Source organism: Aedes albopictus, chromosome 1 (assembly GCF_035046485.1).
Source record: "Aedes albopictus strain Foshan chromosome 1, AalbF5, whole genome shotgun sequence".
Lineage (NCBI taxonomy): Eukaryota > Metazoa > Arthropoda > Insecta > Diptera > Culicidae > Aedes > Aedes albopictus.
The window spans coordinates 334,074,484-334,146,572 of record NC_085136.1 but is presented as its reverse complement, the minus strand read 5'-3'; the positions used below and the strand labels follow the sequence as shown (position 1 = coordinate 334,146,572).

The 72,089-nt window shown below is 42.6% G+C and overlaps 1 protein-coding gene and 1 long non-coding RNA gene across 3 annotated transcripts; both read left to right on the top strand.

The window, feature by feature from the left end:
• Window positions 1–48,931: 48,931 nt before the first annotated feature.
• LOC109402670 (uncharacterized) lies at window positions 48,932–50,461 on the top strand. Of its 2 annotated transcripts, none has more exons than XR_009997611.1 (3): window positions 48,932–49,260; window positions 49,318–49,485; window positions 49,546–50,461. It is a non-coding gene; the product is annotated as an uncharacterized LOC109402670 (long non-coding RNA). The 2 variants fall into 2 exon arrangements; XR_003893018.2 differs by having other exon boundaries at window positions 49,318–49,689; window positions 49,747–50,461.
• A 4,312-nt stretch (window positions 50,462–54,773) lies between these two features.
• Window positions 54,774–55,781, top strand: LOC109403994 (basic helix-loop-helix transcription factor amos-like). Its single transcript, XM_019676858.3, has one exon. It carries the CDS (start codon window positions 55,060–55,062, stop codon window positions 55,552–55,554), a length of 495 nt encoding a protein of 164 aa, XP_019532403.3. The 5' UTR covers window positions 54,774–55,059; the 3' UTR covers window positions 55,555–55,781.
• Window positions 55,782–72,089: the final 16,308 nt, after the last annotated feature.

The window sequence follows — 72,089 nt, the reverse complement described above, 5'->3', positions numbered from 1 at the left end:
CAGAGCAGAGCAGAGCAGAGCAGAGCAGAGCAGAGCAGAGCAGAGCAGAGCAGAGCAGAGCAGAGCAGAGCAGAGCAGAGCAGAGCAGAGCAGAGCAGAGCAGAGCAGAGCAGAGCAGAGCAGAGCAGAGCAGAGCAGAGCAGAGCAGAGCAGAGCAGAGCAGAGCAGAGCAGAGCAGAGCAGAGCAGAGCAGAGCAGAGCAGAGCAGAGCAGAGCAAAAGCTTTAGTCATGCGCCAGTTTCCTCGGTTAACTGGAATCGCATATGAGACATGATATAATTTTGTTATTCGTGTTCGCTCGAGAATAGAATACAAATTTGTGTATATGAAATTTCTTTATAATCGGATTTCAAGATTTTACACCTCGACAATCCTTTTCTGGTGCGAACATGAATTGGATCGTTCGGAACTATAGCGATAACAACAATTCCAATTAGCAAGTTTCGCAAGGGATCCGGGCGCCACATGGGCCTGTTCTAAATCCACGGCGGTACAAATGCTGCACAAATTGGGAAATTGTTCGTTTCCTTCCAGAGAGCGCGCTGTGCGCATGAAATCCCATCTTCACGTTGCAACTTCTTGTCTAACTAACCCATAATCAAGAAGGATAAATAATTTGAACAAATCGCCCGACTTATGAACAGAACATGCACGGTTATTTTACTTTGCATAAATTTGAAGCGTGGCCGACACGCGTCCATCGGCCTAGGCCTACTACGATCGATCGGATTTGTTGAATGCGCAAAAATGAGCGGTCATCTGTGGTCATCACTGAGAAGACTTCTCATAATCGTGTTGGTGTGATCACTGTGTATGCTAGGATCGCTAGGATAACACCGCTTTCGATGTTGAGTTTCCCCGGCGACGACGACGTCAGCTGCGATCAGGATCACATCTGTGCGGCTTGCTGCTCCGATCCGAAGATCGCTGCGACGAAGACGACGACAACAACGGGAGGAAAACTCGAAACAGCATCAGGCGCGTGTGCTCTCTTCCTTGTGATTATTTTCATTTCGTATATGTTAGGAATCAGGGCAAGAAGATCGTCCTTTTTCCTGGGCTTACAACTTCCAGCCACACGAAAGCAAAAAACGAGCAAAGCAAAGCACACCTAGATTTGTGTAACATTCTGTTGACGACGGCGGCGCTGGAAGTCACGCACATGACTCCTTTGATCGGTTTGGGTTGTTTTTTTCTTCTCTCTCGGTCGGGCATTATCCAGCAAGATAAAAAAGATTTACGGAAGCTGTTAAAATTAATCTATTTCTAAATTCAATTGTTCGAAGATGGATGAAAAATCATCACGTTGAAAAATTGCAATTTCGGTGTTCTTCGGGCGAATGAATGGCGCTCTCTGAATCAATTATTGTAAGGATAATATTGAGTTCTTTCAGAATCAGGACGACACGCTGCGAGGATATCGGTCAGTTTTTTGGCCAAAGGCTACCGAAACAGATTCACGGACAAGCAACCCCCCGGGGCAGTCATTCCCGCACCAGGAGCAAAACAAAAATCCCGGTAGGTCTAGGGAGGTTTTGAAAAATGGTCGATCAAATTTGGGATTTTTGTTTCGAAATAGTAACTAACCCTCTAAGGCCCAATACCGATGTTGAAAAAACTTTAAAGCTTCTCATATTGAAATGTGGCAGTTGAATGCGGAAGAAATTATGAAAAAGATTTGCGTAGAAGGATGTTCAGGGATTCTTAATTCCACAAAATTAAAAAAAAAAATACTTGACTTCGCCCCCCTTAAATTCTGTTCCAATTTTCGCCATTTCTTACAAAAAAAATGGAATTTGTATGGAGGGGACGTAGACTGGAGCAGTGGCGAAGTCTAGTGCTTTTACCCTATTCGACGGCTTGGCCTCTTTCAGACCGTGTCTCTGATGTAGCTGCACTGGTTTAATTTGAATCTATCGGAATTCCCTTTTGACTTCAATCCCAAGGAACTGTTTCAAGTCAAGATTGGCAACCTAAACACTTTTTCCAAAGTTCTCGAAAAATTGCGGCCAATTCATCCGAGTCGACGTAGAGCTTCAACCCCATTTCCCAAAGCACTTCATCAATCCGCACCCTAGTAACACACTTGTCACAGAAAAGTGACGGCAGCGCAGGTTTTAGTTGCACAGAGGTTCCTGTGACTCACTTTTAGCAAGTTACGTAAGTATGTATTTGTTATAAGTAAGTCACAGTGACCTCTGCGCAACTGAATCCGCGCACTTAAACTGCGTTGCCTTGACTCTTCTGTGACAAGTGTGTTACTTGGGCAGGTTCCATACTCAAGCGGAGAAACTCATGAAAACTGTGGCAGTAGCAGAACCCGTGAAATCGAAGGTTCCACAGTCTACCCAGACGGAGGTCTTTGCATATCTCCGCGGATAGCTTCAAAAGTGTGGCGAATACGATCACTTACGCAATTGTAGCAATCACAGAAGCGTGTGAGGCAGCTATCAGGTGAGGAGCTACCAGGCGGCGCTCGCAAGACTAGGCGGCTGTTAACCACGAAGGTCGACAGTAAAACCGGATCCCAGTTAGGCGTCCCGGAAAGATGGGTATCGTAGGCCTGAAAGGACCGGCGCGTCCCAGATTGAAAGGAACAGGGTGTTGCGACAACTGATTGGTCCTCAGCAACCACAAGTTAGGGCGGGTCAGGAGAAGGACGTCCCTTGGACCATAGTTGACCGAAAGAAGAAGAAGAAGAAGCCGCAGAACGAGCAGGAGCGTAGGTAGACCAGGCCTAAGAAACGTGGGAGGGCAGTTGCCAAGCGCCAGAAGGGCGACCCTCTCGTCATCAAGACTGAAACGTTCATGCATTCGGAAGGCTTGAAGGCGATGAGGAGCGACGCCAAGCTCGTGGATCTGGGAGCCGACGTGAGCAGTATTAGACGTACTCGTACAGCTGAAATGATCCTCGAGTTCATCAAGCGCGACAAGGAGCACAAGGGCGACAAAAGTCATTGAAGTTCTTGGAGAGGGTGTCGAGGTGAGGGCTCTAACAGTGGAAGCAACTTAGAAGGTGAAAAACCTAGGCGTGATCACAGACGTGGAAAAGCTCGTTACGGCACTGTGGGAACAGTGCGAGATGCAGGTATCCATCGTAGCCGTTCAGCTACGGAATGGTCAGGCAGGAACACAGGTAGCCTTGACACATCTACCTGTGGCGGACGCTAACAAGCCCGTTTAACTAGGGAAGCTTAAGTTGGGCTGGTCATTATGCCATCTGACGATCTGTCCCTACACGAGCCAGCGGAGGCTTGCTTCAGGTGTCTAGAACCAGGACACACGTCATGGGACTGCAAAGACCCTGACAGGAGTAAGCTGTGTAGGTGATGTGGATGTGAAGGCCACAAGGCATAAGGTTGCAAGTATCCATCCAAGTATTTGCTTTGTTCCGGGAAATCCGCGAACAGCAAGCACCCAACGGGAGCTTCAAGGGGCCAGCCTTCAGAAGAGCCAGAGATGACATACACATCGGAGCGCAAAGTCAGCAATAATGGATCTTGTCCATACCGATATTTGCGGACCGATGCGGACTAGTACAACTATTGGAGGACGAACATATTTCTTTACATTCATCGATGACTACAGAAAATACACGGTAGTCATCCTGCGGTACAAATCAGAAGCCCTGGAGAAACTGGAACAATACGTAGAGATAGCGAAAACACAGTTCGACAAGAATCCGAAGTTAATTCGTTCCGATGATGGAGGTGAGTACACTTGCAAGCGTGTGAGATTATTTCTGAAGCGGAACGGGATTCTTGGCCTGTTTACTGCTCCATACACATGTAGGAATCATGAACGATAATAAATATAGGAAAAGAATATACTCATGTTCAAGAAACTACGACATAAGCAAATGCATCACGGAGTAGAGATGAGAATTGTAAAGACCGTTGTTATAGAGAAAGTTGAATCATAGTAGGCGTCTAATGAGGATTCGAATGGGAACGTCAGTTTGCTGTTTAGCTTTTGCGACAATAAACGTGTTTCAAACAAAAATGTGAAGTGTTTTGAATTGAAAATGAAATCATACACAAAAACGATCCAAGAATATTTCGATTACTACAACACCCTCAACAAAATGAGAAGAAGCCAACCTAACAGCATATTACCTGCAAAATCGTCTACCTTCTCGCTCGATTTCCCGGGATATGCTTCAGTTTTTATCCCAACTCTCGGGACAAGGAAAATGGCCGGGTAATGGACACTCTATACAGAAGGAACTCCAGGAGGAACCGATGCAGTTACTTCTGGATCTGCAGGAACCTCAGTGAAAGCTCATGGAGTCATCAAAGATAAAGGAATTCTCAGAAGGAGGAATCCCAGAGCAAACTTCTTGAAGAATTCCAGAGGTAGCTTCTAGAGAAATCCAAAATAAACTCTTGCACAAGTACTAAAAAGAACTCTCGGGGGAATCCCAGAAGGAACTCCTGGTATATCTTAAAGAAAATCCTGGAGGAATTCCAGACGGAACTTTTGGAATTTGAACAGAAGGAATACCTGGAAAATCCTGAAACTGTTTTCCGGGTGAATCTTTCGAAGAATTCCTGGAAAAGTCCTACAAGACACTTTTTTGATTGATTTGTCTTTATTATAGAGACTTTCAGCCCTTGGCATTCTTTTGAGAATTTTGGATGAAAAAGCTGGGAAAACCTCGGAAAAAGTTCCTGGAGCAATCTCAGAAGGAATTTCAGAAGGAACTCCTGACGGAATCTTAGAAGAAAATCCTGGTAAAGGAACCTAGGTTTCCCCAAGAAAAAAAAATCTTTTGAGATTTCTGAGGGAGTTTCTTTAAGAATTAACTATTTTGAAAACTACACTAAGAGTGCTTTTCGTGATTCCCCCAAGAGTTCTTCCTTCTGGAGTTCCTTTTGTGATTTCTCGAAGAGTTTTTTTTGGGAAATTCCTGCAGGAGCTTGTTCTGCGATACTTTCAGGAGTCACTTCTAAGATTTATCTATGAGTTTTTTCAGGGTTTCTTCCAGGATTTTTTTTCCGAGAATCCCCCAGTAACTCCTTTTGGGATTCATCCAAATTTGATCCAGGAGCTTCTGGGGCTTTTCCAGGAGTTCCTCGTGGGAATCTGCTAGGCGTTTTTCCATGAATTCTTTCCTAGATTCGTACAGGCGATCCTCCGGTGATTGCACTAGGAGTTCGTTCAAAGAGTCACCCAGGGGTTCTTTTTGAGAATCATTCCTTCAGACATTCCTTTTGGAATAGCTCCAAGAATTTGTTTTGGTATTCCTCCAATAATTTCTTCGGAGTTTCCTTTCAGAAATTCCTTCCAGGATTGCTTCAGGAACTCCCCCGGGATTTCTCTTAGAGTATTTTCTGCAATTCCTACTATGTACTACTGGAAGTTAATATTGAAATTTTCACAGAGTTTCCTTAGATGTTATTTTTAAAGGAATCACTCCAGGAGATCCAAAGGAGTTCTTCTATGAGCTTCTTATAAAATTTCTACGCCTATAATGGATATCTCAGGAGTTCCTTCTGGGTTTCCTCCATTAGTCGTGTCAATAGTTCTATCTGGAAATCCCTTCTCAGAATGAACTTCGAAATTCCAGAAAAGAAACTTCTGAAGACTGCAAAAGAAAGAATCTCTACTATCTACTATCTACTATCTACTACTATCTCTTTTATAACTTAACACAAAACGTGAAAATTGAACAAACAAAGAGAAAACAAAGAGAAAAACTTAAAAAAGTTTAAATTTGCGGAGACCCTTCCCCCAAGGTGGGACCAAAGGGAAAAAAAGAACAATCGCTGGAGGAAACCCTTGAGTCATTCCCGGGGGAATTTCTGAAGGAGTCCCTTATTTTTTTTTTTTTTTTGTTGAACCCCTGAAGGGCTTTTCTAAAGAAACACCTTAAAAACATCCCAGGATAAACTCCTGTTCTTGAAAAAATCAATGGATAACGTATTGACGGATTTCTTGGAGAAAAAAAGAATAACAGGATATATTCCTGAAGGAGTCACAGGACGAATTTCTGAAGGAGCTGCAGGAAGCATTCTTGAAGAAATTCATGGATGGATTCTTGTACAAATCCGTGGATGAACTCCTAGAAGATTTTTTTGGAGATAATTCCTGGTTCGTGTATGCATTCCTCTCAAACTATCCAAAAGAATTCCTGAAAAATTTCCTCGATATCTTCAGGTAATCCTGGAGAAATTGTTGGGTGCATCCCTGGAAAAGATGATGGAAAGATTTTTAAAGGAAATATGACATTTCTGGAGGAACCCCTTGATAAATTTTTGAAAGGATCCCGAGAGGAACTTCTAAAAATATCACCAGAGTAATTCCTAGAGCAATCCGCGGAAGAATTCCCGGAGCATTCCCTGCGAAAATTCTTGTAGAAATCCCAGGAGAAATTCCTGGAAGAATCACTGAAGGAATTCCTGAAGAAATTATTGGAGGAATTTCTGCAGGAATGCTGGAGGAATTCAAAGAGGAGACCGTGGAGGAATCCCTGGAGGAAGTCCTGGAGAAATCCCTAGAGAAATTCTTGGACTAGTCCCTGGTGGTATTTTTGAAGGATGACGTGTAGGATTTCCTGGAGAAAATACTGGATGAACTCCTGGAGCAAACCCTGGAAGACTTCCTAGAGGAATCTCTAGAGGAATTCTTGGATAAATTTCGTGAGGAATTCCTAGAGGAATTTCTGGATGCATTCCTGGAGAAATCATTGGAGGCATTTCTGAAAGAATCCCTGAAGCAATTCTTGGAGAAATCTCTGAGAGAATCCTTGGAGGAATCCCAGGAGGAATTCCCGGGGGAATTTCTGGACAAATCCCTGAGGAATTTCTGAATTTATACCTGGAGGAATCCTTGGATGGATTCCTGGAGGAATTCCTTGAAGATTTTCTAAAGAAATTCCGGGAGGAATCCCTGGAGAAAACTCTGACTTAATCTTTCGATGAATTCCTAGAGAAATTTCTGGAGGAATCCTTTGAGGAGTTTCTTGAGGGATCCCTGGAGAAATTCTTTATAAAATCCAATGAAGAATTTCTGGAGAATTTACTTTTAATCTGTGGAAGAAATCCCCTGGAGGAGCTTCTGTACAAATTCCTGGTGGAATCCCTTGAGGAATTTGAATCCTGGAGGAATCTTTGGAGAAATTCCTGGATGAATTCCTAGATGAATTTATGAAGGATTTCGAAGAAGAATCCCTGAGTCTATGGAAGAATCCTTCGCGGAGTCCCTAGAGTAATCCCTGAAAAAAATCCTGAAGGATTTTCTGAAGAAACTTCTGGAGGAACTACTGTACGGATTTCTGAAGGAATTCCTGGAGGACTTCCTTAAACAATTTCTGAAGATATCCCTGGAAGAATTCCTGAAGAAATGGTTGGGATAATTCCTGGAGGAAATCTTGAAGAAACTCCTGGAGGAGTCCCTGGAAAAATTCCAGGATGAAATCCTGGTGGAATGCCTTGAGAGATCCCTTGGTGAATTCCTGGGGGAACTTCCAGAGGAATTCTTAGAGGAACTTCTGGAAGAATGCCTGTAGAAATATTTAGAGGAATATCTGGATGGAATTTCGGAGGAATCCCTGAGGTATTCCTGAAAGAATCTCTGGAGCAGATCTTGAAGAGGATCCTAGAGGAATAACTGGGAGGCTTTCTGGATAAATTCCGGGAGGAATTTCTGGGGAAAGTTATGAGGGAATTCTTGGAGAATTTATTTGAGAAATTCATTGTAACTGCTGTAGGAATTTCTGGAAGAATTCCTTGATCAATTCATGGGAGGACTTCTGAAGTTATCCTGGGGTAATTTCTCGATGAATTCTCGGTGAAATTCTTGGGGAAGTCACTGGGGAAATTCCTGGAGGATTTCTTGGTGGAATGCCTGGAGGCAAGCCTTTGGAAATCCCTGGAAGAATTCTTGAAGGAGCTTCTAGAGTAATGCCTGGAAGTATTCCTGGAGGAATCCATAGAGCGATCCCTCAAAGATTTCCTAGAGGAATTCCTAAAGGAATTCCTACAAAAATGCCTGGAGCAATTCCTAGAGGAATTCCTGGAGACATGCCGGTAGGAATTCCTGAAGGAATCTGTAGAGATTTTTTTGTGGGAATCCCTGGAGGAAACCCTGCATAAATTCTCTGAAGAATCCGTAGAGTAATTCTTGGAGAAATCCATGGAGAATTTTCTGGAAGAATCTCTGGAGGAATTCCAAGAGAAATCCCTGGAGGAATTACTTGAAGATTCACTGGAGCAATTCCAAGAGAAATCCCTGGAGGCATTCTTTGAGGAACCCCTGAAGATATTTCTGGAGGACTGCCTGTAGGAATCTTTAGAAGAACTTCTGAAATAATGTTCTTCTGGAAATAATGGAATTCCTGGAGGAGATTTCAGAGGAATTCCTAGAGTTATTCTTAGTGGAACCCCTGGAGGAATCTCAGGAAGAATTCATGAGGGAATCTCAAGAGAAGTTTCTGAAGAATTCCTAAGAGGAGGAACTGAAGAAAGCACAGAGGTATTCTAAGGAATCCTAAGAAGAGTTTGCGAAGGAGCTCCTCTAGGCATATCCCTATAGCAGTTCCTTAAAAAATCCCTGGAGGAATTTCTGAAGAAACCCCAGGAAGCATCCCGGCAGCAATCTCAAGAGGAATTCCTAAGCGAATCCCGAAACAATTCCTGTAGGAATTCTTGAAGAAACTCCAAGAAGAGTTCCTAGGCAAATCTTTGGAAGATTTTTTAGAATTTATCTATGAAGTTATTCCTGAAAAAAAAAATGCAGAAGGAATTCTCAAGTGAATCTCTGGAGGAATTCTTGAAGGAATACTTGGAGGAATTGCTGAAGAAGTTCCTTGAGGAATCCCGGAAGCAATATCACGAGAAATTCTTAAGGAAATCCTAGGAGAGCTTTCTTAACGAAGAATTTCTGTAGGAATACCTAGAAAAAAATCTGAAAGAATCCATATCTGCAGTACTTTCTGAATTATTGAAGGAATCTTTGGACGGACTCCTATAGATTTTTTGTACAAATTCCCCTAAATTTCAGAATTGATTTTTGAAAAATTTCTGGTAAAATTTTCTGAAAAAAATCTTTGAAGAAATACTAACACAAATATTTCGAACATGATTTCAAATAATTCCATATGGAATTTTTGGAGCAATCTTGAGCGGGAATCTTAAAAATATATATGGAGAAACCAGTGGAAAACCTAAAAGGATCTCTGGTGGAAAAAGAGGAAGCTCTAAAGATATCCTAGAGGAAATTCCCGAAGGAATGCGTGTTATTTTTGTATTCCTTGAATAAGAATCACACAATTTAGCCATTCAACCAAGCTTGTTTAGGTTTAAAATTCTGTGATAAAATCTTGAGATGGCTCGAATTTAAAAAAAATCTGGCGGCCAGGAGGGGGAGGGGGCACGGCACCCTGCCCCCTCTGGATACGCCCATGTTTGAATTGAAAAAAAAATCGTTAAAGCATAGTTTTTGATATTCACTGCATCGAAACGATGGCGCCACCGTATGTGGACTGTAACATTGTGACAGTTGTGGAGTAATGGCAAACACACTGCCATGGTGGCGCTATCTGTCCATTTCATAGCTGCCGCACAGAGAAACAGACGTAACACAAATTTCATTGGAAAACATCGTTACGAAAACAAAGCCGTCCAAAGCTTATCGTATTGTATTTGGCCTGACCACCACTAGGTGGCTGTAGTGAGCAAACGTCAAACACGAGCAAAAACGATGCCAGCGCCGCGAGTGGTCAATCAACCAACTACCGAATATTTGAATCAACCGTCAAAAAGGTGTTCGATGAGAGGCGAGTGGAGTGTGGCGTCTGTTTCTCTGTGGCTCCCGTTTCCGTAGTTTTAGGGCCGATTTCTTAACCTCGGCTTAACCGGTAAGCCAGGCTTACCCATATAGTTAATCCTGGCTTAACGCTTAAGCCAAGGTGAAGAAATCGCCCCTTAGTGATTTAACGGACTGAGGAATAAGAACAACTGTTACGAATCTTCTTCGTTATCGTTTCTATTAAACTTCAAAATGGTACCTGAATTGATAATACACATTTGAGCCTTAGAGGGTTAACCCTAAACACTTGCTCGGTTTGAATCAAGAAAACACTCAAACAGAGGGTTGATAGAAAAACATCCCTAATAACTGTAATTTGATTGATTATTAACCCCTTCGCCGATGCGGCGTCCTTCCCTGCGCCGAGGTAGGAAATTAAAAACTTGCTACAAACCGAAAAGGTTTGTTCTCAAACGGATAATACCCTTCTGTGTCTGTTTGTGAAAGAACGCCCTAGGGTGGAAACACGTGCACTCGGCACGACCCCCAAAACCCTGCTTTTTTGTGTTGTGGTATTTTCCTTCCGATGCGTTGCAGGAAGCCACATGTTGCATCTTTGTGTTTCACAAGTGGAAAACTGCGTTATTCTGAAGTTCTCTACACAGCTGAGTTTCAAACCGTATGACGCGAGTTTGGTTTCATTTGAAACAACCGATTCCAATCCAAGCAAGCCGTCATTTTCGGTTTTTATGCACGTATTGCACCATCGAATTGTCAAACGGTTGTAATAACAGGCTTCTTCGATTGACAAGAATGCCCAGAATGCAACCTCTCGGGACACTCTCTCGTTTTTTGCTGTCACTTTCATCGACCCGTGAACATCCGGATCTAGTTAGCCATGCAATGTGTAATCTCGGCTCAATTTTCGGCTAATGATGCCTCATTTTCCGGCCGTTTGACGTTTTTGTTCAACGCCTGGCCGCCGCCGGTCTTCAGGGTCACGGCCTCGTGGTCATCAGGTGTCAAATGGCCTAACCATGTGCCAACAGACAACCGACTGTCGGTCAACTGCCAGGCCACCGAGCAGCACTTTGACGGACATTTGCCAACCATAACCACAACCAGAACCAATGGTGGTGATGATGATGATGAGTGAGCGGCCTATCTTTGATTGATTGCTCTGTGTTTAAGGTGTCAGAATGAATTTCGCATGCCGAACGGTTGGTGGTGTGAAAAAATGTTTCCATGTGGAAAAGGAAATCATTGAATTAAAAGACAATTTGGATGTATAACATTGTTAGAGAGCTTCGTGCCGTGTGAAACACGAGCCAAATTTCTAACATATGGTTACTGAGAAAATTGTCAAATATGTTGTATTGAGTTTAGATGGAACCTGAAGAAAGAATCAAAAGAAGCAGGAGAAAAGTTAGTGCCATCTTCGAACAGAGTCAAAAAACAAGAACGGAATCACCAAATGAATCAATGATTTCACGCCACAGAATATTTGGAGATCATCAAAACCGTTAGCCAAACGATCAAAGTATGCGGTGATAGATGTGTATAGGAACCCAAACAAAATTCTTCACGCTTGAGCTCGTAACCGGAATCTGTATTATTCCGAACCAGTGAAGCACCACATTCCCTACGTACTAGAAATTTATGGCAAAAGGCTACCAATAACAGGAAGCAAAATTTTCTGCTTATTAATATCCCACCCTTGCAATATCCGTCCGTTCCGATGCAGACGAAAACACTACAGGAACCGGATTATGTAAGGCTTTACCCAAGAAGTGGTGCGATCATTTTTCTTCTGCCTTTCTGAAGGATCGAATTTTTTGTTTGTTTCAAGCATCGTACCATTAATCGTACCTAGGTAGGCGTTGACTTTTTCTTTTCTTCCTGAAAAAATGCCATCTTTCCACGACGAAGGTGACACAATAATTCAGCACCCACCAGGAGGTCCCAGGTCAGCTCTAGTAGGCGCTGAACAAATTAAATCCCCATCAAAGTGATCGATGGCCTAGGTACTACTTGGCCCTATCGCAACGATCCGATCCGTGTTGCCGACGAAATACCTTTTTGTCAACCGATCCGCTCCAGCAGAAAGGGTTTGACAAATTTCGTTTTCTTCACTGCCTATACCTTTCCTCTCCGGAAACCTTCCGGGAATTGTGTGTCCATTTCACGGGCGGTCGTTTCACTTTCAGAAGCGACAGGTAGCTAGCTGCTTATAGTTCCATTGTCCGCGATCGCTCTACATGTCATTCTGGAGCACGTACTTCAATGCGTGCGCTCTTAATCCAATTATCGCCTATTTATGAGTTTTATTGGAGCGATTACATGGCTTCCTGAGGATGATTAACGTCAAACACACCTCTTTCATCGCCACTGTATCTACATGATGACGAGACAGCGGTGGCGGCGATTGTTGGGATGATAATCATGATCATGGCCTACCGTGATCCAGCTCCCGCCCGGTCGGCGAACAAAGAACACAGAAGAAGAAAATCCAAACAATTCGAGCATAATAGAATGAATTTACATAATCTCTGACCATCATCGCCCGTCGGTGGCGAGGCGCAGGTCCCTCCCCGCCCGCGAACCTAGAAGTAGCACGGAGATTGAAGCACGAGTGGGTCTCTGACGGAATGTTTCTGATGAGGCGCGCGAGAAGAAACCTTTCAACTCATCTAGTTTTGTTATGATTATTTTCATTGTTATTCTTTGGTAGCTAGGGAACGCTCTGGCTGGAACGCACTTGTCGGAGCGTTCCTCGCGGTCATTTCGGTTGACGGCGGGCGTGCGGACGAAGGAGAAGAAGGAGCGCTCGGTTCGACGGATTCGGCACTTGAACTCTATGGAATCTTCCTTGAACGGAGTGCGAACGATATAGCCAAGGGGTGAAATGCTCCGCCTTGAGAAAAGGATCGACTTTTAAAATGAAAATCTGAAATATTATTTTTGTTATAACATAGGTAGCGTTGAATGCTCGTCAGTACCTCAGAACGCAGTCAGTGCCTGCGGAGTTAAAAACAAGCCTAGACGTAGTTCCAACAGGTTATGGACCCAGGGACGCTGCACCGTGGTGGAGATAGAGAAACGAGGAGACCAAGATGCGATACAATTTCAAGAGACGATGCGGAGGCCAGTATCCGATGAGGTGCCAACATGTGATGCGACTGGGTGTCAGCAGTCGTTGAGGAAGTGAGGGGACTTCGTTAGGGATCTGTGCTGAGAACCATGATGGTCAATTTGATGCGAGGTTGACTGGTCATCGGAAGGAGCTCAAAGAATACTTTGTGGAGCTGGATGACCGAATGAATCTTGGCGTTCGCGCCTAGACGAGGAGGTAGAAGCTGAACTTCGAAGTAGAATGTGAACGGAAGGTTGGTGACAGGAGGAGTGATCCGGAAGAGAAGACGAAGCAGAAGCTCAGAGATAGTTGGACCTAGACCTAGACCTAGACGGAACTAGAAAAATAGTGGTGAAGAGCTTGTGCAAGCGCCGGAGTTTGGCAGCTTACCCAAGGCTTGCAGACAGGTAGAGCTTCGAACGAGATTCGATGATCGTAGTTCAAAGGTTGTGACGCTAAGGAGCGTTGGATTATCGCTAGCGTTGAACGCTCGGATAGCGTTCCAACAATTCTGAACTGTATCCGTTCGGTTCCAACTATTACTTGTAGGCCTCACCGTAAGACCAACATATGTACTCTATCCTTAACTATAATAGGTGTCAATAGATTGTACCTATACAAATGGAACAATTACAAAAACGGATAGGCTTGGCGAGTGACCTGGTCTATTCCACTCTCCAGAAATGTCGTAATCGGAAATCTCCATGGAAATCTCACTATTAGAGTAGTTTGATATGAGCAAAATATAGTCAGGTTGAACAGACATACAGATGGCTCTCGATATTGTCGCTTCGCCACCAAACCGGACGTCGCAACGTTTCTGAATCATTTCAGAAGTACACTCAAAAATAAAAGTATGCACAGAGTTACTATTATTTACAAAATAGAACATTTGTATCAGAAGTATGGGAGCCAAAAGTTTCACATATCCTCAAGCTAGCTGATCCTAATGTTGACCGATTCTCGCTAATTTTTGAACGGTTCCCTCTTGTAGTCGAATTTTAAATTATCTGTTACATTCATGGGAGATTCAGAACCCTAGTGTAATTGCATAGCCAAATAGACCAGAAGAAGTTCTAAAAACCATCATAAATCCAAAAGAAAAATGGCTAGGTTTTATTGCGGGTCGAAAAACCTCTTCGAGATCAATTGACTATCAAAATGTTACTTGTAAAAGGTTTCGAAGAGGTTCTTGGGGGTTCCTTGGGGCTTCTAAGGAGGTTTCCGAGATGTTACAGAGGAGTTTCAAGACGTACTAATCTCTTGGAGTTTCCCCAAAACCCTCTAGACCGCTCCTGAAACAACCTGGAACATTCCATGAATCCCCTTAGAATGTACCTTGGAAACTCCCTGGAAATCTCATGAAACCCCCCGAACCCCCACTCAAATGCTCTTGGGAGTTCTTGATACTCCCTGAAACCTCCTGAAACATCCCATCTGGAACACCCGTGTAACGCCTCTAAAACTCCCTGAAACCTTATGGAACGCCAATGAAATCCCTTGTAACACCCCTGGAAAGCCCATGAAACCCCCTGGAACGCCTTCAAAACTCCTGAAACTTGAAACTTGAAAACCCTACGCAGTGCTCATAAACCTCCTTCAACATCCCTGGAACGCCTCTAAAATGCCGTAGAATCCTCTGTAACGCCGCTGGAACCCATTAAAAACTCCAAGAAAGCTCTTCTCTGGAACACCTTTGGAACTTTCCTGGATCGTTCCTGCAACGTTTCTGAACTTCAGTCTGAAGCCTCCTGAGCCACCCCAGACACCTTCTAGAACGGTCCAGAAACCCCTTGAAATCTACTGGAACGCTTCTAAAATCTTTTGGAATGTCCCGGAGACCCCTTGATACTCCTTGAAACCTTCTGGAACATATTGAACCCCATGAAACTCTCTGGAACACCGCTGGAATGCCCCTAAACTGCCTGAAATTTCATGAAGCGACTATAAAACCCCATGGAACGGTCCTGAAACCCCCTTAAAGTCCCCTTAAAGCACCTCTGGAACGCCTCTCAACCCTCACAAACTTCACGGCACAGCAAATATTTATACTGAATCTCGAAATTGGGCAAAAAAAGATGCGCATGAAACGCTCATACTGCGGCACCCTGTAACACCTGGATGACACCCCTGGAACACCCTGGAGCGCTCGTGGGACGCCCCTGAAACTCCATGAAACCCTCTGAGGCTGCCCAGTCAACCAGTGATCGTATACGATGTTGTATAAGATGATAAAGTGGAGGCCATATGCGTGGATGCCGCCTCCATTTAGGCGCATGTGAAATGTATGCATATTGCCCCCACTTTAACATCTTATACAACATCGTATACGATCACTGGTTGACTGGGTGAAACATCCCTGAAATGCCCATGTGACCCGCCTAAACCCTTTGAAACACCCCTGGAGAGTCTCTAAAACCCACTGATGGGCTTTTTGTAAATAAACATGTTTCGGTCGCCCACTCACATCCATTACCAAGGTGTATTGAAGGAAGGTGACAGGATCTAAGCAATCAGTGAATCTGGGGGCGGTGGAGGAGATAGCTGGCGAGTTTGTTAACGCTGTAGAACTCTACAGAAGTGTCGTTGTGCTACATCGGCTACACCACGGTGTACACCATTTAGAAGGTGATACATTCCGGGAAATTGACAGTTTTTTTATGAATTGAATTAATTGAAATCGCGAAAACGTAATTGAAGCGCGAGCAAATCGATATAGTGATCGACATGAATTTGATCACGTTAAGGACAAACGTCATGAAATCCCGCTTCAACTGTGCATCAGAACTTCAGACGCACAAATCTCAGGAAGTAAGTTTCAACCAACAGTGCATTTTATTATTCTGTTCTTGCTCACTTGCAATAAGCTTAAAATAAGAAGCTCAGGTGCGCTGGTTTTCTTTACGAAGAGAATTGTACCTTAGAAATTGTGAGAAGGTGTCAAAGTCGGCCATTGTGGTGCATAATTGTTCAGACAAAGCCTGGCTGGAACTTCGCACATAAGTTCCAGCAAGGCTCATTGTTAGCCTCTTAAGCAATCAAAAAGTTCCATTCGGAACATTATCTGAACTTCGTGGAACTTGAAAGCTGCTTAAGATGCTACTCGGAACATTGTTGGAATTTTCTAGTCCCTTGAAGTTCATTTCAGTAGCTTGATGTTCTAAGGATTTATTTTTGTCATTTTAGCAAAAACATCATTATAAGTAAATTTTCATAGATAACTAAAATGAATTCATTAAATCCATGAATATGAATTGCAAATTAAAAAAAAAATATGACGCCCACCAAATTCGAACCGGTAGTTGCTGCGTTAGAGCCCTAAACTCTACCCCGACTCCATAATAGCGATGGAGTGCAGAGCGGATGAAATCTGACTTGAATCAATCCTCTGTCGACATCTAGGTTTGCACACTTGTACAGTAGCGAAGTTAACTTATCCATCTTATGTAACTGTAGCAACGCAGCGGTATGACGGCAACTTATCACGCAGGAGGTCTCGGTTCACATCTACATAGGAGTGCATAAGTAAATAAGTATGTAACGCAAGTTTGAGCATGTATTCTCAAAATAAAACAAGCAACAACAAGTTGTGATGAATCTAAAAAGTATATTTTTGTTTTCACATTTATTTTGATGGAGTTCCGTCAGAAGCTGCTTAGAAGGCTATCCGACTTTCTTATGTGAACTTTCAAGTTCCGAAATTACTTAAAAATGAAGCTGCTTAGAAGGCTAAAGAGCAACCTCCATCCTCCGGCTAAGTGGTCCACTCTCGGAGAGGTTTTGCAAACTGTATTAAGAGTGGCTACAAAACTGTTTTAAAACCTATATAGACGAGCTTGAAGCAAACAATCAATTACCTGCGTCAGATGATTGCTCAATGTTAACCCTTTATGTGGTCGACAGGGTACGCAGCTCCCATTTGAAAAGCACTGTGTAGAAAAAAGCAAAAATGGGCTGGACACATAAACGGCTAAGTACAAACGATGAGACAAAACATGTAAACTGACTGCCTATTATTGTATTGAGGGATGTCTGGGGCGTTTAAGAAGTTTCAGGGGACTTTCAAGGGTGATTCAACGGGTTGAGGAGGCGTTTCGAGTGGTTCAAAGGAGTTTTTAAGGTATTCATGGGGTAGCAGAAACGATTCAACGGGTTCCAGTGAGTTTATGGAGTTTCAGGGGTACTTTCAATGGTTCCAAAAAGTCATTGAGAGGCTCTTGAACCCCCTCATTTAGACCTGCTTATAGGGGGATTCAAGGGTTCAGAGGAGTCTCAGGAGGTTTCATCAAGCTCTATGCATAAGGCTTTCAGGGGGGCTTCAGGAGGAAACCATTCTGAAAACCACATGGAGCACCTCTGAAAATCACCTGCATCCACTTGAAATAACTCTGAACCACCCCCCCCCCTTTCTCCGCACCTAAACGCCCTGAACTCCCCACGGAACTTCTAGAAACACCTCTGATACCTCCCAAAACCTTCTGAATTACTCGGGTACCTCCCGAACCTCTTGAAACGTCCCAGAAAACCTTGCAACCCGTCTGAAACACCCTGAAATCTCCAGGTACGCCACCGATTCTTCTGGAACTCCAAGAATGCATCTGAAGCCCTCTAGAATCCTGCTAGAACCCACTGACATACCCTGGAACTTCTTTGAAATCCTCTGCATCCTCTTGTCACGTCCCTGAAATCTTTGAGATGACTCTGATTGATTGATTGATTTATTTGTCTTTATTTAAGAGACTTTCAGCCCTTGGCTGGTTCGTCTCTCGAGATAACTCTGGGAAACCACTTTGAAACCCCTTGATGCTTCTTCATGCTGGAAGCCCTTACTCTATCAGCATCAACTTTATCGAAGGCGGCATTCAAATTGCATGCCTCATTAATAAGCTATCGATTTTTATCCAGAACCAAAATCTTTACTCATGATGGTGCAAATATTCAATGAGCATCACTGCATTTTTCAGTGAAACGTAGTAGCCATGATTTCTGTGTGTTATCTTTGACGTCATAGGGCACTGCACTGTTTTGATTTTGTATAGTCCACTGCACGAATTTATGCTGGCCTGGTTACTCTCACAGAAAATTTGACGTTTGAGCGGTGCCGATACCTCTCAAACATCAAATTCCGTGTGGGAGTAAGCAGGCCAGAATAAATTCGTGCGGTAACCCATGGGATTGTGACGTTTCGTGGCCTTGTTGTTTACAAAATTTCTGTAAGAGTGAAAGGGAAGGAGAGAAATTCATGCAGTGCCCTATATGCAGCAATGTTGCCTGCTGGTAAGCTAGAAGATCACTGTTAAAGTTTCTTGAATTGGTTAAAAATCGATCACCAATTGATCAGTCGTCAAATTTGTAGCTGATTGAGTAACCTACGAGTATCAAGGGTCAACTAAGCCTCTAAGGCTTTTGGTCGAATGCTACGGCCAATTGAATCAAAATCCCTAACTAATCCACCGAGCGGTGATGGTGCCTTTCTCGTGGCTTGAAGCTTGCTTGAAGTATCCTTTCTACAATACTCAAGTCATTTAATATTTTCAGGTGATAATTTTTGTACCCCGTATATCTTCCCCAACTACTAAAGAGATCCATATTGCATGGTTTCAAAGCATAAAATCTAGAAAACAATCGCCATCTTTTATATTGAAACACTATCTTGGATGTTCTGGTACTCATTTCTGGACTCCGGATCATCTTGGATTTTGGACCGCCATTTTGGGTTATCCGGTGACATTTTTGTACTACGAAAATCTTCCCCATACCAAATACACTCATCTTGCATAATTTTGAAACTCAAACCTGCATAAAACAGCCACCATCTTGTATTTCAAACCGCTACATTAGATTCATTGGTGTCCATTTTTGGAATCAGAACATCTTCCCCATACCCTCTCTCTCTCTTCTTGGCGTAACGTCCTCATTGGGACAAAGCCTGCTTCTCAGCTTAGTGTTCTATGAGCACTTCCACAGTTATTAACTGAGAGCTTCCTCTGCCAATGACCATTTTGCATGTGTATATCGTGTGGCAGGCACGAAGATACTCTATGCCTCAGGAAGTCAAGGAAATTTCCTTTACGAAAAGATCCTGGACCGACCGGGAATCGAACCCGTCACCCTCAGCATGGTCATGCTGAATACCCGTACGTTTACCGCCTCGGCTATTGGGCCCTTCCCCATACCAAATATACCCATATTGCATAGTTTTAGAGGTCAAAACTCCACAAAAAAGCCACCATCTTGAATTTTTGTTTGTCATCTTGATTTTTAGATCACCATCTTGGATTTTTTGATCACCATTTTTGAACTCCGACATCTGCCCCATACCAAATATACCTGTAATGCATAGTTTTAGAGCTCAAAACTTCACAAAACAGCCGCCATCGTCAATTTTTGTCCACCATCTTGGATTTTAGACCGCCATCATGAATTTTATGATCACCATATTTGAACTGCGAACAAAATTCGTCAAGTATGAGCAAGATTATCCAGTTTGACGTAATTTGATATGTTGCATGATGGGGTTTTGTGCAGTTTCCACTCTTTCCGGTGCTGGTCTGGATCACTTAAATGGCCATAATTCCGGAACACCTGCACCGATTCCAACCATTTTCAATTGCAAACAATAGGTTAAAATTCCGGATCCATTCGTGCTAAAATTAGATGATAGAATCGGCCTACGAGAAGTGCCTTCAAAGTGAGTGTCCTTCGCTATACACATACATACGTAAATAAATACACACATACATACACACATACATACACACATACATACATCATCTTAATTCGTCGAACTGAGTTGATTGGTATATATGATTTGACCCTCTAAGCCTTCCATCGTAAATTCGATTTTTGAGTGAAGCCTTTAAAAAAAGCAATACATATTTTTTCCATAGTAATTCCTATACAAACTTTGAAATGTCAATTTTCAATCACATGAGCTTCGGGAGAAGACATAGAATCTGGTTACGAATCGCGTAAAAGATCTGGAGCAAAAACGATTTCTGAAACCACCCTAATACACAAAAACATTATCTAAATGGCGCATTTCACACCCATTTCCCCGTCGTTCCTCATGAGAGAGCTCCGCGATGATGATGATGAGGATGATGTGATTGTGATGCGCAAGGCTGATGGGACTGGATCAGATTTTTTTTCGGGAGCTCCCCACGACGGGAACTGTACCGGCTCCGGGATACCCATTTTGGATGGTCACGGCCACACTTGATGCTGGGCTGGCTGGTTTATTTGATTTTGTTTTCTTTACGCCGCTCACTCACTCCGGCGCGATCTGCTCCAACCACACGGAGCCTTTTAAATTCAAATCGAGTACTCGGATAAAAGTTCAATGAGCCACTCGTCGATCTAAACTCTCGAGAGCGCTCGACTCTCCTGAGGGAGAAGAATTTCATGAAAATTTTCAGAAGAATTCTTCAACGTACTTCGTTCTTATTTTACTAATTCGTTTGAAATTATCGCTAAACTCATATTACCGATCAAATTTGATAAAGCAAAAGAACCTGTCTCAGATTTTGGATCAATTGGCCAAAATCACGTTAAGATAAAAGCCAATCGGTCGTCTCTTGCAGAAAAGATCGCAAAAAATCCTTCATGCTGTGTCAAATTTCGGCTAAACTGTGTGTGGTTTGTCTCGTTTAGCTGCCAAATGAGACGTCACTAATCCGTTCAGGAGTCAAATTATTCTTGCGAAAAGAGATAACTTTCCCAGAAGAAGACATTTTCGGGCCACACCTACGCAGCCCAGTACGGAGGGTTAGCCTAACATTAGCCTAATGTGAGACTAACTGGCCAGCATGTTAGGCTAACTTTTTGTCTCACATTTGCCTAATGTTAGTCTAAAATTAGACAGATATGACACACTTTTGTTAGACATGTTGCAAATTCGAAACATGTTTGTTAGTCTAACATTAGACTAACGTTAGACATGTTTTAGTATGGGCTGTTAGACGAATGTTAGGCATAGATTTTATGCTGCTTGTTTTCATTCCAGCTGTCATCCGAGCAAGAAGTGTGATTGTAGTAGTGAACTTTTATCGGCGTTCACTACTACAACCGCACTTCTGCCTCGAATGAAAGCTGGACGAAACATATTTAATAAAAAAATCGGAGCCTGTTTAAATTTTAATTTTGATTTTAATTTTAATTTTAATTTTAATTTTAATTTTAATTTTAATTTTAATTTTAATTTTAATTTTAATTTTAATTTTAATTTTAATTTTAATTTTAATTTTAATTTTAATTTTAATTTTAATTTTAATTTTAATTTTAATTTTAATTTTAATTTTAATTTTAATTTTAATTTTAATTTTAATTTTAATTTTAATTTTAATTTTAATTTTAATTTTAATTTTAATTTTAATTTTAATTTTAATTTTAATTTTAATTTTAATTTTAATTTTAATTTTAATTTTAATTTTAATTTTAATTTTAATTTTAATTTTAATTTTAATTTTAATTTTAATTTTAATTTTAATTTTAATTTTAATTTTAATTTTAATTTTAATTTTAATTTTAATTTTAATTTTAATTTTAATTTTAATTTTAATTTTAATTTTAATTTTAATTTTAATTTTAATTTTAATTTTAATTTTAATTTTAATTTTAACTTAAATTAAATTAAAATAAAATTGAAATAAAATTAAAATTAAATTAAAATTAAATTAAAATTAGATTAAAATTAAATTAAAATTAAATTAAAATTAAATAAAAATTAAATTAAAATTAAATTAAAATTAAATTAAAATTAAATTAAAATTGAATTAAAATTAAATTAAAATTAAATTAAAATTAAATTAAAATTAAATTAAAATTAAATTAAAATTAAATTAAAATTAAATTAAAATTAAATTAAAATTAAATTAAATTAAAATTAAATTAAAATTAAATTAAAATTAAATTAAAATTAAATTAAAATTAAATTAAAATTAAATTAAAATTAAATTAAAATTAAATTAAAATTAAATTAAAATTAAATTAAAATTAAATTAAAATTAAATTAAAATTAAATTAAAATTAAATTAAAATTAAATTAAAATTAAATTAAAATTAAATTAAAATTAAATTAAAATTAAATTAAAATTAAATTAAAATTAAATTAAAATTAAATTAAAATTAAATTAAAATTAAATTAAAATTAAATTAAAATTAAATTAAAATTAAATTAAAATTAAATTAAAATTAAATTAAAATTAAATTAAAATTAAATTAAAATTAAATTAAAATTAAATTAAAATTAAATTAAAATTAAATTAAAATTAAATTAAAATTAAATTAAAATTAAATTAAAATTAAATTAAAATTAAATTAAAATTAAATTAAAATTAAATTAAAATTAAATTAAAATTAAATTAAAATTAAATTAAAATTAAATTAAAATTAAATTAAAATTAAATTAAAATTAAATTAAAATTAAATTAAAATTGAATTAAAATTAAATTAAAATTAAATTAAAATTAAATTAAAATTAAATTAAAATTAAATTAAAATTAAATTAAAATTAAATTAAAATTAAATTAAAATTAAAATTAAATTAAATTAAAATTAAATTAAAATTAAATTAAAATTAAATTAAAATTAAATTAAAATTAAATTAAAATTAAATTAAAATTAAATTAAAATTAAATTAAAATTAAATTAAAATTAAATTAAAATTAAATTAAAATTAAATTAAAATTAAATTAAAATTAAATTAAAATTAAATTAAAATTAAATTAAAATTAAATTAAAATTAAATTAAAATTAAATTAAAATTAAATTAAAATTAAATTAAAATTAAATTAAAATTAAATTAAAATAAATTAAAATTTAATTAAAATTTTATTAAAATTTTATTAAAAATAATTAAAATTTAATTAAAATTTAAATAAAATTTAATTAAAATTTAATTAAAATTTAATCAAAATTTTATTAAAATTTAATTAAAATTTAATTAAAATTTTATTAAAATTTTATCAAAAATTAATTAAAATTTAATTAAAATTTAATTTAAATTTAATTTAAATTTAATTAAAATTTCATTAAAATTTAATTGAAATTAAATGAAAAATAAATCAAATTGAAAATAAAATGACTCACCGACACGATGGTGCCAAACTTAACGGAATCGGTCCCTGTTTTGGAGATGACTGGTTCCGGCGACGGTACGACGCGAACGAAACGGACTTAGTGGCCAGGAGCAGCGACGATTAACTGACGGTTTGGACAACGCAACGACGGAAATGGTTCCTACGGGTTTAACTATTTGAGACGAGCATTTTTTTTTCTTTTTCTCGACCGACGAACGCGATTTTTAAGCTGCCGCAACTAACAAAGTGTTTTTCCACTGCCATTTGCTCAACTGTCAATGATGCGCGAAAAAATCGAACATTCAGCATAAATTCGGGGTTATGATTTATGCTCTCCAAAAATTTTCGATGAGCAACATAACTAACAAATGCCTAACATTGTCGAACGCCTAACTTCCTCCGTGCTGGGAGAACAGGTTCATTCTGTCGATTCAGCTAACAAGTTCCCACGAGGTCATAAGTCAGATGTAACAAACGAGGAATTAGACCATCTGCACTAACGCCCGTCAGTAGCCAGATGCTGTCCAGTTGTGCGCTAGATAAACACAAATAAAGCTCCAGGTTTGTATAAACAACACTCCATTCCTACTCCCTTTGGTCAAAGTAGCCCTAGATTCGATTTAAATTCAGAGCTTACTGAGCTCGCATCGCATAGTCAAGTGGCCGCATCAGATAGGGCTTACCCGAAGAAACCGAAGTAGGTCCTGTCTCGCCTTGATTTACGAAGAGTAGGGTAAGGGAGGTATTTTGGACCCCTTTAGGAAGTGGATGAACAATTCAGCGAAAAAAGAAAGTTTCCACTTCAAAATATGGATAATTTCAGTAGGCATCACGTAGAGCAACATGTTTTCTGTCGAAAAAGGCTAAACAGAACTCAAAATTGTTGTAGTAAATACAAGAAATATCAAAACTTCTGAAGGATCTCGGGCTTCTATTTTGGACCACCTGATTTTATTTTGGACCACCAAGTGCACATATTTTGGCCCACCAAATTAAACTTCAATTGATTTATGAAATAAAAGCCACCTCAGCAAAAATTTAAACATAGTTAAAACTACGTGAAGTTTACATCTTTTCTATTCATTTTTTGAGGCAGGGAACGTTTAAAAATTACGTAACGGTAAAAAAGATGACATTTTGTTGCAATTGCAAGTTTTTACGCATTGTAGTATGATGTTTCATAAAAAATGTTACGCAAAACGTATATTTATTAACTATTGCATGACGTCAGTCACCATGCATAAATTACGTAACGCTTCACATAAGTGTGAAAGTCTAGAGATTTTGCTAAATATAATGGCGTTCCACACATATTGTAATGAGTGGAAGGGCCATCAAAAATAAAGTAATTTGAATGATACGTAAATTGTCACTGACATTGTCTCAGTCATCAACTGATTGCCGAGAAGGACAACTTTTCTAAACTGGATGACTGAATACCTGAAAATTTCAACTTGTCGAAAAGTTGTTAGGACACAAATCGAATCTAAATTTTTAACTAGGCGAAAAGTTGCTAGAACAAATCGAACCCACAACATTGTAAAATAAACGTTTAACAACCCAGATCACGGGAGGTCCAAACTTATTCTATTTATCTGTTTCTAGAGTACATTGCATTGGCATGAATATTTTCTCCCTTTAGAAGGAACTGGAGAGATGGATCTGACAGGTGGTCCAAAATATATTCACATCTGATTATGTTGAACATATTTTGGCCATACCTCAAACCACCATTTTAGTAAATAATATCGCTCCACCGAGGTTAAGAACAGTTTATTTTAAGTTCTTAGAAGGCCCTAACTACATTCACATGAAATAAATATTTATTTTTAAAATTTAATACCTCTTCGAAGCCGACTACAAATTTGTCACCTTCTCTGTTTTTGGTGCTTTTCCGTGCGTTTCATTGGAAGTGAAAACATTTTCTCTATTTTTGATACTGAACAGCATATTTAACTGACATCCAAAATAAAGGTCATCACATAGTTGAATGCTTTTCGAGTTCCGATAAAAATTTACCAAGATTTAGTAGAGATTATGTGATAAATATCATAAAACTCCCTAGGTGGGCCAAAATACCTGCCCGGTCCAAAATACCTCCACTACCCTATGCACTCTTGAGCATGCTCTTGCTGTATTTTTGATTGTCTACGCTTATGCTTGTGGTTCTTCTCCACGGTAGAATTATGATCCTATATCGGCCCAAAATTTAGAATCAATTTTTAAATCCCTCATCGTTCAAGTTCAAGAAAACCTGTCGAAGAAGACTCAGCCACAGCTAACTAGTACACTTTAGAGCATCTACTCAAATTACACTCGGGAGAGCGTCTCTTACGGGGTGCTTGAAAGCTGAAATTCGCACGCTCGACTCCACCGTCAAGTCTCGTTTTTCACCTCCCTCTCCAGGATCGCACTCACTCAGCCTATAGAGCACAGGCTCCCAGCCCAGGTCAGTGCGCCGTGGAAGCCCATTCTCACGGAACCTTATCACCCACTCCAGATAATGAGGAGAAAAAGTCCAAACAGTTTTTCACACCGTGCGTCGTTGTCCACGGTCATCTCCTCGTTGGAGTGAGAAGAGTATGCTAATAATATGGGCTCTCTTTTTGGTCGCCAGTCAAAGCCTACTTGGCGGGACGCGGTGGGGACCAGTCAAGAGTGCGCCATGACGCTCCGTTCCACGCTGCTGCTGATGAAGCTGAAGATGGGAAACAATCGTAGACGGCGGCGGCGACCATGACGACGACAACGACGAAGTTGAACTAGGTTTTCACTTTTTTCCCGAAAATTTGTACCCACAGACCCATAGAGCGCAGCAGCGTTCAACGGTCAACCGGGAGGAATAGAACCAAGCCCAGCGCAGAACTGGCATGTCATCGGGATCACTCGTCGTCGTGGCGCCACCGAGGAGGTTCATGAACAGCGACGACGGTCAGTCGCTCAACGAGCCATCCCAACGAGCATAGAGGGGGTCATCACAAATCAATATTTGTGTCGATCCGTTGCAGTGAGTTGGCACAATCCTCGGGCGCGGGTGCGGTGCGGTGGTTTGTTGTTTATTGCGCAAAGTAATTTATGATTGAACCGCAAAAGTTCCAATCTTCTTTTGAATGGCGAAAATCAGACAAGTAGGCGGTACCGGTACGGTTCGGAGCAAAACAAAGTTCTGATGATCACTATGTCAACCGAGCAGACAGGTGAGCCAATGATGCCGCCGCCGCCTTCGATCCATTTCAGTGCAGTGGAAGATGAGAGGAGCATCGCCTGCTGAGGCGGTACCTTTTGGTTGATCAATATCGTTAGCATCTCCGGCCAGCCGGCTGGTTTGTTATACAGTGTTATGTTTCCGATTTGTTTTGGCTTGTTTTGTGCTTTTTGTTTTATCGGCATATCGTTACCTAGGTATATCATGAGCATGGGATTATTGAGTTTAAGGGGCAAGTTATAGTATCGATGGCAAGTTGAGTTTGATTTGGGATTGAGATTTGTACAACTTGTTAGCATCTGAGTAGTGCCTAGTAGACGTCAAGTACAAGACACTGAAGACGACCTTACAGTTGAGGTCGAAATACAGATACGTCAAAGGATGCAAATTCTTAGTGGAATTCAAAGAAACAGTACTTAACACGATTTTCTTTTTACTTACATCCTTTGATGACTAGACGGACCTTGTACTGCTCAATCCGTCCCATCGATGCGGTTGTATATACTACAGCACGGGGATGATCATAGATGGCGATGAGCAATGAAAATCATCATAGTTGGCTTTGCTTCTTGATGAATGCCAGAAAATGAAAATGTAGCTTCAGTTTTTCAACGAACTTTACATAAAGGCACGGACACATCCGGCCGTTTCAGCGGTTCAAGTTTGATCATGATCACTCATCCCTCCCGAATGCACGTAGACTTTTTGGGGGGAGGGAGGTCTGGTAAAAGTCTACGCTCCATACAAATTTCAAATTTTCTTTATGGAAAATAGTCTACGAGGGGGGGAGGGGGAGGTCTGAGATTGCCAAATTTTGGTCTACGTGGTTTATGAACAGCCCCTAGATGGTGGGAGCGCAATGCGTCGTTATCCCAGAGCCAGAGCCGTTGCTCCTCCCAAAGGTGATTCACCACTTCCAGTTTGCGATCTAAGGTTCGCTCTGGTACCTCTTCGATCCATTTCGGAAATTCGATCTATGTACATAAATGAATTTGACCACCTCCTTATGCATTCCGAACTCGCTGTGTTTCCCATTCACTCTCCGCATCGCATAACCCGAACCCTTTGATATCCTCAGCGTAGCCCATGAAAACGCACTTGATGGATTTCAGATCAAGCTTCTTTCTTTCGCTTCTGCTTCGGTTGATAAACCATCACTGCTGCATCGAATATCTTCAAATGGCCCAGGTGCGGCTCCTTACATGTCCACTTGTGAAGTAAACCGCTGTGTTCACCACCTTCACCCAGAAAACCGTGAACCTAGATTTGACATACTCATGTCCGTTGTTCTGCTTGTCTGACGTTTCCGCAATAAACGTGAATACTTTCTGTATGCTTCGAGGGCTTGATCCTTCGTCTCAAGCGTGTAGAGCAATACTTCGTCGATGAAGCTCATGAAATATCGGCTGCCTCCGCGAGGGCTTCAAACGGTTCAGACAAATCCGTATACACCATCTCTAGCTTCTCTTTTGCTCGGCCCTCGCAGCATAGAAACGAATCACGAGAGTCTTTACATTGGATAGAGGCAACGCATTTCAGATTTATCGTTGTGGTTGAACTGGATTCCAATATTTCATAGCTTCTGCAAACCTTGCTTGTTACGGTGCTCCATTCGCTTGTTCAACATGATCATGTCGGTGACGGCGTATGCTCGGTTGATCCCCCGTCGAATGGGCTGGTGCAATCGTCTTTCCGCAACTCCAGATGCGAAAACTTCTCCGGCTTGCGTAAGAACTTGGCATCCTTCTGTCGTGAAAAGAACATCGAACCCATTGGCGCAAATCTTACCTACGGGTAACAGCTTCGCATGCCAAGTCGGGTGATTGATTGATTTGTCTTTATTAGAGAGACTTTCAGCCCTTGGCTGGTTCGTCTCTAAGTCGGGTACTTCCAACAGCTCTTGCAACGCAACGTCACCTTCAACGCGCTTCAAGTTGATCGTTCATCTAGCTTTGTAACGCTAGCTCTTGCCTTTCCTCGGAGCCTAGTGTCCTGGCTTGCGACAGTTGTAGCAGCAATCGCCTTGACCCATATTGCAATCGGCACCCTTGCGACGCTTCTTGTGCTCCTTGTCGCTGTAGAAAGCTTCTTTGCTACTGCTGTTCGGTCCTTGCTTCAGCCTCATGTTTTGAAGAATCTTGGCCTTGACCACGTTGACTGATTACGCTTGACCCGACGCTTCCATTCCCATTACCATATGGAGGCATAGTGTTTCGGTAGTCATCAACAGTAACGATACGTCACTAACAGCAAAGTTCATCTCCGTGACTGGTATCCACGTGCGCTTCGGTTGTTCTGAAACTTTCCAATTGGATCGAAGTAAACTATTGCAGCAAATTCTCCGGTAGATTCCGTCAACTTGTAAGGTTCTTTTGAGCTGCTCCCAAGCTTCCCTTGCGTCCTTCACGGCCATCACCAAGCTGTAGTTGATTTTGTAGTGAGGACGCTGCTACGCTCACCGCATTCAGGACGCTGTTCAGGACCTTCTTCAATTCCAGCTCGTCTGGGGACATTAGGAGAGATTTAGGGACAATTCCGATTGCCGAGAGGACAACCCGCTTCATCCTTTTGATAGTTCTGGCTTTTTACGAAATATGCCCGATACTGCTGGATCTGGGAGACACATAGTGTCTGGACGACTTTGGATGGCGCATGCAATGCTTGCTGAACGCCTGGAGGGGTCTAATTTACCACCCCAAAGCTGTAGATTAACAGGGTCACAGCAAACGCGTTGATCGCCTTCACCTTGTTGCCGGCTGACAAAAAACTTCTCAGAACACAGTTGACACGATGCAAGAACTTGTCTTGCAGTTCCTTCTTGATCGTTGTATGACGAGTATGTATCTCTAAGTTGTAGGAAGTCGAGGAATTTGTACGCTTCGCTTTCAACCCTTAATCCGAATCTCCTCCTGTACGTTGACGCGGAAACAGCTGGCGTCCACTACTTGACCCCGGCGAAGATAAACTGACCGACATTTGCCAATTCCAAACTCCATCCGGATGTCGTTGCTGCTTCTGTACTGATTCCACAAACAGCTTCAGGTAGTCCATAAAGAATATGTGAGTTATTCTTGTACTCCTTCCCCTACTTTTCAATTGGTAACCATAGTTGCAACGGTTGAGTGCTCTGCTGAGGGGGTTCATCACGAGGCAGAACCATAGCGGGCTAAAGGTATCGCCTTGAAATGTACCCCTCCGGAGTCATACGGCTTCTTGTAGTCGATGTACACCATGCTCGGGATCCTCTGCTTTTCGGTGACTTGACCCACAATGACTGCATCTATGATGATCGTTGCAGTCATGCGTCTTTTTGCGACACCATTTTTGTTCATCGGTCATCACGTTGTTGAAATCGGAGTAGGCTTGTATCTTCCACGCCTTTACCGACGATTAGCTGTGTTTTGATCCTTCGGTAGAAGATAAGTGATACCCCTGATAATGAACTCTGGTGGCTGCGTCGGGTCTTCTAGCACCATGGAATCGGGTTCTGGTGCAGCCTAATTTCTGGTATACCGGGTATAACGGGTCATGGGCGGTTATTACGACCGTGATCATGTTTCCAACTTCATCTGTCGTTCTTCTTCTGCAAACCACATCTTATCGTCGCTGTGCTGGACAGGGTTCTCCCATAGATTGGCCCAGAACCCCTTCCGTTAATTTTGAACATCCAGTTTTGAGTGTATAGTATCTCCGTAATGTTAACATCTCCCAAGCAACCAAAAGTTCGGATTCCACTTGAAGAACGAACTCAGAAGTTCAAGTTCGGTTCAATTCCAGATTTCGTTGAACTTAATTCTCCAAAAAGTTACTCTTGTATTGTTTATGAACTTGGAAGTACATGTACAAGCTTTTGATTTCTCTTCAAAACGACATTAAAGTCGAAAAAAGGTTCAAAAAGAACTTATGTTGAACTTTAAAACAGAGTTCAATCAAATATTAACCGAACTCATGTTGAACTTTTGCGTGCCTTTAAAATTCAAATATAGTTCATTTGAACATATTCCAACAACTTGAAATCATCCGTTCCGAACTTGTTTCGAACTTGTTTTGAACTTACTACTGAAAGTTCGGATAAATATTAACCGTACCAAAAGTGAACTTCACCTGAACTTCGGCGACAGCGGGGCCGGGGAGAAGTTCTCATTCAATTAAATCACTCGGAAATCGAGCCCAGCAGCCACAGCTTGTGTTAATTTCACAAGTACACTTTGTTCCACTATAATATTTGAACGTACTTACTTGTAATCAACGTAAAGGATCCGTATTGTGTGGCTCAAAGGCTGCCCCCGCAGCGGAAAACTGTTCCCCCAGGATGCCGCCGGGGGTTTTTCAGCTGCGCACAAAAATTTTCCAGCTTTGCTGGATGTTTTCACACTCGTCTCACTTGTCACTGCAGCGCACCTGTAATCGACGCAATCGTATTCACTGAAAACCAAGCTGGAAACTTATAATCTTTTCTTGAAGTCGATACACTGGCCTTAATTTATTGCTTTGCACTGCGAACCACAACAAACTGAAAATGTCAAACTGCGTAAGTTCACAAAAAGTTCCACGTGAACTTCTTTCGAACTTTCGACTTCAAAAACTATTCCAAGTTCAGAGAAAGTTCACACGCGAACCTGATTGAGCTCTACTATATGATATCAGCACATTGAGTAAAATCCCACAGTGCATAACAACACACACATGGAGTAGTGGTTAGGCACCGACTTTCAACGAGGAGATCCCGAGTTCAAATCTCAGTAAGTAAAAACATCAAACATTATTTCAAGGTATTAGTCAATTTGGATTCCACATGAACTAATGGTTCTTAATAATAAATTACTTTTGAGGACCAAACATTTTTTTTTTCATTTTTTCGAAGTTTATTTTTAAGCTGAATAGCGTTCCTTTCAGCGACACAAGTGTACTTTTTGTGAACTGAAGTTCGGTTAATTACTTAAAAAGTGAGCTGAATAGAATGCTATTCATATACTTTCGAATAGCTGATTAAGCCCAAACATACTATTTCATCCGAACTTTTGGTTGCTTGGGCTGTGAGATCTCAGAGTTCTGCGGGCTTCACAATTTCAGCAACATAACGAGCTTGACTCGTTCGTTGACCGATTCCCCTGCATGAACTGTGCTAATCGACCAACCTTGTTCCGTAATTCGGTACCGGGACACGGAACTGCGTGACTGCTGAAGCTATGTGGAGTGCTAGTTCATCTCGTAGTGCTGTTGCTGTATATCCGCTGTTCGTCCTGGAGCAGTAGTGGTGCAACAGAAGCAGAAGACTCGCTGGCTGGAAGACGCGGAATACGGGAAATGAAACTGCTATGCACACTTAAAATAAAGGACCGTATTCAGCTGTTCTATTTTCGGTAAAAGTTCAAATTACCGAATGTTCAGCAACATGTTACCGAAGTTCGTCAAAAAATTACCGAACGTTCGGTAAACCCTACTGAATCATCGGTAATGTTTACTGAACGTTCGGTAAAAATTTGCAGATCTTCGGTAAAGCTGTGCTGAACTTCGGTAATCCGAACTTTTACCGAAAATAGAACAGCCGAACTCCGACCACTATCTGGTGATGGACAAACTGCGCCCAAAACTCTCCGTCATCAACAATGTGCGGTACCGGCGACCGCCACGTTACAACCTAGAGCGACTGAAGCAACCGGATGTCGCCTCAGCATACGCGCAGAATCTCGAAGCCGCATTGCCAGACGAGGGCGAGCTCGATGAGGCCCCTCTAGAGGACCGCTGGAGTACAGTGAAAGCAGCCGTCAACGACGCAGCCGAGAGCACCATCGGGTACGTGGCACGGAATCGACGGAACGAATGGTTCGACGAAGAGTGCAGAACGGTTTTGGAGGAGAAGAACGCAGCGAGGGCGGTACTGCTGCAGCAAGGGACTCGACAGAACGTGGAACGTTATAAACAGAAGCGGAAACAGCAGACCCGCCTCTTTCGGGAGAAAAAGCGCCGCCTGGAAGAAGCGGAATGTGAAGAAATGGAACTGCTGTGCCGTTCCCAAGAAACACGGAAGTTCTATCAGAAGCTCAACGCATCCCGCAACGGCTTCGTGCCGCGAGCCGAAATATGCAGGGATAAAGACGGAGGCCTCTTGACGGACGGACGTGAGGTGATCGAAAGGTGGAAGCAGCACTTCGATCAGCACCTGAACGGCGTGGAGAACGTAGGCACGGGAGCCCACGGCAACGGAAGGAACGACGACGCCAGTGCAGCGGAGGACGGTAATGAACCAACTCCCATGCTGAGGGAAGTTAAGGATGCCATTCACCAGCTCAAAACCAACAAAGCAGCTGGTAAGGATGGTATCGCAGCTGAACTCATCAAGATGGGCCCAGAAAAGTTGGCCACCTCTCTGCATCGGCTGATAGTCAAGATCTGGGAAACCGAACAGCTACCGGAGGAGTGGAAGGAAGGGGTAATCTGCCCCATTCACAAGAAAGGCGACCATTTGGAATGTGAGAACTTCAGGGCGATCACTATTTTGAATACTGCCTACAAAGTGCTATCCCAGATCATCTTCCGTCGTCTGTCACCTAAAACAAATGAGTTCGTGGGAAGTTATCAAGCCGGCTTCATCGACGGCCGGTCGACAACGGACCAGATCTTTACCGTACGGCAAATCCTCCAGAAATGCCGTGAATACCAGGTCCCAACGCACCACCTGTTCATCGACTTCAAAGCGGCATACGATAGTATCGACCACGCAGAGCAATGGAGAATCATGGACGAAAACGGCTTTCCTGGGAAGCTGACCAGACTGATTAAAGCAACGATGGACGGTGTGCAAAACTGCGTAAGGGTTTCGGGTGAACTATCCAGTTCATTCGTATCTCGCCGGGGACTGCGACAAGGTGACGGACTCTCATGTCTACTCTTCAACATCGCGCTGGAAGGTGTGATGCGACGAGCCGGGCTCAACAGCCGGGGAACGATTTTCACAAAATCCGGTCAATTTGTGTGCTTTGCGGACGACATGGACATTATCGCTAGAACATTTGGAACGGTGGCAGAACTGTACACCCGCCTGAAACGCGAAGCAGCAAAGGTCGGACTGGTGGTGAATGCCTCAAAAACAAAGTACATGCTGGTAGGCGGAACCGAGCACGACCGGATCCGTTTGGGTAGTAATGTTACGATAGACGGGGATACTTTCGAGGTGGTGGAGGAATTCGTCTACCTCGGATCCTTACTGACGGCTGACAACAACGTGAGCCGAGAAATTCGGAGGCGCATCATCAGCGGAAGTCGGGCCTACTACGGGCTCCAGAAGAAACTGCGGCCGAAAAAGATTCACCCACGCACCAAATGCACCATGTACAAAACGTTAATAAGACCGGTAATCCTCTACGGGCACGAGACATGGACCATGCTCGAGGAGGACCTACAAGCACTTGGAGTTTTCGAGCGACGCGTGCTAAGAACGATCTTCGGCGGTGTGCAGGAGAACGGTGTGTGGCGGAGAAGGATGAACCACGAGCTCGCTGCACTTTACGGCGAACCCAGCATCCAGAAGGTGGCCAAAGCCGGAAGGATACGGTGGGCAGGGCATGTTGCAAGAATGCCGGACAACAACCCTGCAAAGCTGGTGTTTGCAACGGATCCGGTTGGCACAAGAAGGCGTGGAGCGCAGAGAGCACGATGGGCGGACCAGGTGGAGCGTGACTTGGCGAGCATTGGGCGTGACCGAGGATGGAGAGCGGCAGCCTCAAACCGAGTATTGTGGCGTACTATTGTTGATTATGTCTTGTCTTAATGATGTGGAACAAATAAATGTAATGTATGTTAGAGGATATGCCGATCAAACATCTGGGGTAATACATCGAGAAATATCTGTAGGAAATCTTGAAGGAATCTCTGTTTGAACTTCTGGAAGAACTCCTGCCAGAATCTCTGAAAGTAATAATGTAAGAATTTCTGCAGGAATTTCTGCAGGGTTTTCAGGATGAATTCCTGCAGAAATATCTGGACCAATTTATATGTGAATTTTCAATGGTATCTGCAGAACAATTCCTAAACAGATCTTTGTTGGAATTCCTGAAGAAATATTTGAAAAACTTTCTGAAAAAAACCAATGAAAAATTAAAAAAAATTTTCTTTTTGAAATAATTCTTAAAGGAATCTCTGAAGAAAACTCTGGAAGAATCTCTGGAGAAATTTCTGATCAATTTATAAAGGCGAAACGGAATGCATTTTCCCATTTTTTGGATTTTGATTTTTTATTAAACAACGGAGCAATATTCTCAAAATCGGTTTTCGTACACATGTAAAGGATAGATTAACCTATCAGGACGCGCACCATCAAGCAGCTGAAACTGCACCGCGCTCGCGCTGTAAACGACGAGAGAGGTTTTTTTATAGTGTTTACATTTTATGAAGAAATGCATGTTTTGCCTGGAGCAAATCGCCTGAAGAACTTCTAAAGTGATTCTTGGTGGAATTTCAGAAGGATCCCAAAGAAATATACATAAAATTGCTCATAGAGAGGGAATATCTGAAGGAAGCCCTAGAGAAATTTCTTGAAGAATTGCTGGAAGAATTTCTGAGAAAAAAAAACCCAAAGGAGTTTTGTAGGACTCCTTGTTAGATTTTGAGACCGAATGCCTGGAATTTTTTGGAATAAATCCATTGAAGTTGGTGAACTTGGACAAATTTAGGGAGGAATCTAATAAGGAATTTTTGAAGGAATCTCCAAGTTAATTTCTAAACGAGTCCCTGAAAAAACACTGAAGTAATCTTTGAAAGAATTTCTGAAAGAGTCGATGGAAGATTCACTAAAGAAATCCTTGGAGAAATTTCTGGAAGAACCATTAATTTCTTAAAGAATCACTGAATGCACTTCTGAAGGAATTTTCAGAGAAATTTTCGAAAGCGTTTATGGTAGAATTACTCAATAATTGGGGTTTTAAATTTAGAAAAATGTGTTATTTTTTTTATTTTATACGAAAGAGCCCGTTCAGAAAATCTGGTGAAGTGTTGTCCGTTTTAATCCCAACTAAGTATTTATTTGCATCCTAAATATGACTGATACGTAACTATCACTTTTCACTCAGGAGCTTTATTCACTCTAGTCCAACCAAAAATCTGCGTGACATGTCACGAAAATTTTCCATAGAATTGGCTTCTTTGGTGGTGTTGAGATTATCTCATATTCTGAATCTGCATGCCAAACTGAGCTGAAATCCAAATTTTCATGAATGTTGGTGCCGGGGAACCTATTTAAAAATAAGTTTGAAGTTTGTATGGGAGCGATTTGTCGAATCACCCCTCGTCACATTTTGTACTGGGCGGAGCTGTCAAACAGTTGCCCAGCTGACAAAAGGTGATTTCAAAAAAATCTCTTTTAAATTGATTTTGGATACCAAAATAAAGTTCTAAAAATTTGAAAATAGTTATGAGCTACTATTTTCAAATTTTTAGAACTTTATTTTGGTATCCAAAATCAATTTAAAAGAGATTTTTTTGAAATCACCTTTTGTCAGCTGGGCAACTGTTTGACAGCTCCGCCCAGTACAAAATGTGACGAGGGGTGATTCGACAAATCGCTCCCATACAAACTTCAAACTTATTTTTAAATAGGTTCCCCGGCACCAACATTCATGAAAATTTGGATTTCAGCTCAGTTTGGCATGCAGATTCAGAATATGAGATAATCTCAACACCACCAAAGAAGCCAATTCTATGGAAAATTTTCGTGACATGTCACGCAGATTTTTGGTTGGACTAGAGTGAATAAAGCTCCTGAGTGAAAAGTGATAGTTACGTATCAGTCATATTTAGGATGCAAATAAATACTTAGTTGGGATTAAAACGGACAACACTTCACCAGATTTTCTTTTACTTATGATACATCTGTTTGTCTGTTCAGTGCTCAACAAAATGATACCGAAATTTCTCAATTCATATTTATACGCCTTCAGATCGTCTAGTCTACTCTAGTCTTGGCTACACATTGGGAATCGCGCCACTTGGGCGGTGGCTTCTATTTTCGTCTGTTTCCCGCTATAACTCAGTCAAATTTGAACCAATTGATACAATTTTTGGAATGCAGTGAGATAGGTATAGTATCTACCCGTGTACAACATTTCAAGTCAATTGGCTCAAAATTGACTGAGTTATAGTGGAAAACAGACGAATATAGAAGCCACCGCCCAAGTGGCGCGATACCCTTCACAGTAGCATGGTTCAAAAAATCGTTTTTGCTCCACACCGCTTATTCGATTTGTAACCAGGTTCTAAGCCTTCTCCCAAAAAATGAGCTGATTTGGTTGAAAATTGAGAGTGCACAAGGCCTTCAAAGTTTGTATGGGAATTACTATGGGAAAAGGACGTTTTTCATTCAATTGACCGTAGCATTTCCCCAAGTGCCCTAGAGTGTTTAGTTGACCATTGGTACTCCTAGGCTACTCTATCAGCTACAACTTTGCTGAAGACCACATTCAAATCGGACGCCACATTAATTAGTTATCGATTTTTATCCAACTGCAGAAACTTTAACAGTGATCGTTCAGCTTCCCAGCAGGCAACATTGCTGCACATGGCGCCAAAGATAGCACACATAAATCATGGCTACTATGTTTCAAGGCATATTGCAGTGATTCCATTCAGTCATTCGATCAGTTCGGACGCGTTTTTTAATTGCTCCCGTACCACGCGCGTGTTTTATTTTTATTTTAATCGTTTTTATCAAGTCAGCTTTAAATTGCTTCGACCGTCGTGCGCGATATTGTTTTTATTGTTGGTCAATTAACTACTTCACCATGACCTGTGAAGTTTGTGCATATGACACCTCCACCGACTCAATTATGTGGTCATGTGTAGGGTGCTCCAGGAAGTTCCACGCTACCTGCATTGGCGTGACTGTACAGAGGGGCTCGCTGCGGAAGAAAGATAAGAAGGTAGTGGACACTGGACATAAACTCTTATGTACTACCATGTTGCGAAAACTGCCAAGAGCTCGTACAAACCAAATTGGAGTTCAACAAGCTTGCGGAACAGCAAAAGAATCTTGTGCAACAACTGCATGAAAACACCGAGGTGATTCACAGATGTTCACTCCAGCAGCCAAATGTGGTTCATGATGCGTTTGATGGGATGGAAATCCTAATGACAAGCATTAGGAATGAGCTGGCGGAAATAAACAGAAGCAGTAGCTTGAGTGGCAGTGTAAGTGCCATTAAGAACCACATTACGAACTTGTTAGATACAGCATTAACGGCCACTAAGGAAAATTTATACTCAAATTTAAAAACGGTGGCGAAGGAATTATCGACCGGGATTCAAAACATTAATGATGAAATATGCCAAATAAATCAACTATATATTGACACTGTGGCAAGCTATTCACCTAACACGAGTGCTTTTTTGGGCGTCGATATACTTGACGAGCTAAAAATCCTGTCAGCGAAATTTTCCGCAATTCAAACACCATCTCCATCAGTCACTGAATCACATCCAAGCTTGGAATTCGAGCTGAACAATATTGAACCCGACGACTCGGGCTGGCGCAATCTTGGTGGAAAAAATGTGTGGAAGGCCAGTTGGGCAGAATATGACGCACGCAAGCGCCGGCGTTTGGATCAACAAAAGCAAGCTGAAAAAGCCAGGAGACGACGTAAGCGGAACGCCGTACAAAATTCTACTATGAAAAGAAACGACCGTCTAAGCAACAATGTTAATAAATCCAACAACAAATCTGCTAGTGGCTCACCGCGCATGACATTCGACAACCTACCCGGACCGTAACTGTAATCGGAACACCAGGTTTTTACCATTGGATAGGGAGCTATTGGCCGCCGCAAAGGAGAGATTTTCGCGGCCATCCCCAGCCCTGTATAGTCCAACAATTAAACCACCGTGCTGCGCTGCTCCCGTTGCAGGGAGCTCTAGAAGGCCCGTACGTTTTCAAAGTGGAGAAACGCGAAACTCGGGTTACCTCGCGTATGACGATAGCCACCTCATCAAGTTTCAACGTGGCGAAACATTGAACCCCTATCCAGCTGATCGTGAATCATCTCGTAATTGGACGACCGGACCGCCGGCAAAGCCATCTGTAAATAACCACTGTGCGTCGTGCTCCTGTCAGGGTTTTTAGATGAATCGACGCAATCGGTGGATGAAGAATGCAGTTCAAATTTATCTAATTTGACACACTCCACGGAGGAAGTTGCAGACAATCCAGCATCGCCTGGTAATATACCACTAATTTTAAGCAATATTGTTCAACTTAACGAATTACCAACAACTTTTTCAAAAACAAATGCTTTTGAGATTCTAGTTTATTGTCAGAATTTCAATCGCATGAGAAGCGCAAAAAAAGTAAACGAAATTCACAAACAAATCTTGAGTTCATCCTTCTCGGTTGTTTTGGGTACTGAAACCAGTTGGAATGATAGCGTTAAAAGTGAAGAAGTTTTTGGTAATGATTTTAATGTTTTTAGAGATGATCGAGATTTAACTCTTACCCAAAGAATGTCTGGTGGCGGTGTTTTAGTTGCTATATCCACAAAATTTAACTCTGAGCTGATTGTTTCTACTAAATTTAAAGAATTCGATCACGTTTGGGTTAAAGCACAAATCGCCGGCGAAACTCATGTTTTTGCATCGGTATATTTTCCACCTGATCAAGCTTGCAAATCATCATATGAATTGTTCTTCCATACTGCTGAAGAAATTATTTCACGATTTCCTCCGGAAATCAGGGTTCATATTTATGGTGATTTTAATCAACGCGATGCAGATTTCATATGTGACTCTGAAAACGAAAGTATTTTACTTCCTGTTGTAGGTGAAAATGAAACGCTGCAGTTGATTTTCGAAAAAACTGCTTGTTTAGGTTTGAACCAAATCAATCATGTAAAAAATCAGCAGAATCGATTTTTAGACTTTTTATTGACCAATATTCTTGAGGACTTCTGTGTGGAAGAAGCTTCCTCTCCATTATGGAAAAATGAGGTGTTCCACACCGCCATAGAGTACTCCGTATTTGTCCATATGAATGAAAACTCAAATAACTGTGACTATGAGGAAGTCTATGATTATAATAAAGCCAATTATGACAACATTAGATTTAAACTTAATAGAACCAATTGGCAATCTGTTTTAAAAGATCAAGATATAGAATATGCTGTTGAGGTATTTTATAGCATTTTGACGGAAATAATTCATTCGGAAGTTCCATTGAAGAGAAAACGACGAAATCATGGTTCTAAAAATCCAATCTGGTTCAACAGGCATATTATTAACATGAAGAATCGGAAACAGAAGGCTCATAAAGTTTATCGACGACACAAAAATCAAGAAAACCTTGAAAAGTATTTATTCATTTGCAACCAACTCAATCTAGCCATTTCCACTGCACTTGAAGAATATAACAGGAAAACCGAAAATGAAATAAAATCGTGCCCCAAAAATTTCTTTATTTATGCTAAAACTAAGTTAAAGTCAAGCAATTTTCCATAAAAAATGTCATTCGATGATGAAGTAGGAGAAAATCCCGATGAAATTTGCAATCTTTTTGCGGCCTATTTCCAAGAAACTTATAGTACATTTTTGGATTCTGATCGTGACTATGAATACTTCTCTCATTTTCCTGATTTTACCAACAATATTGGAATCAATCAAATCAGGAATCGCAGTAGGCTACGCGCGCGGGCGGTCGAGTTTATGGTTTGCTGTCAAGTTTTTTCGCTCTCGTTCGGTTTTAGATTCGGCCGAAAAAATGGAGTTTTTCCATTCGAATTACACAGTGTTACGCAATCCGTGGAAATAATTCGTTTTTAAAATTTTGCACCGTGAGTAGATTTAAATAGTGAGAATAATTTAAAATCGTGCGATTTAGAGCAACCATCGTGAGTATGACGATTTTGGATTCATGGAACGCGAGCCGGTCACAATCAGCATGCAAATCGACGACGACGTAAAAAATCATAGAAACAAGCTGTTAAAACTCTATTTCAAGGTAGTGAACCAAATTTTAAGAAGTTGTGCGGCTTTGTGACGAAGAAGGGAAACACAGTGCGGGAAAAATGTGTTGGGCAAAGGAATAGTGATATTGTTATTTTAAGTGTGCATGTACATCTGGGAGAAATTCCGGAAGTTATGACTTTGCTGATTGGATCGAGCGCATCAAGATTGACGGAAAACTGCTTCAACTTCAGGACTTTTACCAGTAAAACCGGTGAGATCTTTCCTATTTGATTGCTTTCATCAGTTTGGAGATTCATAATCGTAAAATAAATTTACATTTTTAAGATGGGCCAACATTGAGAGGTCATGGGATCATAACTTTTTAGCTTATTTTCAGAGAGCGAGTAAAGGCGCTTAAGCCTAGGCATAAGGGCCAGGACATGGATTAAATACCTGTGTTCCATCCCCGGAAGGACCAAGGACCAAGGGGTGACATTAACCTTCTTAGCATCGTCACCCCCACCGAATCTTACCATATTTTAATTTTGATTTTTCATAAACTGAGCGGTTGGTACGAGATGTCCCCACTCATTGTCTTTATTGTTGTATTAAAAACGCTGCACAGTAGGCCTGGCCGCTTTAATGCTTGTAATGCATCTCCAATGTACTGCAATCATTAATAATGACAAGAAGAATGATGGAACTAGTCGATTCCATCATTCTCCAGGATTCTTTCAATGAATGGCTGTGTAAGTGTAGACTAGACTAGACTAGACTAGACAATATTGGAATCAATCAAATCATGTTACAGGACATTCTAAGTGGTCTAAAAGGCTTAGATCCAAACAAAGGTCCAGGACCAGATGGAATTCCACCGGTTCTTTTGAAAAACTTGGCAACTGAATTTGCGGCACCACTATTTTGGCTTCACAATATGTCGCTTGAAAGTGGAAAGTTTCCGCAAGGTTGGAAAAAATCTTTCCTTATACCCATCTATAAATCTGGTAAAAAATCTAACGTTCGTAGTTATCGTGGAATTGCTATTATCTCATGCATACCAAAACTATTCGAATCTATTATAAACAAAAGTGCGTTTAATCAAATAAAACAAAGAATAACTAATGCGCAACATGGATTTTTCAAAGGTCGTTCAACTACGACAAACTTGTTAGAATTTGTTAATTACACCTTATGTGCAATGGACGGAGGTAACTATGTTGAATCACTTTACACCGATTTTAGTAAAGCGTTCGACAAACTAGACATTCCAATGTTGATTTTCAAGCTTGATAAAATGGGAATCGAGTCAAAATTTCTGAAATGGATCGAATCGTATTTAACTGACCGTTTACAGATTGTAAGATTTGATGGAAAAAATTCAAAACCTATCAAAGTATCATCGGGAGTTCCTCAAGGCTCACATTTAGGACCTTTGCTTTTTATATTGTTTGTAAACGATATCACGTATATTCTTAAGCACATCAAGATCCTCATATATGCTGACGATATCAAGCTTTTTATGGAAATAAAAAATGTAGAAGACAGAGAATGTTTTTTAAGAGAAATAAGCATATTTGATCAATGGTGTAGAAAAAGCCTACTGCAGTTAAACGTGAAAAAATGTAATTCAATAACTTTCAGCAGAAAACATAGCACACCACCAATTACTATATTTTTAGGAAATCAAGAAGTTGTAAAATGTAATAGAATTAGAGATTTAGGAGTTATCTTAGATTCGAAGTTAACTTTCACTGATCATTATAACGCTATCACTCACAAAGCAACTAATGTACTAGGCTTCATTAAGCGTTTTGGCTACAACTTTCAGGACCCATACACAATAAAAACATTATACGTTGCTTATGTAAGATCAGTTCTAGAATACTGTAGCATTTTATGGTCTCCCTACATGATAACTCACGAGGATCGAATCGAATCAATACAAAAACAGTTCCTCCTATATGCTTTGCGAAAGTTAGGTTGGACCACTTTTCCACTGCCTTCTTATGAGGCTCGATGCATGCTCATAGATATCCAAACTTTGAAAGAGCGTCGCGAATTATCCATGGTATCATTTCTAAATGATTTAGTATCTCATCGCATTGACTCTGCTAATCTATTATCAAACATCAATTTCTATACTCCAGTTAGACCATTAAGAGGTCGTAATCTATTTGCTCTTAACAGTCATCGAACAGATTATGCGAAATTTGGTCCTTTAAATCGAATGATGAATCTTTATAATCAGCACTGCGCATGTATAGATATAACCATGTCTCGAACAAATATTAAAAAATACTTTAATTCCTTGAGAAACCATAGAATATAGCTATAAGTGAAAATGTAGTCTACGTTATTGTTTGACGAAATAAATAAATAAATAAATAAATAAATAATAAATGAGTGATGCCCATCGAATAATGTAATCATCATGATCAAAAATTTGCATTCTGGATAAAAATCGATAACAAATTAATGAGGCATCCGATTTGAATGCGGTCTTTGGCAAAGTTGTAGCTGATAGAGTAGCCTAGGAGTGCCAAGGGTCAACTGATAATCTAGGGCACTTGGGGAAATGCTACGGTCAATTGAATGAAAAACGATCTTTTCCCATAGTAATTCCCATACAAACTTTGAAGGGCTTGTGCACTCTCAATTTTCATCCAAATATGCTCATTTTTTAGGAGAAGGCTTAGAATCTGGTTACGAATCGAATATGCGGTGTGGAGCAAAAACGATTTTTTGAACCACGCTACTACACAGCCATTCATTGAAAGATTTATGGAAAACGATAGAATCAACTGTTTCTACCCTTTTTCTTGTCATTATTAATGCTTACAGTTCATTGAAAATGTATTACAAGCATTAAAATGGCCAGGTCTACTGTGCAGCGTCATTCAATCACAGAGAACATACATCTTAGGCCAGTTTGAAAGCTTTGTGGACAGAAGCGTTGCATGAGGCCTTCAGGGACGTTTATGGGTGGTTTCGAAAGGTCTCAGTTGCGTTACATGGGGTCCGATGCGGTTTTATGGGGATTTCGAATGTATTTGAAAAAAATAGAGGATTTTAGGTGCGTTTAAGACGCGTTACGCGGGCGTTTTCTGAGGGTCTTAGGTCTCAGGTGTGTTACATGGAGTCCGAGGGGATTTTAGGGTTATTTCCTAGGCATTTCAGGAAGCTTCAGAGGATTTTTTGAGGTTTTAAGAAACGTTACGCAGGCGTTATGTAGGTTTTCGGGGGTTTCGGTGGGTCTAAGGTGCGGAGGGGGTGTTAAGGGAATTTCGAAGGCATTTCAGAAAGCGTCAGATATTTTTTGGTGAGCTTCAGAGGCGTTACTCAGCCGTTACGTGGGCGTTTTTGGAGATTTCTAATGGTCTCAGGTGCGTTACATGGAGCCCAAGGGCGTTTTAGGGGAATTGCGAAGGCATTTCAGAGAGCTTCAGAGGATTTTTGACGAGTTTCAGAGGCGTTATGCAGGCATATTTGTGGGTTTCGGAGGGTCTCAGGTGCGTTACATGGGGTCCAATGCAGTTTTAGGGGGATTTCGAGGGCGTTTCAAAAATCTTTCACTTGTCAGCACACAGTTGCATGAGGCTGTGTAAGCATCACTTTCATTCAATCATTCAAACACACTGATGACTTATGCGAAAGAAAGCTTTTTGGAAACCTTAAACAGTCCCATGCATCCCCCCCTCCTTCATCGCGCCCCCCTGAGCACCCTCTATACTTCTCTTAACTCCATTCGCTTCTTATTTCCCGTAAACCAACCTTATCCCTACTCTAAAACACTCTAACTGCTCTGAACACATTCAGATTCCATTTAGGTAACGTTACCTAAATGGAGGGACCTAAATAGATTTTACCTAAATGGATTCGATAAGTAAAACAAATAAAACTATTTGAATTCCCGACCGAGCCAAAAACTCGTGGAAGTAAGAAAACGTCGTATGTCTTAAGAATATCATTTAGTTCACTTAAAACTCCCCTTTCCCGCCGTAAAATTCATCCGCTGATTTTTGAAATTTCTTGACTGATTTCTGGTAGAAACTGTTTACAGTGACTGCCGTTTGAATTGTCATTTATTCTCAACTGCATACCTAGTGCGATCGAAGAAAAAGGATTTCTTGGGCGATTCAGGCAAGGAATTTCCCATGCATCAAGACAGGTCGAGAAATTCCTTCTGATCTGCAAACAGCCCTTTATAAGAAACTAAAGATATTCTGAAATCCTAAATGTCTCAAAAAAAAATCGAATCCCGGTGACCTCACCGAACTCTGAACTCATAAATTCCTCTCCGACTGAAATTGAAATGTGCACCTTCGGGGCAGGAGAAACCCCCTACCCCAAGTCAGTCCGAATTCCTCGCACACTGATCCTATCGCACTCTCTGCGGCGTAGGTACAACGAACGTGTGCCCTTCCGAATAAAACCCGGCCCCAAGGTAATATTTTAGCCATGTTTATGGGTCCATCTGACAAATGTGACGTGGCGCACCGGGTCGGTCTCTGGTCCTCCCAAAAAGACGTGGGGAATAAGCAGAAGGACACATCGGAGGAGTTCATCATTTAGCGATCCATTGTTTGCTTGGATGTAAATGAAGGAAGGTTTTTCGTTCGGGTGAGCGATCTAAGGCGGCGAGACGCAATGTGTCCGCTGGGTCCGCTGTGGGTCGGTGACCCTCGATTCTTAGATCGCTTCAGCCACAAGGGAATGAAGACATCCGCATCCGTAAGGAGGACGACATTAATAAGACAGCCAAATTGGCGACTGGGGTTTACGGGTTCCTTTTTTTCGGGGGTGGTGGAAAAAAGGTTAGGGTCCCGTCAGAAACCACTCATAACTCACACGCGGCACGGCGCTAATTAGTAACGGGGCCAACTTGGATCGGGGATCTTTCTGCACTTTGGCACTGCATCCCATGTCTGCTGCTACGATGCTGCATGCAGTTGGTGTTTGTTTTAGCGCTTCTCATGTATGGAAAAGCATGGCATGCTGTGACGGGCGGTTGTTTTTATCTTCATCTCTGTAAGGAATCGGTTGAAAAGGGTTACCGATCGAACGGGAAATTATGCACGACCGTTGCTTGGGCGATTCCGGGGATACGGGATAATGCTTGCACTGAGACTAACGGCGAAAAGATGACGAAGGTGTGCTGTTCTTGGAATGTTCTCGGACGCGTGGTACGGTTAGCAAAACTTCGTACTCGTTACCTACCTGTTCCTGTGGTAGGTGGGTCGATAACGGTCCTTGCTGGCTTTTTTTGCGTTTGAAAATATTCTACCAAAAATTCTACAAATCGTCGTTAGCATATGTTGCCTATAGCGCACGTGCTCTTGCGCAGCTACGTCGATCAAAGCAGCCGGATCTGAATTCGAACATCCTCATAGTAATCCACTTCCACGCAGCAAACGCGATTACGTCGGTTTCGGACGACGCACCATCCGAAATTTGATCCCGAAAAGAGGCGAAGCGAAATCGCTCCAAATGTACCCTTTCCTTTTTTCGATCGGGACGACCTACCGCAGTCAAACGTCGATCGTTGATCCCTAATCAATCGATACGCACAGTTCGCAGCCGCCTAAAAGACCTCTAATTGATTATACCTGACTGGGCCCATAACCGAATGAAGTAAAATTGGCCGAAAAAATGCTTTGTTTTGACCGTTCGCGACACGGTAGGCGTTGGAATAGGGATAAACATACGTAAAAAACCATAGATGTGGCATGTGCGTAGAGAGCTGCCGCGTCGGGTAGCGAAAAAAGAGGTTGACTAGTTTTTGTCGAGTGTCCCCGTTATTTTTTTTCTCCAGGCGTAATTAGATTCATAGTGAACCCTTCTTCTTAGAAAAGCGATTAAGGGTACTCTGTTTGCATTAGTATAGGTAACCGTAACCTTTGCTTATTGGGCAGTTCCTAAAATTACATAACGTGCGTAAGTCGATGCAAAGGACCGCTTTCCGGGAACTGGTAAGACTAGAAAAACAGGAAGCCGGCCGATGGGAAGCAGCCAAAGTACAGTCCGTGGAAGGAAATTAAACATCTTTCGTCTCCACCGTGGACACCGGTCCCAACGAAATTATTATTTTTGGGTTGCTTCGATCGGTTCAGAAGTAAAGAAAAAATAACAACATTCTGTGGGGTGGCAAAAAATCAGCCTACTGTGTGCACTTGAAGCCACCTCAGGTGGGCTCGGGTTTCAAACGTTGTTGTTCGCATTTAGTAGTGGTCGTCGGTTGTCTTGGTAGCCATGACGATGACACTTCTTGGGAAGGAGCGACATCGTTGATCGTTGTCAACGGTGACGGTGACGGCGACGGCGTTTTTCTTGAACGTGTGTGTGGTTTGGGACATTTTCCGGGTGATTGCACAATCGGTAACTGCCTATAATCGGTGCAGTTCAGTCTTTGAGGTAAAATCGTTGAACTGCTTTTTTTTCGAAATGAGTTGTGCGTTTTTGGCAAAGGTTACGCAAACGCAACTCTTTTGGGTGGTCTTTCAGTGTCACGGTCATATTGTCGTTTTTGCCATCAAACCAACCGTGAGGCACAACTGACTAGCGACACGAGACGTGGCCCAATTCGCCAGCAGTAGCTCAATTCGGCCGGCCATATTCAAAACAACACGGAACAAAGGAAACGCGTGACAGTTTTGAAAAGGCAGCCGCTCGCGTGCACAGTCTGCTATGATTCCAGGTATAAATAGAGGGAATTTTGTGGGACTTTAATAAAGAAACTTACTTCGCAAGAACAGGTTTAACTCGTGGGCATTTGAGATGGGACCAAGGGGGTTCTTAGGAAATTCTCAGAGAGCCAAAAAACGGTAATTCCAAGGGGCATCAGTCCTGAAGCTCCTGAGCAGTAAAGGAGATTGTTTCAGGGGATTCTCGTTGGTGTTTCAATTGGATTACTGTGATTTCATGGGCGTTTCAAAATAGTATAACGGGACTTTCAGGGACGTTTCAAGAGCCTTAACGGGTGATTCAGGGGGGTGAGGTATGGTGCCTTTAAAAGGCGATCCAAGCGATTTCAGGGGAATTTCAAATTAATTACGAAGATTTCAAGGACGTTTGAATGCGGTGATGGGGGTTTCAGGTTCGTTTCGCGGCATTTCAGGACCGCTTTAAGGGGGTTTCAGGATCGTTTCATGGAGGTCTCAAGAACTCTTCAAGGGTGTTTCAAAAGGTTTCAGACACATTTTAATTGGATTAAAGGAGATATCAGGGGTTATTTATTAGGGACTAACCCTCGAGCAGTCGCGTCTTTGACTACCTGCAACGGCACTACGTTCACACTGTGTATCACAAGCGAACATTTTTCAAGGTGCGTATACTCAGTACACGACGCAACCGCTCCCGGGTTAAGGGCATTTTAGGAGCGTTTTAATAGTATATGAAGCACTCCCGAGATTCGGAACCCCATGAAACCCTGTGAGAACCGCTAAATCGTTCCTGAGACCTTTTGGTGCTCCCTGATTTCACCTTGAAACGCCCCTGAGACCTCAAGGTGCCCCATGAGACATTAGGAAACGCCCCTGAAACCCCTTGAAATGCTGATGAGCCCTCATGAAACGCTCCTGAGACTCTTTGAAGCTCCCCTGTTACCCCCTGAAACCCTTTGGGACTGGAATCCACTGAAACGTCCCTAGAATCCATGTGAAACTCCCTGGGATTCCCCGTTACGCTCCTGAGGCTCTCTGAAACGCCCGGATCCCCTTTGAAATCCGCTGAGACTCCCAGGAACCCCCTAGGACAACATGACGCTGACGCAGTGCACGTTAAGCGTTCATGTCTGGGTCATATTGATCCCCACATTCTACTAGGGTTGAAGATCCTGAAACCCTCATGTAACGACTCCGAAAGCCTCTTGAAGCGCTCCTGAAATGCCGCGAAACGTCCCTAAAACCTCCATCATCCCTTTGAAAATCCCCTGAAATCCTTAGGACACCTTTTAAGGCTCCAGAAGCTGAAACGCACCTGAGACCCCTTGAAGCATCCTTGAGGTTCCCAGTTACCCCCTGAGACCCCCTGCTGCTTCTGACTTCTTGAACTGCTCCTAAGACCCTCTTAAACTGCTGTGAGTTCTTCCGACAGGAATGGGAACACTCACTTGCAAAGCGTTACATTCACTTGCTACTATTTCGGTTCCGCGTCATGCTATCAAATACAAAATGTATGGAAGACTTCTACCTTGTACTTTTGTTTATACCGCCGAATACCGTCTTCTATAACAAAAGTAAATGCCATGACTGCTCTTTCCTCGACCCTCTAAATAACATTCCCATGGCCGCAAAAGCCTTCATCTCTCCGTAATCACCAAGAAGGCATTGTTTCAGAGATCTGAAACACTCTGAGACACCCTTGAAATGTCTGAAACGCCACTGAGAGTCCCCTGAGGCCGCTTGAGACTCCCTGGAGCCCTATGTGCCCCCTGAGACATTCTGAGACGCTCTGAAACGCCCATGGGACCCCTCCGAAATTTCTTGGGATCCCCATGAAACTCCTTGGGACCATCTTGAGACCTCCAGAAACACTCCTCATACCTCCTCTTCTGGTACCCTTTGAAACCCCCGAGAACGTTCTTGAGAGCTTCAAGTGCCCCTTTGAATCTCCCTGGGAACCTCTGAAAAGCCTTTGAAATGCCTCTGAGGCTCTCAGAAATTCCCCAGGAACCCCCCAGAGACCGCTTTAATCACCCTGAAGCGCCCTTGGTACCCCCTTAAAAGCTCTTGGGAACCCCTGAAGTGCCCCCGCAACCTTCCTTTGCTTCAAGGACTCGGGACCCTTCGAAGCGCTCCTGTGACCCCCTAAAACGCTCCTGGAACCCCCTTAAAACTCTGTTACATTTGATGTGAATATGTTTTGAATGTTGCTAAATTTTAGCCCCAAGATTTAGAGTGTATTACGTTCGGCCAAATTGCCAAACCCCCGACGTCAGTTTGACAGCTTCAGTACGCAACCTCCATACCACCACTCACACATATCGCACGAAAGGAAAAAACGAACTTCCGCCAGGGAAAGAAAAGTCAGAGTTGCTCGTTAAACGTGGTGCATGACGGTGATCGCGAGAGCCGTCGGAAAGAAAATTCAAGGTGTATCCACCACGAAATTCACTTCGTGCACAAGTTTGCGGCTGGTTGCGGTAAAGACACTGCACTGTCGCAGAACAAACAGTAAGTGAAGCCGTAAAACTTCGATTGAAAACCGTAAATTAGAAACCGGCTTTGCAGGGTGACTACACAGAGTGAATCACAGCGTCTTTTGGTCGGCGAAAACGGCACGCGCTCGCGTCTCGGAAGAGCGGTTCGCGGTCATAACATCGGCATTCAAATCCGACAAAAACGCCACGAGACTTCCCCAAACGGAAGGGCCCGGGAATAGTTCGACCAAATCAAAAGGTGGGTAAATCGCATTTGGGCAGAAAGTGAGGAGTGAAGCTCATAACCTCAAAATTTCAGTGACCACCACAGCTACGGCAGAAAGGCGCCGCATTTGGCTGCTAGCACCATAGAGAAGTTGCATCCTCACGAACCGAGATCATACTGTAAAGACAGGTCGGCACCCAAAAAAGGAAGATCCCGCAAAGGTGCGAAAGCTGAACCGTAAGTCAAATTTCTACCAGTTAACATATGCAGATGATGAATACGGTGATTTCCTAGATCCGCTTGCAAGACGAAACGATCCGCTCGGAACGAGGACAAGGAGGAATTACAAAGGCCCCGAAGGGTGAGTGTTTCCAGCCTGCAAAGTGGAATAGGAGGATTCTTATCAGATTCCTGCTGAAGAGCAGGGCCTTTTGTATTCATCCCTTTCCGAATCTAGGACGGACGAGCGACCAACAACATCCGCCGGCAACACCAGGGAATGCCGAATCAATCTCACTGCGTGAGAGCAAGGAACGTCCTTGGAGCGCCGTCAGAGCTCCCGCCCGGCTGCGTCGGAGATGATCGACGACTTGCAATCTAACGAATGTCTGAACGCTACCCGACCATTCTTGCCGCACGAAGAGGAGTCGCGATCCGGACCCGCATCTACATTGGCCGATTCCGATCAGAGGACCGTCACGATTGGCGGACACAGGTGTTAATGTATGCGGGGTCGCACGAAATCGATCCTTTACGACGGAGTCGACGATAGGCAACAGTGAGGCGGTACTGTGAGTACAGGGGTGTGAGAGAAGAGGGCAAAACGCACTATCTAGCGTTAAGATGTTAGGAGTTAGGGCCAGAGGAGAAAATCCATTAATGTAAAGGGCGACTAAAGCAACAATACATTTATAAACATGATTTTTGGCGCATTTAATTTATTTGTTGGTGGACAAGCCTGAGCGACGGGATTTCGTCTCCCCTATTCGATATTGCTAGCGGGACTTCGCAACAACTCCCTTGAAATGCAACGCCCCTGAGACCTCCAGATACCCCCCCGGGAACTCCGAAACGTCCCTGAGATCCCCTGAAACGTCCTTGAGATCATCTGGAGCCCCCTGAAACTCGCAGAGACCCATAGCAACCCAGGAACACCCTAGGACCACCTGAAACGCCTCTGAAACCCCCGCCGACGCCTTGAAAACCCCTTCGAAACGCCCTGAAGCATTTCTGAAACTATGGTGCCTTTGAAATGCCCCTGAGACCCCCTGGATCCCATCTGAAACTCTCTGAGACCCTTTGAAACACTCCTGGAATGCCCTGAAAACCACAACCCCTGAAACACTCCTGTAACCTCAAAGTACTCTCTAAGACTCGCTGAAACGATTCTGAGACCTCCTGGTACCTCCAGAGATATCATGCAACTCCTGAGAACCTGCAAACTGTAAAAAACAATTAGACCCCCTGAAGTGTCAATGAGATTTTCTGATATTTTAAACCTCCTGGAACGCCTTTGAGTCCTCCAGATATCTCCTTAAACCTCCTGATCTCCATAAAAAGCCTCTGAGACGCTCCATAGCGTCCCAGAGAACCCTTGGAATCCTCCTGAGACTTCCTGCGACCCCCTCAAACACCCCTAAAACCTCTGATAGATCCCTGAGACCCCTTGAAGCGCCCTTGAACCTTCTTGATACCCTGTAGCACCCCTGATATCACGTGGAGCCCTTGAGGCCTTCCAAGCCCCCTTGAGACTCCCGGGAGCCCCATGTGGTCTCCTGAGAGCTTCTGAGACGTCCTGAAACGCCCATAAGATCGCCCTGAAACACCTTGGGATTCCCCATGAAATTCCTTGGGACACTCGAAGAGCCCTTGAGACAACCTGAAACATCCCTGCGACTCTTCTGGCACTCTCTGAAACTTCCAAGAACGTTCCTGAGAACTTCAGGTACCCCCCTGACACCCCCTGGGAACACAAAAATGTTCCTGGGACTCTCTGAAACCCCCCTGAACTCTTAGATCGCCCTGTGACCCCCTGAAGCGCCCCTGAAGCCCCCTGGTACTCCCATGAAGCCCCTTAGGACCCCGTGAAAGGCCCCTGCAACCTCCCTTTGCTCTAACTTCTACTATTTCTTATGCACAATATAGGTTCAGAATAGATCTCCCACTCTTTTTGCAAGGCATATAAAAGGCGCATAAATTAAAAAAAGTATATAAATAGCCTGAATTGAAAGAGGTTTTAGTGTATTACGACCTCATTGTAGATTGTAGATTGTAGAGCAGTACGGATTGAAAAAAAAAACTGGCTGTCTTTGTCTTACTCATACAGAACTTTTAGAATTACCAGATGGTTTGAGAGTATTGTTAGTGTTATGAAGAAGGTTATGCAGCGAGAAAAAAGGGAGAGTGAATGCCATTCTTCTCATTCTCGTGTTTGTTTAGGACAGCGAGCAAGAAAAAGATAAAGCTGGCCACGCCCGTAGAGGCCTATCAGTGATGATACAGAGGAATTCAGAGGTTTCAGATTAGCTCTATCCAGGAGGTTTGAGGGGGGAGTAAGAAGACTCAAGGGGGTTTCGGGCAGGATTTAAAGGGGTTTCAGGAGCGTATATGTAGGTATCAGAGTCGAAATCAGGGGCTTCCGCTATTTCAGCGCGTTTCAAAATAGTCTCAAAGACGTTCCAGATAGCTTTCAGCGGATGTCTTAGTTTACGCTAGTAAAAACGTGAGGCGAAACGCATTATTCAGGAAGTAGACTCAAGGAACCTTAAGGAGGGTGAGTGGCTGAGTGATTCTAGGGATAACTCATGCGGCATTTCAGAGGAGTTTTACAGGGCTTCCTATGGAATTACAGAAGGATTTCAAAAACGTTCTAAGGATTTTCCGACGTGTTTCAGAGAAGTTCTCGGGGGCTTCATTGAATTCATAGTTGCAGAGCAGTTTAACGAGACTTTAGGCGCGTTCCAAAGCGTTGAGGGGGTTTCAGAGGGGATTTAGGAGGATTCTCAGACTCTCAAATGAGCTTCAAAGAGTTTCAGAGACGTTTCAAGGCGTTTTACAGCGTGTCTAGTCGTTTGAGGGGGCTTTGAAGGCATTTTAGGATGTTTCACAAGCTCTCAAGCGAGCTTCAGTAGGGTTTCAGGGGGACTTCATTAGTGTTTGAAGGCGATTCAGGATGTTCTAGGAGTTTTTGCCCTAGGCTAGCTCATCTCGGGATCCTAGCTTTTCTTCCGTTCCAAAGGAAGAACTCACATGTTGTAAGTTTGTCAGAAGTGGGATTCTAACCCAGGCCCTCGGCGTGATAGTCACGTGCTTTAACCATCACACCAGGTCCGCTCCATTTTTCAGGAGGTATTAAAGAGGCTTTAGGGAGAATCATAAGTTCTCAGGCAAGCATCAGGCGCAAAGCCATTTTAGGGCGTTTAAGGATGTTTGTGAAGGATTTAGGGGGCTTAAGATGCTTCACAGACCCTCAGATGAGAGGAGGGGGAGTTGTAGGGAGTTTGACGGGGTTCAAAGACGTTTAAAATGCGTTTCAGAGCGTTTGAAGTCGTTTCAGGGCATTTTAGTTGGTTTCAGAGAGGTTTTACGGGGTTTGGGGTTTAAGAACCTTCAGGGGTGTTTTACGGCTTGCTTCTGGGCGTTTCAAGACGATTCAGGTAGTTCATGGCGTTTCAGGTAATTCATGACGTTTCAGGGTGTTTCAGCAGATTTGAAAGATGTTTAAGTGAACTTCACAGGATCTCAGGCAAGCTTCAGCTGGGAGCGGGAGGTTCAGATACATTTCAAGGCAGTTCAAAGCGTTTCAAAACATTCCAGGGGATTGCATGAGGTTTCAGAGGGCCTTTAGAGAGTTTCACAGACTCTCAGGTGAGCTTTAGGTAGTTTTTGATTCTTTCAGAGGCATATCAATGTATTTCAGGGCGTTTCTAGGCTTTTCATAGGGATTTTAAGAGACATCACTGGTTATCTGGTGAGCTTCAAGCGGATTTCAGAAGGGTTGAGAGTCGTTTAATGTATTTAGAGCTGTTCTAAGTCTTTTCAGGGTATATAAGAGGGTTCCAGAAGGGATTTTGGAAAATTCAGAGGCCGGGGCTTCACAAGTTCTCAGGTTAGCTTCATGGGGAATCGAAGAGGTTCCAGAGGCGTTTCAAAACATTTCAAAGTGTTTCAATGCGTTACAGGAGGTTTAAAATGGTTTTTAGTGAGCTTAAGAGGCTCTTAGGCCAGCTTAATGGGAGTTCTAGGAAGGTTTAAGAGGCATTTCAATACATTTGAAGGCGTCTCCAAGTATTCCAGGAGCGTTTAAAGAGGTTTCAGTGGGGCTTTAGAGGTGAGCTTCTAGGAGTTTCAGGGCGTTTCAGAGTGGTTTTAGATGAACGCGGTTGGGTGACGCTTGGAGTTGTTGCTAAGCAAGCAGGGATGCTAACATTGTCTGCTTGACAGTTCGCATCACATTCAAATGCGCTATATCGTTTGCTTTGATCAATCTCCTTACCACAGCTTTATGCAGCTCATCTTATATCTCACAGGGAGTTTTCCAGTGAATTTCAGGGGAATACGTTCCCCTGAGGTGTTTGAAAAAATGAAGCGATCTACAAATCGATCGAGTTACAGAAAACATCTAGTTTTGGAGAATCGGTCTTTGAAACGTTTATTATAAATATTTCAAAAATCAAACAAAATCCAAAAAGCATTAAAATTTTCCTGAAATCCACAACAAACAGACCCATTTCGTTAGCTCAGTACCGTGCAACGGCCACATCCACCTGTCCACAAATTTCCCACATTCAGCAGGTTCGCCACCGTCGCGTTGTGCACCTTACTCCCATTCAGCGACCTCCCCTCATCAATATTTATGCAAATTGGTTCCCATTGTTTCGGTAAATGCTAAATAAACGCTCTCCTGGTCGCACCGGCAGCACCGCGCACCGGCCTGCTTCGATGAATAAGGTGCTTCGGCACGCACCAAAAGCGCGCACTTCAACATTCCCCTGCAGAGTGCAGAGCGCGCTCACTCATCCAAGCAATCGATGTGACACATATGGTTGTCGTCGTCGCCTGCTATTATTACTCAAGTTGGTGGTACACGTTCCGGTACATAACCTGTTTGAAACGCGCGAGGGTCCTCCCCCAGCCTACTTTATATATGATGATAGTCCACTACTTTTCTCCCATTGGTCGCGTGGCACGTGTGTGCGGTGGTGGGTCACACCACTCATATACAACAGTCGTCGTCTCGTACCTCGTTTCATCTCAACGCCTTCTGAGTATATATTTTTTTTATTTTCGGTGGTGAAATAACCTTCGCAAACGATCGAACACCGGCAATGGGGAAGGACGATGAAATGCAACAACGGAAATGCAAGGATATCAGGAGGAACTGATGCGGTCGCTCCATCAACCGTATGTTCCAGTTTTCGTTGCGTTGCTTCACCTCATCTGATCCGATATGAAAGGAGGGACCTCTGTTTGCTTCCGACCCGTTTCGGAACCACGAAGGAAGTGGAATCGGAACAATATATGCATTTTAATCGATAGAAAATTACTTCTACGAATCGATGGAATTTCCGAGGTTAGTTTGCGTTCGAAGTCGGTGACGATACGACAATGTCCGGAATGTACTTCTTTCCATCGCCTCCGTACAGTGACGATCTGCGCTCACCCAGTCCCAGTGTGAAATCAATCAAGTCATCGTCTTGTCCCCAGTACATCCCGCTAACCTCGTTGGAGTACGTTCGCAGTTTGACCTACTCTCAGCACCAGCAGCAGCGGGTCAACATCAGTGTGGAAACGTGCGAAAGGATTGCCACTCCGCACTGGATCCATCAAAGAAGCCCGGGCAAAGCGTCACCGCCGTCGAAGGCGAAGCCTACTAAGAAACCCTCCAGCAAAAGTAGGAAAGTGATTCCACCGGTGATTCGAAGGAAGCGACGCCTGGCGGCTAACGCCCGCGAACGGAAACGGATGCACGCGCTGAACGACGCGTTCGATCGGCTGCGACAATATCTGCCCACGATTGGCAACGATCGCCAGTTGTCCAAGCACGAAACGCTTCAGATGGCCCAGAGCTACATCTCCGCGCTGAGCGAGCTGTTGAAGTAGTAGGCGTGTGTGAATAGTGTGTATTTTTTTTTTGCTGCTCGGTGTACTGATATTAGGTTAGATTAGCATAACAAAGCAGGCGAAGGAGGCAGCAGCCGTTATAAAGCCACGACCAGATTCCTCTGGGTTCGATGGTCGAAAGTCAAAGAGCGCCAAAGAGAGAAATAAATGTTAAGTTATTGAACCCGAGGATGGTGTTTTTGTTTACGTTAGTCTAAATGGGCATTGAGTTTTAAGGTAGCGAAATGTATTTTTTGCACAGTGATTCAATTAGCCAAGGTGTGAGAAAGTAGCAGAAAGATATTATGCTTGAACTGGTACCTATATGAGTGGATTGATGAATGAGTGAGTTTTAGATTAAATGCTTTGGAGGGTAAGTGAAATAGTGACACAGAGGACAGGTGAATTGAGTTAATTGATATGTAAGCGAGTTAGTGAAAGAGTTAATGAGTAAGCATAACACAACCTGGTCAAATATCTTAGCCTACTGCTCAACCACAATGGTTAAAGCCGGGGATTTTGACAGGTCCTGCATATGTACCTACATATATTTGTCTGGGGATACTGGCTATTAATCAAGATGAATTATACTGATTTTGATTGAATTTTCCCCGACGTTTCGATTCCATATAGGATCCTCTATAGACATTGAAAAAGATCCTATATGGGGTCGAAACGTGAGAAAAGATTTCATAAAAAAGATACATTTCACTGTAACTGATAATCAGTATTCTTAGATGCATATACCATAATCAACCAGTGTATCACGATGTAACTCACTTACTGACTCACTCACTTGTTCCCACTCACTTACTCACTAACTTATTGATTGTCTCATTTACCTATTCAACTCCCGGCAAACTCACAAAAATGTGGATTGATTCTTCGAAAGAGAAGTAAAGTCGTGGGTCCCGAGATGAGCTAGTCTCGCGAAAAAACCTCGTTAAAAAGACAAATAAAGATTTATCGAATTATTCACTTACTGATACATCAGCTCACGGACTAACAAAAGAATAAATAAATTCCCACGCTAACTCTTTCGTTAATCATTCCAACAGCTTACTTACATACTTACTACTACATCTATTACATTTACTACATCTTCACACTAACCTATTAACTGACTATTTCATTTAGGTACTCATCAACTGTCTTGCTCACTGACCCACCATCTCAAAAATTTACTCAACGTTTCACTAATTATCTCACCTACTAACTCACTCTCACTTACTAGGCAGCCTCACTCACTCACTCACTCACTCACTCACTCACTAATACACTAACTTTTGTACTCAGTAACTTACTTATTCACTAGGTCACACTAAATAGCAAAAAAAAAGAAAAAATGGAAAAAGAAAACCATTCTCAAACCTTTGCGTTAGAATTTCAAGGGCTGTTACGTTTGAAATTGCCAAATCTGTGTTAAGGTCATAGAGTCATAGGGTCTCCAGTTAGCCTAGTGGTTAAGGCTATGGATCGCCAATCCGGAGACGGCGGGTTCGATTCTCGTTCCGGTCGGGAAAATTTTCTCGACTCCCTGGGCATAGTGTATCATTGTACTTGTCTCACAATATTCAAATTCATGCAATGGCAGGCAAAGAAAGCCCTTCAATCAATAACTGTGGAAGTGCTCAAAGAGCACTAAGTTGAAACGAGGCAGGCCAAGTCCCAGTGGTCACGTCGAGCCATAAAGAAGTAGAAGAAGAAGAAGTGTTAAGGTCACTGAATCTGCACCAATTTGAAATACACTTATGCCATGGGCTTAAATGTTTCACTAAAAGGACTTAAACGGCCGCTATGAAATGAACAGATAGCGCTACTGTAGCCTTGTGTGGTTGACATAACTCCACTGCCATCGGGAGTGTACAATTAGCATTTAAGTTAAAATACACGTTAATAAAAATTAAAAAAAAATCCACTGCTATCACAATGCTAATGTCCATATACGGTGACGCCTTTGTTTACATGCGGCGAACGAAAGAAAAGTTTGCTTCATTGATCCATTATGTAGCTTATTTCACGAGAACTACAGGTCTTCTTCTTCTTCTTTGTTGGTCGACGTCCCCTGAGACTTGGCCTGCCTCGCTTCAACTTAGTGTTCTTTGAGCACTTCCACAGTTATTGATTGAAGGGCTTTCTTTGCCTGCCATTGCATGAATTTGTACATTGTGTGGCAAGTACAATGATACACTATACCCAGGGAGTCGAGAAAAGTTTCTCGACCGGAACGGGGATCGAACCCACCGTCTCCGGATTGGCGGTCCATAGCCTTAACCACCAGGCTAACTAGAGACCCCTACAGGTCTTGCGCCTGGTCATTTGAGATGGGGCCAAGAAGGTTTTCAGATGGTTCCAAGACAGCGCAGCGCTAGAAAAGGGGTTCCTCCAAGGGGCTTCAAGGGCGTTTCAGGGGGTTCAGGAGATTTCAGGAGCTTTTCAAGGGCGTTCCGACAGGTTTCGTTGGCGTTTCAAAGTGATTACAACATTTCAGGCCAAACATGGCTAAAGGTCCTATCTGCAGAAGAGAGGCTCTCTTTGGTTTCCCTCTCTTTTTTTAATATCTCAGCTGTTCATTTGTATTATGATTGTCTACTTGCATTGAATGATGGTCAAAACAATCGTCTTTTGATTTGTACTGCAAAAATAGTTGAAAAGTGTAGCATTACATTGCAATAATTGAAAGAGAAAGTGAATAAAGAGAGCCTCTCAAATGCAGATAGGACCTATTTAAATGTTTGGCCTGATTTAGAGGCGTTTCAATAGTATTACGGGGACGTTTCATGGGGTTTTAAGGACGATTCAGAGGGAAATTCAGAAGCAAGGGGTGTTAGGGGTGTTTCAAGGCATTCAGAGAGCTTCAGAAGGTTTCAGGGACGTTTTAAGGGCATTCCAAGAGGTTTCAAGAATAACTTCAGGGGTGATGTAGAGAGTTTTCAGGGGGATTTGGGGGTTTCTGGAGCCTTTCAAATGTGTTTGAAGAGATTTTTCTGGGGGTGTTTTAATGGGATTTGCGAGGATTTAGAGACGTTTCATGGCATTTCAGGGGCTTTTAAGTGGTTCCAAGGGTTCTTCTAGAGAGGTCTCAGGAACCTTTTAAGGTCGTATCCAGATGTTTAAGAGGGTTTCAGGGGATCTCAGAAGCCATTTATGGGCGTTTAAGGGTATTCCAAAGGGACATTGAAGAGGTACTGAGACCTCCAGATACTTCATTGAAACCAGACTTGACAATAATTCTCGAAATCGAAAGAGTATTGCCATACCCACTAGTAAAATAAGTTGCATAACAGCTTATGGAGCAAACGCTTTTGGAAGAAAGCTCTCATCAGCTCTTATATAACAAATATGTTAGTTGGGACATGCTCTAGAGCGGTGTGTTGTTTCTGCCTCGTTACGAGTGAGCGAACGAACCCTCGAGCAGAGAGATAATAAAAACCGACCGACCGAGGAAGAAGAAAACGTAACAACAATCGACGATGATATAGGGTTGAGGAATGTGTTTTGAGCCTCTTGAGTCTTTATTTGTAAGAAAATGGAACTCGCGAGTGCTTTTAGAGTGTAAGTGAACGTGAAATACAGAACATGCAATTGTGAATGGTGTTCCTCGCGAGTGGGTTTCAGTCTAGTCTGTTTTAAATCCACTGGAACCGCCTGCAAGGTCCCATGGGACCCCTGAACGCCCTGAAACCATCTGAAACGCTCCTGAAACACTCTGAAACGCCCTAGTGACCTCATGCAACCCTACAAAATCAATGGGACCGGCCTTAAACCCCCTGGGACCTCTTGAAACGACCCTGAGACCCCCTAATACGCTCTTGATGCCACCCGTTAACCCGTGTAAATCAATTGAGATTGATGTTGATTGTAGTAACCTACGACTGTCTATTATAGTGACACTCACCCTAGCAACGATTGTTTAATAGACCAAACAGTTGAATAAAACGTTTCATTCGTTCTTCAGACTACAGCCAATCCATACGTCTTTTATTAACTCTCTCAAGTGGTTATGAGCCCAGGACGTTGGCCATAGCTGAAGAATAGTAAGGCAAAGAAGTGAATATTTCTGGCGTGGGCGTGTGCAAGATGGTTCTTCCGAGGGAGGATTCAAGCTCTCAAGGCGGTAGGAGTACTGGTGGTGGATCAAGAGGAATCGGCGTAGGAGATGGCGCAACAACAAGTGGAGTTGGTGTGCGGCCAGCGGTGCCGGTGCGGTCGTTCGGAAACGCAGTTAGTCTACCGGCCATGGAGAAATTGAAAGGACGTCAGAATTATGCCTCCTGGTCCTTTGCGATGAAAATGATCCTCATACGCGAGGGAACGTGGCGAGCAGTGAAACCTGCTGAAAACCAGGAAGTGGATCCAGAGATGTGCGAGCGCGCTGGCAACCATTTGTTTGTCCTTGGAGAAGCAGAACTACAGTTTGGTCAAGACCGCGAAAACATCCAAAGAAGCTTGGGATAAGCTGCAACAAGCGTTTCAAGATAACGGGCTCATCAGAAGGTTTGGACTCCTGGACAAGTTGACATCCATCAAACTTGAAGAATCCGAACCGGTGGAAGATTACGTGGATCAGCTTGTGACGACGGCGAACGATTTGAGTGAAATAGGATTCGAAGTCAATGATCAGTGGCTTGCTTCCTTGCTGCTCAAAGGACTTCCGGAATATTATAATCCGATGATTATGGGGCTGCAGGCATCCGGTATCAATCTCAGAGCTGACGTGGTGAAAACAAAAATCATTCAAGACGTAAAATGGCCGTTGAAGACTTCAAGTACTGGAGGAGGAGAAGCTCTTTATACGAAACCGAAATCCAAACACCCGAAGGCAGACAGGAAGAATGGAGTATGTTTTAATTGCAACAAGCCAGGTCATTATGCAGCGAGTTGTCCTCAGAAGTCGACGTCATGTAAGCCAAAAGGTAAGGCGCTTTGTGCAACACTGGCGGTTGTAAGCGGAAGCGGAGAAAGCTGGTTTTTCGATTCTGAAGCGACATCTCATATGACGCGGACTGAAGAAGGATTTGTCAAGCAAATGGATTGGGTGCATCCAATTGACACCGCAAGTAGTCAGCGTATCAAGTTTGTGGCGAAAGGAACGGTAAATCTAGAGCTGGAAGAAGTTCCGATCGAAGTCAAAGAAGTCTTGATGGTTCCGGAGTTGTCAACGAATCTTTTATCCATCAGCAAGATCTGCGAGAAGAACATGACGGTGCTGTTCAAGAACGACGGCTGCGAAGTGCGTGATGAAAACGGAGATGTTGTTGTAACTGGCATTCAAGAGGACGGAATGTATTAGCTGCCCACGAAGAAGATCCAGAAAGCGTGTTTGATGTCCGAGGTGGAACTATGGCATCGACGATTAGGCCATCTAAGCAAGCAGTTCATGACCAAAACGACTTCGCTGGTGAACGGATTACAGCTGCGGATGACGGATATGGACGACTGCATCGCATGTGCGCAAGGTAAGCACAGTAGAACTCCTTTTCATTCTAGTGCTACCCATGCCACAGACGTGCTGGTCCTAGTACATTCGGACGTGTGTGGTCCCATCGAGGTCCCATCAATTGGCGGAAGTCGGTATTTTGCAACGTTCGTTGATGATGCGAGTCACAAAGTGTTCCTGTACTTCGTCGAATCTGAGAACCAAGTGAAGGATGTCTACGAACAATTAAAAGCACAGGCTGAGCGACAAACGGGACGAAAGATCAAAATTTTACGGACCGATAATGGGACAGAGTATGTTAATTCGTCACTGAAGAAGTCGATGCAGCAGGATGGCGTGGTTCATCAAACGACTTGTCCATATACACCTGAGCAGAACGGTACAGCGGAGCGTATGAACCGTACGTTGGTCGAAAAAGCGAGATCCATGATTAATGATGCCAGGCTGCCGAAGAAGTTTTGGGCGGAGGCCGTATCTACCGCGGCGTACTTGGTGAACAGAAGTTATACTCGAGTATTAGAAGGCAAAACCCCAGAAGAAGCTTTGTCCCAAAAGAAGCCCAATCTGAAACACCTACGAATATTCGGCTCTCGGGTAATGGTTCACTGTCCAAAGCAGAAGCGGCAGAAGTTCGACCCGAAGTCCGTTGAAGGCATCTTTGTCGGATACGGTGAAGCTTCAAAAGGATTTCGAGTGTATCTTCCATCAACAAATGAAGTGATCGTTAGCCGAGATGTGGTATTCATCAATGAAGGACGGTCAACAACAGACGAACCGGAGCAACCAGTAGAATTCATGGAGCTGCATTCTTGGCTTGAAGTTGAGGAGAATGAAGTTCAAGAAACCAATAACGCTGTGTTTTCTGGTCGTAACATCAACGTGGCACCTGATAGTGAGCCTGCCGTCGCGCTCCCGCCGCAACTTGATAGATCCGCTGAAGAGCAGCATGGATTAAGGCGCAGCGGTCGGGAGCGCCAACCCCCAGGCAACCCGAATAAAAAATACAGTAGAAAAACCGAACGATATATTGTAACAGTACTATTTAGAACCATATTTTTACAATAGACACCACTGTAAAAATAAAAATACAAAAACAATAAGATGTAATGTAGGATACCATACCATTAATTGTAAATAAGATTTTTACAATATATTATACAGGTTGTTAAGTATCGTAACAATATAAAAAAATATTTTTCTCCATATATATTTTTTTGCAAAACCATACATTTTATTGTTAATGAATTGTTCAAAATACTGATACGTGGGTTTAAATATACCGTACATTGTATGGTACATGAATGGTTTCAAACAATAAAATGTACCGTAAATAAATTGTTTTTAATTGTAATTTCACTACTGGTTATACATTTAATCAAATGGTTTTGGAATGGTTCTCTTTTGTTATGTTGAATTGTTTTACATTTCTTTACATCTTAGGCTTATTAGATTTATTAGAATGCGCTTTGGGAATTCCCAGAGCGTTTTGGATAACCCTTCATATATAGGATCGCCCACGTCTAAGTCTGAGTAGTCTCTGAATGCATTAACATTTGAAGCTTTGGCTCCCATTCCCCACCAGCCAGATAACCGGGTTTCGCAAACTAAGCATTATTTGTGGCAACACTTTGAGCGGCATGATGGAACTATGCCGAGCGCGCTAAGTGTTATTAGACCACTAATGTAGTTGCATGAAGTGGGTGACGAGGTACATAAGTATCATTACAGCGTGCTTAACCGTTATTGCAATATTGAGGCTCCAGTTTGACTAAAGTTTGAAATACACGGGGAAATACAAAACAACTTATGAGAAAACGGTCAAGTTCGATTCAAGTATAAGTAAGGTTAAAAAGCGAATCCACAGACGAACCTATATTAGAATTTCTTTCAGTATTCAGTCCAGTCCATATGTTAAAGATGGCTCTACGTCAATCGTATTCCTCTCATCGCACTCTACATACTTAGTCCACCATATCTCTTGGATCTGCAGTTCTTAAGAGATCTGGTTTAAACATTTTATTGACTTTAAATTAATGATGATAATTAACCTGGGCTTGTTAGGGGAATATCCGTAAGTAAAAAAAAAAATCGCGTTAAGTACTGTTCCTTTGATTCTTAGGGTCTGTGTCAATTGGCGAATTAAAATTATTTTTCACTTAAACTTGACAGTTCGATAATTATTTCCTTAGGAAAACTGTCAAGTTTAAGTGTTGAACTGTCAAATTTAAGTAAAAATTAATTTTAATTCGCCAATTGACACAGACCCTTAGTGGAATTCAAAGGAACAGTACTTAACGCGATTTTCTTTTTACTTTTAAATTGATGTTTCAACTTATTCACTTTTTTTCTTTCCTTTCCTTTGCATCAAAAAAGTCACAAACATCAACAAAACAAAGCACGGAAAAAATCTAAAACTGAATAAATAATTAATAATGCACGGAAAAATAATGTTTCGGAAAAGTGAATGGTTCAAACGTAAGAAAAACAGTATAATATATTGTTACATAAAAATCGAATGTAAATGTATAGTAGCTACAATGTGCGAAGCTTTTAGTGAACCATTTCATTACAATATACATTATTGTAGCTGGTACACTGTATGGTGCAGGAATGGTTTTCACCAAACACCCTATGGTTAGTTTTTATCCGGGTACATTTGAAACCGCTAAATTCGTGTCGAGGTCTCTGAATCCAAAGCCAAACCGATTTGAAATACACTTATACTATGGGTTTTAATTATGTAGCTTAGTTCACGAGAACAGGTATGCTCCTGAGGATTTAAAATGGGGTCAAGAGAGCTTTCAGGAAGTTCCGAGACAGCCCTGGGGTTCCTCCAAGGGACCTCAAGGGCGTTTCAGGAGCCTTTCAAGAGCGTTCCGACAGGTTTCGTTGGCTTTTCAATTGGATTACGGTGATTTCAGGGACGTTCGGAGAGATCTCAAGGATAATTTCAGGGGCACTTCAAAGAGTTTTCAGGGGCGTTTTAGGGGGTTTCTGGAGCCTTTCGAACGTGTTTGAAGGTATTTGTAAAAGACATTTCAAATTAATTACGGGAATTTCAGGGCGTTTTGATAGGATTTGCGAGGTTTTAGAGACGTTTCATGGCATTTCAGGGGTTTTTAAGTGGTTTCCAGGGTTCTTCCAGAGAGGTCTCAGGAACCATTCCGTATCAAGGTGTTTCAGAGGGTCTCAGAAGTCATTTATAGGCTTATTCAAAAGAGTTTTGCCACATGCTCTAGAGCGGGGTGTTGCTTCTATTCGTCACATCACGAGTGAGCGAACGGACCCCAGAGCAGAGAGGTAACCTCATGGGATTCCCCTAAATCCCATGGGACCCGCCTTAAACCTCCTTGGATCTCTTGAAACGACCCTTAGACCCCCTAAAACACTACTGATGCCACCCTTTACCCGTTAAAATCCACTGGGCTGCACCGAAACGCCTCTGGTATCCCCTAAACTGCCTCTTAAACCTCCAGAGCACCATTGAGACCTCCGGAAAACCCATAACACCCCATGAAATGGTTTAAAGATCCCATGGAACCCCGTGAAGCCCCCTGGGATCTCCTGAATGGCCCTTGAGACCCCCCGAAACGCCTTTGAGACCTCCAGGTACACTCTGAGACCTCTTGAAACGGTCTTGAGCCCCCTTTGGACCCCTTAAAATGCCCCTGACACACCCTGAAGCACCTCTGGAATTCCCCTAAACTCTCTGGGACTTCCTGAAACTCTTTTGGGATCTCCTGAGACCCCCTGAAGCACCAACGATATCGGATGCCCCTGAAACTCCTTTTAATCTCTAAAACGCCTCTGAGACTATCTGGAAAGCTCCTGAGTCCCCTTGAAGCACCCCTGGAACCCCTCTGAGACACGATGAGACATCCTGAAGCACTCGTGGAAATCCCCTGAACCCACTGGGATCTCCTAAAACTCCTCTGGAATTCACTAAAACCCCCTGAAGCACCACTGATACCTGAACTTCTGAAACTTCGTTAAACCTCTGTAACATCCCTGAGATACCCTGAAACGGTTCGAAGACTTCCAGGTATCCCCCGTAAAGCCCCCTGGTGATTTCAGAGGGTTTCCAAGCGGATTCTGCGGCTTTTATGAGACTTACATTGGCATTTTAAGTAGCTTCAGAAGGTTCCCTTTTGACCCTGAATAGGAAACCTTCTGGAACTTGTTTGAATCATTCCTGAAATTGAAGGGTTTCAGAAACGTTTCAGAGAACTTACCGAGCATTTCAAATGGTCTCGAGGGATTGTCCGGTGCAATTGACGGGGCTTCGGGGGGTTTCAGAGGCGTTACTGGGCCATTCCAGGGGGTTGCGGGAGTTTTCAGAGGTGTATTGGAAGGTCGCCTGGGGGTTTCAGAGGCTGTTACAACTTGGTTGGATCGGAATCTACCGACAAAATCGCTCACCTGAGGGAGATTGTGGGTTTCCTGGTAACGTGTTTGGGTGGAAGCACCAGTTTTGGCTTCTCTCAGGTTTCTAACCGCTTGGCACCACAGCACAGACAAACCACCTTTTTAAAACCACACTGAGCTCAGTTTCCGTCACCAATTCACTGCTTCAGAAATCATTCACAAACCACACATTTATTCTATTACTAATTTAACTTATTGAAATCTACTTTAATACAATACGCATATATTATACAATTGATTTCAAATTCTAACAATCGACCATGTGCGTCCTGTTCGCACGAGAAAATGTTCACTTTTCTAATTCAAATTTGAACCCGCTTGCTGCGGTTGTGGCTCGCTTGGTTCGTTCGTTGCCACGGCAACCCACGCACGTGGTCGCGACGGTTGGGTCGACGTCGGGCGTCGGTAGTGCCCGAGCAAAAATGTTCACGCTGCTTATAGTGTTCTCAACAAAGGCGTTTCGGTAGGATCTCATTAGGGTCTCAGTGGATTTCAGGTGGTTTTCCGGGGGAAATGACAGTTCTTTTAAGTAAAACATAATCGGGTTAAGTACTGCTTTTTTTAATAGGAAGTTGCATCCTTTGACAGATACATACGTATTTCGAATTCAACTGTAGGGTCGTCTTCAGTGGCTCGTACTTGACTCGACTCGGCTCGAGATAGATCTCCCCTCTTCAAGAGGGAGGTGCGTATTTCTGCGATCACCAAACACCGGAAAGTTAATCAAACTTCAACCATTCTAACACCCTCCAATTATCCTCTCGGTGAGCTATCATTTCTCATCCTTCAAAAAACTCCTCAAAGGATTTCCGACAGCCAGATCGCACAGTACAGGGTCGCGAAAGAATTTGTACGGACTCACGCCTCCCATCTTCCATCCATCCCTCGTCACGGCAAACAGGCGATGCGGCTCGGATACAATTTCACGACTGATCTATTAATTTCCCTCCTACGCGCTGCCATGAATCCTTATGCTTATGGTTATCCCTTTCTCGTCCCGACGCGAAACAGTCGTCGGATCCTTCATTGATGTGTTTGTTTTATCCCCCTTTGCTTCATGACTGATGGCTGAATCAGAATGGGAAGGTTCGTACCGTGCATCTCAATAAACTCGCTGCAACTGCAGCATCCTAGTAAGCACTGAAGAATGGAAGGTCGGTCAATGTTTCACGCTGCGATAATAATAGCAACAATCGAAGGAGCTCGGTAATATATTTGTTTTCAAGGATCACTCGATTAAACGAATTCGGTTTCATTGTTTTATACCTGCGGTTGTTCCCAGAAAAAAAAAATCATTGAATTTCTTTGGAGTTTTCAACTCGATCCGAGCAACAAAGTTGTCTTACGCTTCCAAGATTTAATTATAGCCTTCGCGGACGGCGTCCCGCACCAGCAACGAAACATCCCGACAAAGAAATTTTGTTGCAACCGGGGGCAGAGACGAATTGCCACACCGCACCAGACACAGTGTGCCATTTGTGACAGTTATTTGACAGTTATGAGTGCGCTCTCTGCGCCTCGCTGACGATGATGGACGAAGAATGGAATAAATCATGACCTGCTCTGATGGTCTGGAGAGATTCAACCGCTTCACAAATGAACATCTCAATGTTTGCTCAAGCTACCGGTCAAGCAGTCCAGGGAAAATATTGTTCCAGTTTTCCTTCCTGACTAGGTCGTGAAGGAAGGGACGCCAGTTAAGAAAATAAAAAAAACGAGTCTATGGCAGCGATATGGAAAACAGGATTACTCAAGTGTTTTGATATCACTTGAATTGAACGGAGGATGCATTGGGTCAACAAACAAGAAAAAAATGATTCAGCTAGCTTACAGGTTCTTTAATAATGAAATCTTACATAATTTTAAAGTCAAATTAGGCGATGTTTCAAATCAGAATTTATAAATTGAAGTCAATGCTCGTTCATACAAAAATTTAAAAACAACAAATTTTTCAAAATTTTAAAAAACATATTAGAATTTTTTTTCTACAATGGTCCAGATATGGCTTCACCCTGATTACTCTATGAACTGTTCATAAACTTAGCGCAATCGGTAAAACTGTGAAAACTTTAAAGCGTATATAGTTTCACCGATGGTGCTGAAAATTTGCTTATTTTGAAATGCAGCGTCACTCACCACCACAAGACTTGCACAAAACTATTCTAATAGTTACAGAACACTGAAATCCATCGTTGATTTTGATTGTGATATCTCGAATAACGTCGACGAATATGACCGTAACCAATTTTCAACGAATCAATTTCCCTAACGACTGTTCTTGGATGCAACAACAAGCTAGATCACAGCAAGCCATACTTCCCAAGGATGACTCGAACCAAAGATGATGTTGCTGTTTTTTTTTCGTTTCTCCCGCAACTTCCTTCAGCACAGCAACAGCCAGCCGCCTACTGTGATCCTTTTCAGGACGCACGGTTGGAAAATTTGATTTGATTGAAGCCTTTCTACACTGTGAAGTGAACCGAACCCTCATCCTCCGACGAGACAGCCTAATTCAATTTGGTGGGACAATAAAAATCAATCCCGAGGACGATCGGTTCCGAACGGAGAGGACACCGGAAATTCGGGATCGATTCTGATAGTGTCGGTCGGCATATTTACTCTGGTAAACGTCTTAATCGATGGAGATTGGGTATTAGTTCGAGCGATAGAGTTACGAGGGGTTGGATGTGTAATAGCACCGAGGGTGCTTCCACAGATCTTGTGATCCGACCGGTTGAAAATTGGATTGTTTTCGCTATTAATGTGTCCACTTAATGCGAGGTTTAATTATAGAGAGCGGCCTGGCAGCAGGGTTAGAGGTTATGCGATGGATCGCAGGAAGAAATCTAGGCCATCTATGATGTAATTTATAGGGCGGTGAGGCTTTTGATTGGCATTAAAAGTGTTTTAATAGATCGGAAAGCTTACAGAGGAAAAGCAAGGGTTGCTTAGTCGAAAATTTGTTTCTGAAAATTATATAGAATCCTCACTGCAAAGAGTTGACGGAAAATTAGTCATCACTTGACCCTTTGTCATTGTAAAACGCTTGAAATTTGTAATAATGATGACTTGGTTAGAATTGCACGCAACCGGACCGGACATGTCATTCGTTGCCCCTGCTCGGGAAACGCGGACAAAGGCAATTCTACCGAGAAAAATGTCTTTATTACGGCGAAAAGAACTGTCATTAGGACACATTGACAAACGGAGTGCACCTCGTTTCGAATGTTTCTCAATAATCAATCATCATTAGAATTGGTACGACTGTTATCAGCCGAAGAGTTAAGACCCGAACGCAGAGCCTACTTAGACGGCCTCTGCCCTAATCGTGTGTCGCTGGCCAGTACAAACGAGCAGCATGCCATGCATTTTGCTCCCCGACAAGTCCGATTCACACGTCATGCGATCCCAGCCATAAAAATTGAAATGTACTCGTTAATGACTTTTGAAAGCCAATGGAGCCTGCTCACAGACGATGACCTGAACTCTGCTCGTGCCAGACTTCAAGGGCTTGCCCCGTCCGCGCCTAATTGGCCCTCTGGAAATGGGCCAAATTACAATGTAGTATTCATGAAGGCATTCCGTTCGGGAAACGCTTTGGCGTGCGCGCGCACACTCACGTAATTATTCGTCCGTGGTCGTCACAAAAAGCGCTCATCTCCAACGAAGATGATGATGGTTATCATTGAAACAAAAAGGATTAGGCATACATACCAATCACCATCGCATCGGTAAGGTTAAATATGCCCGCACTCTAAGCAGCCCATGTGGGCAATAATTGGAGCCTCATTACAGTAATAAGGTTGCGCAGGAACCATGGAAAACATTAGATTTTTTACGCAATTTCGCAAAGCCGCCTTGGATGAGGTTTGGAAGCTGGATTTTGTTGCTGGGCAGGCGGCATCGTATACATACAGATTACATACACTAAGAATTATGCACATTTGTTGCACTTTTGAACATCTGAAGGCTTAACAAGTTTTATGAAAGTTTGGCTTGCGAAAACCGTAGAAATGATTTTTCGGATCTTTGACAGTTTTTCTATGGAGATGAAAGGTATTTCCAGTACCATGAAATACCATAACAAAACGAACGATTCTGAAATGACACTCCTATAAATGGTTCCAAGAATGGCTGATCAAGAAGCGATTGCTATTGATCTGATTCCTCATTTTGACATTAATGATCATTTTTAGGAAACACCCTCAAATCAGAAAGGCACTAGATGGGTTTTCATTGCAAACAAACACCGTCATCACGCCACATGCTTGAAGAGGTCAATTGGCAGGCAACAACGTTTTCAGCGCCATGGCCTACTTCATTTCCACATGCTGTGTGAAGATTCCGATAGGATATTTTTGACGGCGCGGCGCTTTATGGCTCATACCTGATCCAAAGGGATCAGGTAGACGCGGGATCGACATGCGCAAAACACTTCAAAACATGCGGACCGCTCTCAAAATATAAATCTACGATGCGTAGGCGCAGCTTACGGTCCTACGTCGATTGTTCTCTTTTCTGCGATAAGATTGATGAAGTGCCTCATCCATCTGTGGACGATGAGGCGAAAGAAAATCGAAGCAATAATGCATCGAAGTAGCCCAGTTTCTGTGCCGATACGAACAGCCAGACAAGATCTAGGTAACCCGGTGAACCAGTCAGTGGGTTACATCACCACTGAAGATTTGCTAAGCTCTAATTCCAGTCAAAATTCAATGGCTTCAGCCAGAAAAGTGCACCCGAGTCTGGCGGGGATTACGTTGATCGATGCACCAGACCAGCCAGCAGTGGCTTGCTTCGATCATTGTTTGCCGCGGCCTAGTAGCCCGAGAGTCTGCGCAGTCCGACTGTGCGCTGCAATCGGGAGATTACAATTGCCACCAATTAGCACGTCACTCAGTCAATGGCCTTCCCTGGAAAGGTTTGCATCACTCTTCGGCTCAGTTCTCGGCCCAGTCCAGCGCGCGGATTTGACTTAGCCTAAAATTATAAAGGAAATCGGATTCACTTTTCGCTAGCGAGAACGAACGAGCCGAACCGTTCGCATTTGAAGTGGTGTGGAGTGTGTGATTCTTGAGAATTTAATGTTATTGAGCCGGAGCTGAGAGTTTAAGTTTGGGTGTCAATCAGCAGGACTCCTACCAATCAAAGGAGTCATTAAACACCCGTGTCGATTTCAGAATGGTCAAAACTCGAGAAAGTACTGAGTCATGAAGCAGAATGTTTTGGAAGCGAAGTCGTCGATTGCCACTCCCACCGGGAACTTTAACCTTAACACCTCGTCGTATGACATCCTATTACGCCGGACTCAAAATGGAACCTTGCAAGACTCCTGAGGTTATGTAAAAGCACTTCCGAGCTACCTCTGTGTCGTAAACTAGTACTCGATGTAACTTCCGAGAATGTACTGGTACCACATACGCAGGAGCGCATCGGCAATAGCTGTCCAACTGGTTAATCTTACGCTGAAGTGCTATGTCGGCGGTCTTTGTAACTGGCAAGATAGCGTCTACAGTCGACCTCACTTTCCGGAAGCCGAACTGGTTGTTCGAGAGATCGTTTACACCCTCGGTGTGCCTCAACAGTCTGTGTAGTATGATCTTCTCTAGCACCTTCCATACCATGTCGATCAAGCATATTGTTCTATATGCCAACGGGTTTCCGAGTATTTTCTTCGCATCTAGCAATAGTACCACGCTCTGCCACTTCCAAAATAGCTGGGAAAACTCCCTCGTCCAGGATTTCTACATAGCAGTCATGGACATCCGGGGAGCCTTTGCAATAGCTAAGAACTCCGTCCGAACCTGAAGCCTTACCTACGCTAAGGGACTTTGTTATCCTCGCAAGTACCTTTTCGGTGTTCTCCTTCCTCATCGCCAGCCCCAGTCCGCAGATGTCCTACGAAAGGAGGCCAAGCACTAGGATCAAGACGCGGAGAAAGCCCCTCGATGATCCCCTCCATAAACTCAGAAGACTGCTCCCCAGACAATCAGCAATCTCATAAGATGTTGCATAGGATGATAAAGTGGAGGCCATATGCGTACATGCCTCCATTTAGGCGCATGCAAAATGTACGCATATCGCCTCCACTTCAACATCCTATGCAACATCTTATACGATCACTGGTTGACTGGGTCTGTATTGAGCCATTATACTTCTTTTCTTGCCATCACGACCCTGTAGGCATCACCGCACAGATTCTGGCAGAGACCCTCAAAGTATGCTTTTTTGATGACGTTTCCCGTGAAGTGAAAAGGCGTATTGCAGCTGCGAATAAGGCCTTTTACGGATAGCGTAGCCAGCTTAGGTCCCGTAACTTGCAAACGCAAACAAAATTCGCTCTGTATAAGACGCTGATTCTTCCGGTTGCCCTCTACGGTCACGAAGCGTGGACGTTAAAGGAGGAAGACTGAAAAGCATTTGGAGTTTTTCAGTGCAAAGAGCTGCGGACAATTCTCGGTGGGAAACAAGAAAATGGAGTGTGGCGCAGAAGCATGAATCACGAGTTGTACCAAGTATACGAAGATGCGAATATTGTGAAACGTATAGAATTCGGCAGACTTCAGTGGGCTGGACACGTAGTGTGAATGTCGGAAGAAAGAATAGCGAAAACAATATTCGGCAGAGAACCCGGTAGAGGTAGGCGACTTCGTGGACGGCCGCGAACTCG

Excerpts from the sequence above, each read along its gene's own strand:
- LOC109403994 (XM_019676858.3), top strand. The coding sequence starts at position 55,060 with ATGTCCGGAATGTACTTCTTTCCATCGCCTCCGTACAGTGACGATCTG.